A 60,563-nucleotide genomic window follows, 5' to 3' on the forward strand; every position below is an offset into this window, starting at 1 on the left:
AATTAGCGATGTTTGATTGACAAATTAAAAAAAAAAACTGAAAATCTAATAAAAAATAGTTGATGCGGTAAATATTTTTGTGCAAGGAGAAAATAGACGGACAATTTTGTGTAATCACCGTATTGTGTTACGCGGTAAATCGGTGTTCTCGGAGTGGAACATTTCACGTTGAACAATTTTTTTTACCGCGTAAAAGCTGGCTGTGAACATACAAATACATAATACTCAATTTCATTGATAGCAAATAAAAAATAGTAATAAATCAACACGGAATGAGCAGTCGACAGCGAACGTCTGCCATCGATTCCGTGACCACGGCCGACATATCCGACAACTTTACTCATGCGTGGCAACCTGAGGTGCATTAAGTTGCCAACCTGGCACAGTCACACAGCGCTACCGCCAATCACATCGATCAGGGTTAATCGATTACTAAGTTTTGTTCACATCTTAGCGAACGTCCTCGACGTGTGATTGACGCCACCGCTAGACGGCGATACACGTACCATCGGTATATGACTTGAAACCGGTCTTTTTCAGGACCAAGTGCCTCGACGATAAATATACAGCCACAATAAAACTAACGTGGGTGTATCGTCCGACCGAAAATCCCGTCACATACGACAGTCGGCGATGGTGCTAACAAAACCAATCATTGTCTGGACGAGATCCTGATTACGCCGAAGCCTGCGCCAGACGGCGACTTGTACCCGCAGCGGGATGCAACGTGCCACTCAGACCTCGTAGCCGCTGACGATGACGCCTGGGAACAAAAACCGTCGAACCAACAGCCAACTGAAAAGAAGTCCGATGAATATTTAATTTTTAAAATTGGACTACCAAAATTTGACTAAGGGTACATACGCACTAAGCGGTTGCCCGCAATGCGGCCAGCCGTCCGGTTGACCGCAGTTTACGGTTGGTTCAGTGGGTAGCCGTAATGCGTCCAGCCGTCCGGTTGATCGCAGTTTACGGTTGGTTCAGCGGGTAGCCGTATGCTAAAAACAACTTTAACAACTCCATTTCAACTATGGACGTTGAAGAAGTGATTGCTGTTTATTACATCTACGATCGCTACATAAAAAAGAAAAAGAAAAAAAAATACTGGATACATCCTTTCCTACAAACCAAAGATGAAACCAGGCATTTTGATATATTTTTTGAAAACCTCAAAAAATATGAAGACAAGTTTTTTGGTTACATGAGAATGAGTTTAAAATCATTTGAAGAATTATTGAGGATTTTAAGAACATCAATAACGAAGGAAGACACACGATTCCGAAAAAGTATTAAGCCTGAAGAAAAGTTAACCATTGTATTACGGTAAATAAAAAAACCAAATTATTTTTAAATTTTATGTTATAATTTTTCAAATTTCATGATTACAAAAAATTACTCATCATTATTATTATTTTAACATATTTTACTTTTATATTATCATTATAATTAACATAATATCATTGTCTTATGAAATTGAATTAAAAAGGTCAATATAAGAAGTTTCACTTTCATGAGATTCGTATGTGTTCGTTGAGTCTGCATTTGAGAGAGGTGATTGATTTATGGTAGTTTCGTGATGTGGGGTGGTTGCAGGTATAGATATTTGAATAGGCGTATGGTTGTAAGGATGGTATCTCATTTGTGCCAGATAAGGTCCACGATGTGGATCATTTTGAATATTCCAGTCCCATGTATTTTGCCTCTGAGCGTCTTGAATGACCTTTAAAACGTCCAATTTCGTTTGCATGCGCAAGTGTTCTGGTATTTTTTTAAAGTCTTTTACCAAAGACATAAAAAAAAGACGATCTTCGTCGTCTCCAACATTTTTAGTTTCTAAATTTTTGTTTAAAATTCCTATTAACTCTCTACCAATGTCATCATTTTTATTTTTTTTATTACGTTTTGGTACCCACGAGGAATCTGAAGGATGAGCAGTTGTATGTTGACCTTCTACAATTTCATCTTCATTATTTATTTCCGTATTGGAAGTAATATTTGAACTCGTTAAATTCACCGACACCGTATCTTTTAAAAATAAAAGGTTGTCGTAGAAAACGTAGGGGCATTTTTTTTTTGCTTCAGAACCACTCATTCTCCTTTGCTTTGTGGGCCTTTACAAAAGAATCACGTATATTTCGCCATTTTTTCTGAAGATTCACGCCTGAAAAAAATAATTGTTTCAGATATTTGGCAACAGGTTGCTCATTTGCAGAACTACATTATGTGTTTCGGATTGGAATTAGTACTGTCGCAGAAATTGTCCGAGAAGTATGTGCTGCAATATGGTATTGTTTAAAAGAAATATGTCTACCTGAACCAACAAAAGAAATGTGGTATCAAATTGCAAATGGTTTTTTTAAGAGAGCAAATTTTCCTCACTGCATAGGTGAGTATTACAGTGCCAATTGCTATTGTATTTTTTTAACAATAATTCAAAAATATAAAAAAAAAAAATAATCATATAAATAAATAATTAATAATCATAAAAAAAATACTCATATTAATATTCAGTCAAAATTGCATGTATCTACTGTCATTTATTTTAGAGTTTACACAAAAAACCAAAATCGATTTTGAGTTAAATCAGTTTTGCGTAAAAATTCCCGTTTTTTCCTTAATTTTTCATTTGTTTTTCACGGTGCTTTTGAAAACTATTGGGAATTTTACATGATTTTACAGTGATAGTATTTATTATTTTAGGTGCATGTGACGGCAAACATATTAGAATTATAGCACCTGCCAATAGTGGATCAATGTGCTATAATTACAAAGGATTTTTCTCTCTAGTTTTAATGGCAATTTGTGACAGTAACTATAAATTTGTACTAATAGACGTTGGAGCGTATGGGAGATTTGGAGACTCGGCAATTTTTCAAAATTCTAATTTTTATAAAAAAATTCAGGATAAACGTCTGAACATTCCCGATCCATCACCGATTTCGCCAGATAGTACCACTTGTTTGCCGTTCGTTTTTGTTGGCGATGAAGCGTTCGCTTTAAGTACAACTATGATGCGTCCATATGCAAGAAACAATTTAAATGTTACAAAAAAAACCTATAATTATAGGCATTGCAGAGCTAGGTGTTATATAGAATGCACATTTGGCATACTTGCAAATAAATGGCGAATATTTCATAGACCTATCAATGTAAATATTGATTTAGTTAATGATATAATCAAATCTGCTTGTCTTTTGCATAATTTTATGAGATATAGAGATGGTTTTTCTTTTGAAGACACTTTAAATAACCCATTAGTCGAAACCATTGCATCAGATAGTGTTCGAAGAAATGACAGAACTGCATTGAGATACCGTGAATTATTCGCAGAATACTTTATGACCGAGGGAAGATTGGACTGGCAAGACAATTACATTTAAATTTGTATCAAAATAACTAAATAAATAAATAACTTAATAACTAAATAACTAAATAACTTTATAATATAAATAAACTAATACAACACAATTATCTAATGTACTATATTCTACAATAAATTAATTAAATACTAACCGAGTTTTTTCTTTTCGTCCGCTGATAATTCACCGCCGTAAATATTCACCACCTCTTCCCAATCTCTTTGTTTTTTATTTCTGTCAGAATAATCTGAGCACTTCGTGTTCCAAAGAGATTGCCGGTTCTGGATTTCTATGATAAACTTTTCAGTATCAAAATCCATAATTAAAAATTAAAAATCGAGGTACCTACGCCGATGACGGTTTACCGCAGACTAACCGCACAGTGCGTACGCAGAACGTGCGGTCAGCCGTCGAGGCCGCAACGATTCAAGCGACCGGAACGGTTTGCGGGTAACCGCAACGTAGTGCGAATACAATTTTTCGGATGTACAGTATTTGCTTATAGTTTATCACTTGCGGTCAACCGGACGGCTGGCCGCATTGCGGGCAACCGCATAGTGCGTATGTACCCTAAGCTTGTACCGACGACGACCGGCCCCCTACCCCGTTATTTGTACAAACTGTAGACCAACTATAATATAACATTGTACATAGAATTCGGTATTCCCCGACTAATCAAAATAATCTACGACCTACACAAGTATACACAATAAGTAGGTTTGACAATTGACATATAATTTAAGTTAGCAGTGGTTCTTGAGATTAGGGAGGATATCTACTCATTGGAAAAAAAAAAAAAACAAGCAAATAAAAACTTATGATACCAAAGAAATTGGAGTTTACTCATTTCATCGCCCATACTCGTATATTTAAGTGTTCAATTTACATTTTTTAATTAACTTCTAGATTCTTTGAACATTTATAATAACTTTTCCATCAGAAAAGTTTAATACATTCAGATAGTGATATCTAATTTAAGTATATTGACTAGATAAATATTTATTATAAAAGATATCACAGATATATTATATTTATTAGTCAGTTTCAAATACATACTATTTAATTCAGATTGATTGTAATCACTAGCATCATCTGAAATTTTATTATTTTAGTATCATACTATTATATAATACATATTAAACACTAATATAATATCTGCTATATTTATAGCATTATTTTTTCAATAAACTACTAACTAGTAAAAGATACGTACAATGAAATATATTGCTTTTTTTTATAAGTTGTTGCAGTGACGCGGTAGGAATTTCGTTTGGATAGGGATAGTATTATTTGGTTAAGCGGATTCATAACATAAGATTAGGTTTTATTAGTATACATATTCAATATTTCGTAGATACATAACAAGATAACTATTATAACATAGACATGTTTTGGTCACGAAAGATTTCGCATCAAAAGAAATACTAAATGAGGTTAGTAAAATGTATATATATTTGAATAATAAATATATTTCCAGATCTTTAGTAAAATTGAATGACCAAAATAATTTATCTTTAAAATCAATTAAACAATAAGCAATGATTAATATCTTACATATTTTGTTTAAAGTAATGTAATAATCACTTGTTAGTCTGTTAATTAAATACATAATCTTACTCTTAAATCCACAATAAAGTTTTAGAAAATCTATAAAATTTTAAAATTTTCCAAATAAAAATATGCTTGAGTAACATAAACCGTCAGTTTATTTAATGAGTCATCTTTATAATGAATCAATTGCATGGGGCAACTAAATCTTGTTTGAAGAACAAAAGACTTGTTAAATATTAAAAGATTTTTGAGAATTGTTTTTATTAAAAAATATAAAATATGTTTATATTATGTTTACAATCCGATATTAAACTATAGTTTAAGAATACAAATAACACATAATATATCAACCTTTTGATTGTTTTAATCATGTAGAATATCATAAAAATTAATTAAAAATTACAAAACTTACCAGCACAAATCTCTGAAAATAAAATAATATATTTGTATTAGCCAATATTATATTATTTATTTTATACAAATTACTATATATAATTATTATATACTAAAAAACTATTAATTTCAACCATCATATCAGTTAGATTACTTTGTATACGTTATTTTACTTTTTAACAATATAATACAATAATTCATCTGCATAATGAACCGGAATTAGTTTATATGAATGTAATGTACAGAACATTTATATGTTTCCCCTAACTATAATATAGTTATGTATGATTTCAGTATATAAATTATTTGTAGAAAATTTGCAATTCAATACGGATAAACATAAAAACAATAAAAAATTATCAAAATAAAATCATTATATTGTATCAAAAAATAATCCATACTTCGTCCGCTCTCCACATCACCTGAAGTAGGTGGTACAGTAACTGAAATTGCAATAACTATAATTGTGATCGTTATTAAACTGTGCATTTTGATTTAATATAAGAAAATAATGTGAACGTTTAACAATGATTAAAATAAAATAATGTTTCTCGATGTCTTTTATAAGCGACTTTCACCTAGTCCATACTCCCCCGCCCACAAGCATAAACGAAATAATGTTCACAATAAATAATTCATTTTTTGTTTGTCATAAAAAGTAATGATATTTTTCTTTATTCGTTAGTTAATACTATATTTATTTTTTAACACCTGTGTAAATAAGGTGTATTTTTCCTAGAATACAATACATACTAATACTAGTAATAAAATAAAATAGTATTGAAAATACTTTTAAAATACTATTATAAAACTGTATTTTACGAATACTCACTACAAATACAAGTATTTTTTTTTAAATTATATACTATATAACATGCATCTTTTATGTATAGGTATTTATATTATGTTACTACTTACCATAGATTTTAAAAATTTGAAAAAAAAACTATTTAGATGCAAAAACATGTTATTCTTATTGATACAATAAAATTACAAAAAAAAAAAAGTGGTATCAACCACTAATATGAATTATTTTTAAAAAATCCAATACAGAAACCATATAAAATTGAGTGTTGCATTTTTAAAATTTTAAATCTTAAAATTACCTACTTTTTCTTTACGAAAATAATGTTTTCTGTTTTTAATCTCATTAATATATCGTTTTTTTTTGTATATATATTATATAAACTCAATTTTATATGGTTTCTGTATTGGATTTTTTTTTAATAATTCATATTAGTGGTTAATAGTATATATATATATATATAATTGCATAGCCTTGTGAATAAGATAAAAATTATCTTTGATACTCCATGCTCATGATATTATTAAATGTGAAATTACATTTTTGTTAAGACTTACAGATTAAGCCGATTTAATATTATTTTTATTGTCGTCAAATTATTGTCAAAAATAATTCTTAAAACGAACCATGTGGTATTTAAATACAAGTATTTATATTATGTTAAAATACTTTTAAAATGTATTCAGAATAGGTACTTAAAAAATATTGTATTTAGAATACCAAAAAATTCTTCAAAAAGTATTTTAATACTTGTATTCGAATACTTAACAAGACTGGTAATGTATATCTTGTACTTAAAATTACATAAATTTGGACGAAAATTATTCTCTGTATTAAATGGGTAGGACATTCCGATATCGCAATCGCTCTTTTAGTGCTATGTGGCATCGTCTCTCCTGGTCAAATAATCATTTGTGTGGGTAAAAACTATCTAACTATTGTTGGTTATCATATTTAGTATCTCGAATATATTTTTCGTATTTATTCAAACGTGTTTCATAACAAGTTGAAAATTCACATAGCTATTGTTATATTTACACTAGGTAGGTACCTACATCAATTATACAAACCCTAAACAACGTCTTCATTGAGCACTCTTCGTGCAACACAACCCACAGGCACGTTAATGGCAGACCAAAAGAATTTCATAAAATTAAATGTGCATTTGAACCATCTATAATATTGAAAGTGCGGGGAATTGGGTGCAGCAAAAATAAATATCCTGCAGGATAATTAATATTATTGCAAAAGATAGTTAGTTCTTACGCAATTACAAGAAACGTATAATAAAACTTTTAAATTTTAACAATATTATTAATAGTCAATTGTCTATTGATGATAGTGAAATTATTCTCATACAAGTTACGGACATAACTATAATGGTTTAGTTATGGGTAAAAGATTTCTTGCTACTAAATATTGTTTGTGGCAGATTGCATATAACACTTGTTATAAATTGAACATGGTTTAAACCACTCTCTCTAATTTTTCGATATATACAAGAAAAATTAATAATTCTCAAAAACTGGTGAAGTAGTAACTTTTGGCTGAAGCTAATAAAAACTAATCTAATACGGTTTACTTCAAAAAAAAAAAAATAATTAAAACTATTTCATTGCTAATAAAAGTTTTCGATGACAAATAATCAAATAAACAACAGCAATTTCCCTATGATTACTACTTGAAATTATAATAACAAAATTTTCGATAAATAATTTTTTGCTTGGTCAAAAAACTGGAAAACACAACAACAATTACTGCAATTATTATAATAACAATCAAAAAACTAATGAAACATATCGGTATTATATGATAATATATTAATTTAGGATTTATACTATTTTTATTTTTTGTTTTTTATGTAATAAAATATTCAACGTTTCAAAAATGTTACGTTTTGATAAAAATCAATTTTTTTCTATACCGTATATTTTCCTAGGCCACGTCTACAATGTCGATTGTACATCTGTTTAAAGTAACAACGGACACAGAGCGGCATATTTAATTTGCAATACCTTTTATTTAAACAGTTTATATTGTAAGACCCGTATTACTACCTATACCTAGTGTTTGTTCATCGTTGATTTTCTTCTTTATAACATTTATTAATATTCTAACCTATAACAATTTTATACTAAGAGACCTACTTGAAATTATAATAACATATTTATGCAATCAATCCAAATAATGTTTCGCTTGATCATAAACCTTGAAAAACTTAATACAAGGTCTTGCAGTTCTTATGATAGAAAATCAAAATATTAAGATAAATTTATAATTCTCACAAATTTGGCGAAGTAGGTAATGATGTTTAGTAGGTATACAAACTACAAAACTTAATGTAAAACAAAAATGTTCTTCTACTTATCATACCTAAAATCTAATTTTTTACCTGTGTTTAAACTTTTTCGTTGAGAATTAAATTTATGTTTGGTAGGTAACAAATCGTTACCAACCACAATAGGTATGCCAAACAACGTAGCATCGGTTTTCCATTTAAATATATGTATATCCACCCAATCCCATAAAAATGTTTAAACAGTTTATATTGTATTACTATATTGTTTTTTCGTCGTTGATTTTCTTCTTTATAACATTTAAAAAGATTCTATCCAATATCAATTTTAGATTTTGATCGAAGTGAAGAATGTATTGAATTTACAATTATGTGGTTTTTTTTTTTTTGTGTGTGTCTGTGTACAGCAGAACTAGCAGGGGTGCCATTTGGGGGGGGGGGAGCAGGGTATACTTTGGCTCCCCTATTTTTTTCTGTGTCTAATTGGCCTGGATTAAAATTTACAATGCGCCGACGGCATCCTTGGTGCATTATAAAGGTCAAAAGTAAACATTTTCCAACAGTTTTCAAAGAAATTGAGAAAAACCAACAAAAAAATGACAAAACCAGTTTTCGACCGAATCGATTTTTTTTATATGGTTGAAATTCAAAAACTAATCACTATAAATACTTGAAATTTTCACCAAATGTTTATGTTAGTGATATATTAATGTTTATTGCATTTAAATTGGGAATCAGCCGTCACAACATGGCAAAATTAAAAAATTCAAGAATATGATATAATTCAGCCCCTTGTCTTTCGAAATTGTTATTTTCATTATTATGATATAATTTTGGTTAGGAGATAGGACTTTGTTTCATATTATTATAAATAATAATTATTATTATTCTAAGGTATTCAATAGTTTCTATTTTTTCATATATAATCTTTATCACAAAAAAATGTCTATCGGAAATTCAAATTACATTTTTATTAGCATTTGAATTTCAAATATTGACAACAATTTGTCAAAACTATGAATATTTGCAAATTATTTTGTAGTTAGTTAAAAATTCTCTATATTGATTGTATTTTTATCTAAGTTCATAAAATTCAACACTAAGTTTTTCATAAGTTTTGCTTCAAATAGCTATATAGAAAATTTGAAGCGTCATTATAGGAAAAATGTTTTGAGCGTTTGAGTTTAAATTTTTTTGAAATCGCGTAATGATAACGATTTATCCTCAAACCAGGTATATATATATGAATGATAATATAAGGTATTATGAATTATGATAACTACGTGCAATGTTTTTGGAAAAATTGATTAACCATGCCTTATGCAAATGCGTCATAACACTTTGAGTGCCATGTGTATGAGTTTCAATTCACAACTAATATGTTCATTTGTGTCATGTGTATTGACAATGATACACACATTTTGTCATGGAAAATCACTTATTATAGGAAAGCAAACCTAGATAGCGGCACAGAACAAAAAAACATCTGACTCTAGACTATAGGCAACGTGCAACCGATGAAAAACAGTGCGGTCTGGTGGACAACTCCACAAGTTCTGTTATTATAAAATCTTAATTTATAGGTACGTGTTTACGCGTTATTTATGACTTATGTTTGATTCAAAAGATTAAAAATACATTTAATAGTTATTTTAATTACTGTCTACTTCCTATATATTACACAAAATGAATCAACCGGATATTGTATTAAAATGTGGATTTAGTGTTATTAACTTTGAAAATGTATTCACAAATAATAAAGGTGAAAAACTGGTTAATAGTGGACATGTGCATACTATCCAAGAAATACAGCAGCCTAATGGATATTCTTTTATATCTGCTTATGTTATAAGGCAAACTTCTGTTAGTTTACCACCTTATAAAGTGACCTTGGAGGTAAACAATATTTAAATATTTTCTATTTTATCATTTACTTAAATTTTATAAAAATATCCGCATAGCTAAATCCAACTAGAAATGTCATCAACAACTCCTGTCAGTGTGCTGCTGGTGCTGGAGGTAATTGTAAGCATATTGCAGCTGTCATTTATTATATAAATAATGAAGAGACACTGTCAAAAACTAATTCTGAACAGGAATGGGGAAAGCCTTCCAAGTCAGGAGAGGCAAAATATAAAAAAGGAAAAACTATCGATAATCTATTTCCTAGGAAACGTAAAAAGAATAACGGACCTGAAATCAACTCAATTAACCACGATTCTCTTGTAAAAAAGTATGATATTTTATCAATACCATGTATTTTGACTAATATGATAGAAAAAAAACAACAATGTGAAGCATTTATAGAAAGTAAAAAATGTTTAGATTTTATTATAAATGAAATAGAAAAGAATATGGACAAAAGCTTTATATGTGATGTGTTACACTTGCAAAACAGTAATTCTTTGATTTTTAACTCGGGCTATTGCTTTCCTTTAAACTACAATGAAAATGAATACTTTTTTACAAACATTATGGTTAATACTAAAAGAATAACACAAATATTTAATGAGACAAAAATACAATCTGAAAGTAATTTATGGGTCGAAATTAGAAATAATAGAATATCAGCTAGTCTTAAGGCTCATAAGATTAAATCGTGTAAAAATTTATCCATTCAAAGTCAAGATAAATTAGCCATATCTCTTTTAACTAATAAAGATTTAGGTTATCTAGGTAAAATTAACGTTGCTTATGGTAAAAAATTTGAAAACATAGCTTTAGATTTTTATTCTAAAAGTTTAAATGTTTCAGTAATTAAATGTGGAGTTATTATTCATTCTAAAAATACATGGCTTTGTGCTAGCCCTGATGGCATAGTTGTTGAACAAGGAAAATTAACCAAAGTTGTTGAAATAAAATGTCCCATTTCTTGTAAAGATAAACCATTTTTTGATTCTGTTAATAATATATTGAATGTGCCTTATTTAAAATATGAAAATAACAAAATTTGTCTTAAAGAAAATCACCAGTACTACACACAATGTCAAATTTTAATGTATTGTAGTGGTTTAGATAAATGTGACTTTTTGGTATACAATAAAATAGATCCAGTTATTTTTACTATTGACAAGAATGATATCTTCTTAAAAAGCATATTACTAAGATTAGAATATTTTTACTTCAATTTTTATTTACCAAAACTTATTAAGTCATAAATGTATTAAAAACATATTATGTATTGCATATTATATTGTTTTTTTGTGATTGTTATATCAGCACTCATACATTCATATACTGCAGGTTACAGTGGCGTATATAAGGGGGGGGCCTAGTGGGCTGCAGCCCCTCCCGAAATTACAGTCTTAACTGTTAACTATATTGTAGTCTCTAGGTGCTAGATAATTATTGTTAGTCGCTATATATATTATAGCCCACCCCAAAAATTATTTCTATATACGCTACTGGCAGGTTAAATAATATGTAACTAACTATAAAAGAAGGAATGCAATTTAGTAATATAGGTAATATCTTATATATTTCAATTTCAAAACACAAATACAAGTTTATTGAATATAATACAAATGTTCATTTTAAAGTAAAAAATTATTATCATTAAACAGTAATATGGGCCTAACACAAGCATAAACTTAATTTTAAAATGTCTTTAATTTTTTATAATTTTACCAGCTAATGTAGGTATAATATGGATTTTTCATTGATTTGTGTATAAGCATATTTTGTTTTGTTTATTGTTATAAAAAGTCTATAAAAACATAGTTAGCTAATACTAAGTATGAAAAGTACATACATTTATTACAAAAAATATTATTTTAATTTAAGAAGTTATTAAAAGTTACTTACCTATATGTAAATTTAAAAAAAATTTTATGATATACTAATATAGTAATATCATATATGTATTTTGTTACTCATTGTTAATTTAATTTATACTAAAATATTGTTATTAAAGAATATTAAAATTATGAATATAAATTATTTTTTTTGTTTTAAGTACTAAATGAATGCAAAGATAAATTATACAATATTATTATTATTCATTTATTATAGGACCTTTTAGATTAGTCAGTACACAACATATGTGTATTATGTCATCAATAGAAGAAATTAAATCTGAGGTGATTTTATTCAATATACCATAAGTTTTTAATCTAGCAAATACCCTTTCAATATGTATACGTACACTAGCTACATTATAAGTTTCAATCACCTCTTCTTCTGTGAACCGTCCATTATGAAGAAAAGGCGGCATTACTAAAATACTTTGTTTTTCATCACAAGGGACCTTGATACCCGGGAACCCTTTATCTGCTAACACTTCATCACCAGCTTAGATCATATACAATGGATGGAGCTATGGGTGTATTTCTCGTATACCGAGCTGTGTCCAATATAACCCCCCCACTCATTTAATTTCAGGGAATAACAAGTTTATGCGCCTGCGTCGTACCGGATCACAATCATATCAATGTCCATTGATAAGAAATAAAGATGAGTCGCAAATTTAAAATTTTACTTTTTATTTGTTAAAAACTTGAAGTTCGAGTACTTCGTTAGTTCGGTATTTGAGTAGTTACGCACTTTAAGTATTCACAAATTCAAATATCAATACTTAATCATGCATCGGCGATGTTGTTTTTTTTGTCAGTCCTCAGCATTTAAAGTACCAGGCTTAATATTACACAAGTAAGTTATTGAAATGTAAATAATTAAACATAATAAAACATTAGATAAAATAGATTGTATAAATAATACACAATATAATATGGTTTTTGCATTGGGCTTCGCAATAGCTAATTAGCTATTACTATTACTATTACTATTACTTATTTACTTCATTTTAATTTTTAGTTTTCCAACGGACATAGAACTTCGGAAAATTTGGCTTACACGTTGTGGATATACCGAAAAAGAGTTTTTACCATATAATAAGTTATGTTCACTACATTTTGATGAAAATTCATACAAAAACACTAGATCAAAAAAGTTACTAAAAAAAAATGCACTTCCGACAAAATTTAAAAAAATTTCTAAATTCAATTTTAGTAAGATGAGTTATGAATGATTCAAATTTCTATTATAATAGATTAACATAAAATTGTTTTATTTTAACAGTTGAATGTGAGCAGTTTAGTTCAGATGTGGCTATGAACGTGTCTCATCAGAGTAAGAATAATTCAAATGTACCTATTTAAAAATAGATTAAAATAAAATTGTTTTATTTTAGCAGTTGAATGTGAGCAGTTTAGTTCAGATGTGGCTATGAACGTGTCTCATCAGAGTAAGAATAATTCAAATGTACCTATTTAAAAATAGATTAAAATAAAATTGTTTTATTTTAGCAGTTGAATGTGAGCAGTTTAGTTCAGATGTGGCTATGAACGTGTCTCATCAGAGTAAGTATGATTCAAATGTACCTATTTAATAATAGATTAAAATAAAATTGTTTTATTTTAGCAGTTGAATGTGAGCAGTTTAGTTCAGATGTGGCTATGAACGTGTCTCATCAGAGTAAGTATGATTCAAATTTATTTAATAATAGATTAAATAAAATTGTTTTATTTTAGCAGTTGAATGTGAACAGTCTACTTCAGAGATGGCTATGAACGTGTCTGTTGAGAACATTCTAGGTACCAATTATTTTTTTGAATTACTGTTAATCATATGGAATATGTTTTGTTTTATATATTATATTTATTTAAATTATTTATTTAAGAAACTCCAAAACGTTCCAAGAGGCTTTGTTATATTGGTGACATAGCAACTCCTGATTTGAGTACACCTAAACGGGCAAAACAACATTTCAATTTGGCAAAACTTAAAATATTGAAACAAAGAAGAAAAATAAAAACTCTACAACAGAGAGTGAAACGGCTTCAAAAAAAATTATCAACTTTATCTTCTTTGTTTCAACATTTGAAAAAACAAAATTTAATCAGTGAAGCAGCCCATGACACAATTTTGGTAACAAATATTAATAATACGTTCATTTTAAAATGTTTTTTGATATAGTTTTATATACTTATTAAAATAAGTGTTGAGATTTTTAAATGTAATTGTACATCTCATAAAATTGGTAAATTATGTGTTAATAGTAGTAATTAGTTAATTAATATTAATAATATGTTCATTTTAAAATGTGTTTTGATATAATTTTATATACTTAATAAAATAAATGTTGAGATTTTTAAATGTAATTGTACATCTCATAAAGTCGGTAAATTATGTGTTAATAGTAGTAATTAGTTAATTAATATTAATAATATGTTCATTTTAAAATGTGTTTTGATATAGTTTTATATACTTAATAAAATAAATGTTGAGATTTTTAAATGTAATTGTACATCTCATAAAGTCGGTAAATTATGTTTTAATAGTAGTAATTAGTAAATTAATATTAATACGTTCGTTTTAAAATGTGTTTTGATATAGTTATATATAATAAAATAAATTTTGAGATTTTTAAATGAAATTGTTTGTGAATTCCTTTTTTGTTGTTTGTTTTCATGTTTACATCAAGATTATATAATATAACCTGCATTTTTTTTTCATAGAATAATACTTCTGAGGCAATTAAAGATATATTAAATAGAGAATTAAAATCCCGAAATGCCAAATATTCACCAGCTATGCGAAGCTTTGCTCTTACTTTGCAATTTTATTCTGCTAAAGCATACATGTTTGTAAGGAAAACATTCAAAAATTTACTGCCTCATCCAACAACACTAAAATCGTGGTATTCAGTTGTCAATGGAGAACCTGGGTTTACCAAAGAAGCTTTTGAAGCAATACAGTCACGTGTAAGCCAATCATCTCAACCAGTGGTATGCAATATTTGTATAGACGAAATGGCTATAAAAAAACAAATTTCATATTTAAATGGTAAATTCTATGGAAAAGTGGACTTAGGTACTATGCTACCCACAGAAGATGATCAAGATAATGCCCAAGAGGCAACAAATGCTCTAGTTTTCTTGGCTGTTTGTATGAATGGCCATTGGAAAGTTCCACTTGGATATTTTCTTATCCATAGTTTTTGTGGAAGTGAAAGAGCTAATCTTTTAACTAAGTGTTTTGAATTGATGAAAGAAACAGGAGCAGTATGTCATTCAATTACATTTGATGGAGCCCCGAGCAATTTATCAATGTGTACTTCATTGGGCGCAAACTTCGATTACTTCTCTTCATCATTTAAGCCATGGTTTAACAATCCAACAACACCAGAACAAACAAATCCAATTTATCTCTTTTGGGACGCAGCCCATATGCTAAAACTAGTTCGCAACACTTTAGGTGAGAAACAAGTATTTTTAAATGGTAAAGGGGAAATAATTAGATGGAACCATATTGTTAAATTGCAAGAGCTACAAGATTGTAAAGGTTTGCATGCAGCCAATAAATTTAAAAAAAGTCATATACAATATCATGAAAATAAGATGAATGTGCGTTTGGCGGCACAAACTTTAAGTAAGAGTGTATCCTGTAGCTTATTATTCTGCGAAGAGTTAAAACTATTATCAGGAACAAAAGCAACTGCAGAATTTTGTGAAGTGTTAAACAATGTATTTGATTTAACTAATTGCCGAAACAAACTGGGAAAAGGAGATTATTATTGCCCAATTAATGACGAAAAGATTAAGTATATTGAAGATTTTTTGGATCATTTTGAAGAATATATTAAAGGCCTTAAATATTATGATATCAATAGTCAACAGCAAGGTATTCAAATATTAAAAAGCACACGCAAGACTGGATTTTTAGGCCTTATTATATGTCTTACTAATCTTTTAAAATTATTTTATGTAGTAAAACCCTATGGAATGTCATACCTGCTATCTTATAAAATTAGTCAGGACCATATAGAGGTATTTTTCAGTGCAATGCGAAGTCGTGGGGGGTCGTGCTGGTGCTGGAGGTAATTGTAAGCATATTGCAGCTGTCATTTATTATATAAATAATGAAGAGACACTGTCAAAAACTAATTCTGAACAGGAATGGGGAAAGCCTTCCAAGTCAGGAGAGGCAAAATATAAAAAAGGAAAAACTATCGATAATCTATTTCCTAGGAAACGTAAAAAGAATAACGGACCTGAAATCAACTCAATTAACCACGATTCTCTTGTAAAAAAGTATGATATTTTATCAATACCATGTATTTTGACTAATATGATAGAAAAAAAACAACAATGTGAAGCATTTATAGAAAGTAAAAAATGTTTAGATTTTATTATAAATGAAATAGAAAAGAATATGGACAAAAGCTTTATATGTGATGTGTTACACTTGCAAAACAGTAATTCTTTGATTTTTAACTCGGGCTATTGCTTTCCTTTAAACTACAATGAAAATGAATACTTTTTTACAAACATTATGGTTAATACTAAAAGAATAACACAAATATTTAATGAGACAAAAATACAATCTGAAAGTAATTTATGGGTCGAAATTAGAAATAATAGAATATCAGCTAGTCTTAAGGCTCATAAGATTAAATCGTGTAAAAATTTATCCATTCAAAGTCAAGATAAATTAGCCATATCTCTTTTAACTAATAAAGATTTAGGTTATCTAGGTAAAATTAACGTTGCTTATGGTAAAAAATTTGAAAACATAGCTTTAGATTTTTATTCTAAAAGTTTAAATGTTTCAGTAATTAAATGTGGAGTTATTATTCATTCTAAAAATACATGGCTTTGTGCTAGCCCTGATGGCATAGTTGTTGAACAAGGAAAATTAACCAAAGTTGTTGAAATAAAATGTCCCATTTCTTGTAAAGATAAACCATTTTTTGATTCTGTTAATAATATATTGAATGTGCCTTATTTAAAATATGAAAATAACAAAATTTGTCTTAAAGAAAATCACCAGTACTACACACAATGTCAAATTTTAATGTATTGTAGTGGTTTAGATAAATGTGACTTTTTGGTATACAATAAAATAGATCCAGTTATTTTTACTATTGACAAGAATGATATCTTCTTAAAAAGCATATTACTAAGATTAGAATATTTTTACTTCAATTTTTATTTACCAAAACTTATTAAGTCATAAATGTATTAAAAACATATTATGTATTGCATATTATATTGTTTTTTTGTGATTGTTATATCAGCACTCATACATTCATATACTGCAGGTTACAGTGGCGTATATAAGGGGGGGGCCTAGTGGGCTGCAGCCCCTCCCGAAATTACAGTCTTAACTGTTAACTATATTGTAGTCTCTAGGTGCTAGATAATTATTGTTAGTCGCTATATATATTATAGCCCACCCCAAAAATTATTTCTATATACGCTACTGGCAGGTTAAATAATATGTAACTAACTATAAAAGAAGGAATGCAATTTAGTAATATAGGTAATATCTTATATATTTCAATTTCAAAACACAAATACAAGTTTATTGAATATAATACAAATGTTCATTTTAAAGTAAAAAATTATTATCATTAAACAGTAATATGGGCCTAACACAAGCATAAACTTAATTTTAAAATGTCTTTAATTTTTTATAATTTTACCAGCTAATGTAGGTATAATATGGATTTTTCATTGATTTGTGTATAAGCATATTTTGTTTTGTTTATTGTTATAAAAAGTCTATAAAAACATAGTTAGCTAATACTAAGTATGAAAAGTACATACATTTATTACAAAAAATATTATTTTAATTTAAGAAGTTATTAAAAGTTACTTACCTATATGTAAATTTAAAAAAAATTTTATGATATACTAATATAGTAATATCATATATGTATTTTGTTACTCATTGTTAATTTAATTTATACTAAAATATTGTTATTAAAGAATATTAAAATTATGAATATAAATTATTTTTTTTGTTTTAAGTACTAAATGAATGCAAAGATAAATTATACAATATTATTATTATTCATTTATTATAGGACCTTTTAGATTAGTCAGTACACAACATATGTGTATTATGTCATCAATAGAAGAAATTAAATCTGAGGTGATTTTATTCAATATACCATAAGTTTTTAATCTAGCAAATACCCTTTCAATATGTATACGTACACTAGCTACATTATAAGTTTCAATCACCTCTTCTTCTGTGAACCGTCCATTATGAAGAAAAGGCGGCATTACTAAAATACTTTGTTTTTCATCACAAGGGACCTTGATACCCGGGAACCCTTTATCTGCTAACACTTCATCACCAGCTTAGATCATATACAATGGATGGAGCTATGGGTGTATTTCTCGTATACCGAGCTGTGTCCAATATAACCCCCCCACTCATTTAATTTCAGGGAATAACAAGTTTATGCGCCTGCGTCGTACCGGATCACAATCATATCAATGTCCATTGATAAGAAATAAAGATGAGTCGCAAATTTAAAATTTTACTTTTTATTTGTTAAAAACTTGAAGTTCGAGTACTTCGTTAGTTCGGTATTTGAGTAGTTACGCACTTTAAGTATTCACAAATTCAAATATCAATACTTAATCATGCATCGGCGATGTTGTTTTTTTTGTCAGTCCTCAGCATTTAAAGTACCAGGCTTAATATTACACAAGTAAGTTATTGAAATGTAAATAATTAAACATAATAAAACATTAGATAAAATAGATTGTATAAATAATACACAATATAATATGGTTTTTGCATTGGGCTTCGCAATAGCTAATTAGCTATTACTATTACTATTACTATTACTTATTTACTTCATTTTAATTTTTAGTTTTCCAACGGACATAGAACTTCGGAAAATTTGGCTTACACGTTGTGGATATACCGAAAAAGAGTTTTTACCATATAATAAGTTATGTTCACTACATTTTGATGAAAATTCATACAAAAACACTAGATCAAAAAAGTTACTAAAAAAAAATGCACTTCCGACAAAATTTAAAAAAATTTCTAAATTCAATTTTAGTAAGATGAGTTATGAATGATTCAAATTTCTATTATAATAGATTAACATAAAATTGTTTTATTTTAACAGTTGAATGTGAGCAGTTTAGTTCAGATGTGGCTATGAACGTGTCTCATCAGAGTAAGAATAATTCAAATGTACCTATTTAAAAATAGATTAAAATAAAATTGTTTTATTTTAGCAGTTGAATGTGAGCAGTTTAGTTCAGATGTGGCTATGAACGTGTCTCATCAGAGTAAGAATAATTCAAATGTACCTATTTAAAAATAGATTAAAATAAAATTGTTTTATTTTAGCAGTTGAATGTGAGCAGTTTAGTTCAGATGTGGCTATGAACGTGTCTCATCAGAGTAAGTATGATTCAAATGTACCTATTTAATAATAGATTAAAATAAAATTGTTTTATTTTAGCAGTTGAATGTGAGCAGTTTAGTTCAGATGTGGCTATGAACGTGTCTCATCAGAGTAAGTATGATTCAAATTTATTTAATAATAGATTAAATAAAATTGTTTTATTTTAGCAGTTGAATGTGAACAGTCTACTTCAGAGATGGCTATGAACGTGTCTGTTGAGAACATTCTAGGTACCAATTATTTTTTTGAATTACTGTTAATCATATGGAATATGTTTTGTTTTATATATTATATTTATTTAAATTATTTATTTAAGAAACTCCAAAACGTTCCAAGAGGCTTTGTTATATTGGTGACATAGCAACTCCTGATTTGAGTACACCTAAACGGGCAAAACAACATTTCAATTTGGCAAAACTTAAAATATTGAAACAAAGAAGAAAAATAAAAACTCTACAACAGAGAGTGAAACGGCTTCAAAAAAAATTATCAACTTTATCTTCTTTGTTTCAACATTTGAAAAAACAAAATTTAATCAGTGAAGCAGCCCATGACACAATTTTGGTAACAAATATTAATAATACGTTCATTTTAAAATGTTTTTTGATATAGTTTTATATACTTATTAAAATAAGTGTTGAGATTTTTAAATGTAATTGTACATCTCATAAAATTGGTAAATTATGTGTTAATAGTAGTAATTAGTTAATTAATATTAATAATATGTTCATTTTAAAATGTGTTTTGATATAATTTTATATACTTAATAAAATAAATGTTGAGATTTTTAAATGTAATTGTACATCTCATAAAGTCGGTAAATTATGTGTTAATAGTAGTAATTAGTTAATTAATATTAATAATATGTTCATTTTAAAATGTGTTTTGATATAGTTTTATATACTTAATAAAATAAATGTTGAGATTTTTAAATGTAATTGTACATCTCATAAAGTCGGTAAATTATGTTTTAATAGTAGTAATTAGTAAATTAATATTAATACGTTCGTTTTAAAATGTGTTTTGATATAGTTATATATAATAAAATAAATTTTGAGATTTTTAAATGAAATTGTTTGTGAATTCCTTTTTTGTTGTTTGTTTTCATGTTTACATCAAGATTATATAATATAACCTGCATTTTTTTTTCATAGAATAATACTTCTGAGGCAATTAAAGATATATTAAATAGAGAATTAAAATCCCGAAATGCCAAATATTCACCAGCTATGCGAAGCTTTGCTCTTACTTTGCAATTTTATTCTGCTAAAGCATACATGTTTGTAAGGAAAACATTCAAAAATTTACTGCCTCATCCAACAACACTAAAATCGTGGTATTCAGTTGTCAATGGAGAACCTGGGTTTACCAAAGAAGCTTTTGAAGCAATACAGTCACGTGTAAGCCAATCATCTCAACCAGTGGTATGCAATATTTGTATAGACGAAATGGCTATAAAAAAACAAATTTCATATTTAAATGGTAAATTCTATGGAAAAGTGGACTTAGGTACTATGCTACCCACAGAAGATGATCAAGATAATGCCCAAGAGGCAACAAATGCTCTAGTTTTCTTGGCTGTTTGTATGAATGGCCATTGGAAAGTTCCACTTGGATATTTTCTTATCCATAGTTTTTGTGGAAGTGAAAGAGCTAATCTTTTAACTAAGTGTTTTGAATTGATGAAAGAAACAGGAGCAGTATGTCATTCAATTACATTTGATGGAGCCCCGAGCAATTTATCAATGTGTACTTCATTGGGCGCAAACTTCGATTACTTCTCTTCATCATTTAAGCCATGGTTTAACAATCCAACAACACCAGAACAAACAAATCCAATTTATCTCTTTTGGGACGCAGCCCATATGCTAAAACTAGTTCGCAACACTTTAGGTGAGAAACAAGTATTTTTAAATGGTAAAGGGGAAATAATTAGATGGAACCATATTGTTAAATTGCAAGAGCTACAAGATTGTAAAGGTTTGCATGCAGCCAATAAATTTAAAAAAAGTCATATACAATATCATGAAAATAAGATGAATGTGCGTTTGGCGGCACAAACTTTAAGTAAGAGTGTATCCTGTAGCTTATTATTCTGCGAAGAGTTAAAACTATTATCAGGAACAAAAGCAACTGCAGAATTTTGTGAAGTGTTAAACAATGTATTTGATTTAACTAATTGCCGAAACAAACTGGGAAAAGGAGATTATTATTGCCCAATTAATGACGAAAAGATTAAGTATATTGAAGATTTTTTGGATCATTTTGAAGAATATATTAAAGGCCTTAAATATTATGATATCAATAGTCAACAGCAAGGTATTCAAATATTAAAAAGCACACGCAAGACTGGATTTTTAGGCCTTATTATATGTCTTACTAATCTTTTAAAATTATTTTATGTAGTAAAACCCTATGGAATGTCATACCTGCTATCTTATAAAATTAGTCAGGACCATATAGAGGTATTTTTCAGTGCAATGCGAAGTCGTGGGGGGTCGTGCTGGTGCTGGAGGTAATTGTAAGCATATTGCAGCTGTCATTTATTATATAAATAATGAAGAGACACTGTCAAAAACTAATTCTGAACAGGAATGGGGAAAGCCTTCCAAGTCAGGAGAGGCAAAATATAAAAAAGGAAAAACTATCGATAATCTATTTCCTAGGAAACGTAAAAAGAATAACGGACCTGAAATCAACTCAATTAACCACGATTCTCTTGTAAAAAAGTATGATATTTTATCAATACCATGTATTTTGACTAATATGATAGAAAAAAAACAACAATGTGAAGCATTTATAGAAAGTAAAAAATGTTTAGATTTTATTATAAATGAAATAGAAAAGAATATGGACAAAAGCTTTATATGTGATGTGTTACACTTGCAAAACAGTAATTCTTTGATTTTTAACTCGGGCTATTGCTTTCCTTTAAACTACAATGAAAATGAATACTTTTTTACAAACATTATGGTTAATACTAAAAGAATAACACAAATATTTAATGAGACAAAAATACAATCTGAAAGTAATTTATGGGTCGAAATTAGAAATAATAGAATATCAGCTAGTCTTAAGGCTCATAAGATTAAATCGTGTAAAAATTTATCCATTCAAAGTCAAGATAAATTAGCCATATCTCTTTTAACTAATAAAGATTTAGGTTATCTAGGTAAAATTAACGTTGCTTATGGTAAAAAATTTGAAAACATAGCTTTAGATTTTTATTCTAAAAGTTTAAATGTTTCAGTAATTAAATGTGGAGTTATTATTCATTCTAAAAATACATGGCTTTGTGCTAGCCCTGATGGCATAGTTGTTGAACAAGGAAAATTAACCAAAGTTGTTGAAATAAAATGTCCCATTTCTTGTAAAGATAAACCATTTTTTGATTCTGTTAATAATATATTGAATGTGCCTTATTTAAAATATGAAAATAACAAAATTTGTCTTAAAGAAAATCACCAGTACTACACACAATGTCAAATTTTAATGTATTGTAGTGGTTTAGATAAATGTGACTTTTTGGTATACAATAAAATAGATCCAGTTATTTTTACTATTGACAAGAATGATATCTTCTTAAAAAGCATATTACTAAGATTAGAATATTTTTACTTCAATTTTTATTTACCAAAACTTATTAAGTCATAAATGTATTAAAAACATATTATGTATTGCATATTATATTGTTTTTTTGTGATTGTTATATCAGCACTCATACATTCATATACTGCAGGTTACAGTGGCGTATATAAGGGGGGGGCCTAGTGGGCTGCAGCCCCTCCCGAAATTACAGTCTTAACTGTTAACTATATTGTAGTCTCTAGGTGCTAGATAATTATTGTTAGTCGCTATATATATTATAGCCCACCCCAAAAATTATTTCTATATACGCTACTGGCAGGTTAAATAATATGTAACTAACTATAAAAGAAGGAATGCAATTTAGTAATATAGGTAATATCTTATATATTTCAATTTCAAAACACAAATACAAGTTTATTGAATATAATACAAATGTTCATTTTAAAGTAAAAAATTATTATCATTAAACAGTAATATGGGCCTAACACAAGCATAAACTTAATTTTAAAATGTCTTTAATTTTTTATAATTTTACCAGCTAATGTAGGTATAATATGGATTTTTCATTGATTTGTGTATAAGCATATTTTGTTTTGTTTATTGTTATAAAAAGTCTATAAAAACATAGTTAGCTAATACTAAGTATGAAAAGTACATACATTTATTACAAAAAATATTATTTTAATTTAAGAAGTTATTAAAAGTTACTTACCTATATGTAAATTTAAAAAAAATTTTATGATATACTAATATAGTAATATCATATATGTATTTTGTTACTCATTGTTAATTTAATTTATACTAAAATATTGTTATTAAAGAATATTAAAATTATGAATATAAATTATTTTTTTTGTTTTAAGTACTAAATGAATGCAAAGATAAATTATACAATATTATTATTATTCATTTATTATAGGACCTTTTAGATTAGTCAGTACACAACATATGTGTATTATGTCATCAATAGAAGAAATTAAATCTGAGGTGATTTTATTCAATATACCATAAGTTTTTAATCTAGCAAATACCCTTTCAATATGTATACGTACACTAGCTACATTATAAGTTTCAATCACCTCTTCTTCTGTGAACCGTCCATTATGAAGAAAAGGCGGCATTACTAAAATACTTTGTTTTTCATCACAAGGGACCTTGATACCCGGGAACCCTTTATCTGCTAACACTTCATCACCAGCTTAGATCATATACAATGGATGGAGCTATGGGTGTATTTCTCGTATACCGAGCTGTGTCCAATATAACCCCCCCACTCATTTAATTTCAGGGAATAACAAGTTTATGCGCCTGCGTCGTACCGGATCACAATCATATCAATGTCCATTGATAAGAAATAAAGATGAGTCGCAAATTTAAAATTTTACTTTTTATTTGTTAAAAACTTGAAGTTCGAGTACTTCGTTAGTTCGGTATTTGAGTAGTTACGCACTTTAAGTATTCACAAATTCAAATATCAATACTTAATCATGCATCGGCGATGTTGTTTTTTTTGTCAGTCCTCAGCATTTAAAGTACCAGGCTTAATATTACACAAGTAAGTTATTGAAATGTAAATAATTAAACATAATAAAACATTAGATAAAATAGATTGTATAAATAATACACAATATAATATGGTTTTTGCATTGGGCTTCGCAATAGCTAATTAGCTATTACTATTACTATTACTATTACTTATTTACTTCATTTTAATTTTTAGTTTTCCAACGGACATAGAACTTCGGAAAATTTGGCTTACACGTTGTGGATATACCGAAAAAGAGTTTTTACCATATAATAAGTTATGTTCACTACATTTTGATGAAAATTCATACAAAAACACTAGATCAAAAAAGTTACTAAAAAAAAATGCACTTCCGACAAAATTTAAAAAAATTTCTAAATTCAATTTTAGTAAGATGAGTTATGAATGATTCAAATTTCTATTATAATAGATTAACATAAAATTGTTTTATTTTAACAGTTGAATGTGAGCAGTTTAGTTCAGATGTGGCTATGAACGTGTCTCATCAGAGTAAGAATAATTCAAATGTACCTATTTAAAAATAGATTAAAATAAAATTGTTTTATTTTAGCAGTTGAATGTGAGCAGTTTAGTTCAGATGTGGCTATGAACGTGTCTCATCAGAGTAAGAATAATTCAAATGTACCTATTTAAAAATAGATTAAAATAAAATTGTTTTATTTTAGCAGTTGAATGTGAGCAGTTTAGTTCAGATGTGGCTATGAACGTGTCTCATCAGAGTAAGTATGATTCAAATGTACCTATTTAATAATAGATTAAAATAAAATTGTTTTATTTTAGCAGTTGAATGTGAGCAGTTTAGTTCAGATGTGGCTATGAACGTGTCTCATCAGAGTAAGTATGATTCAAATTTATTTAATAATAGATTAAATAAAATTGTTTTATTTTAGCAGTTGAATGTGAACAGTCTACTTCAGAGATGGCTATGAACGTGTCTGTTGAGAACATTCTAGGTACCAATTATTTTTTTGAATTACTGTTAATCATATGGAATATGTTTTGTTTTATATATTATATTTATTTAAATTATTTATTTAAGAAACTCCAAAACGTTCCAAGAGGCTTTGTTATATTGGTGACATAGCAACTCCTGATTTGAGTACACCTAAACGGGCAAAACAACATTTCAATTTGGCAAAACTTAAAATATTGAAACAAAGAAGAAAAATAAAAACTCTACAACAGAGAGTGAAACGGCTTCAAAAAAAATTATCAACTTTATCTTCTTTGTTTCAACATTTGAAAAAACAAAATTTAATCAGTGAAGCAGCCCATGACACAATTTTGGTAACAAATATTAATAATACGTTCATTTTAAAATGTTTTTTGATATAGTTTTATATACTTATTAAAATAAGTGTTGAGATTTTTAAATGTAATTGTACATCTCATAAAATTGGTAAATTATGTGTTAATAGTAGTAATTAGTTAATTAATATTAATAATATGTTCATTTTAAAATGTGTTTTGATATAATTTTATATACTTAATAAAATAAATGTTGAGATTTTTAAATGTAATTGTACATCTCATAAAGTCGGTAAATTATGTGTTAATAGTAGTAATTAGTTAATTAATATTAATAATATGTTCATTTTAAAATGTGTTTTGATATAGTTTTATATACTTAATAAAATAAATGTTGAGATTTTTAAATGTAATTGTACATCTCATAAAGTCGGTAAATTATGTTTTAATAGTAGTAATTAGTAAATTAATATTAATACGTTCGTTTTAAAATGTGTTTTGATATAGTTATATATAATAAAATAAATTTTGAGATTTTTAAATGAAATTGTTTGTGAATTCCTTTTTTGTTGTTTGTTTTCATGTTTACATCAAGATTATATAATATAACCTGCATTTTTTTTTCATAGAATAATACTTCTGAGGCAATTAAAGATATATTAAATAGAGAATTAAAATCCCGAAATGCCAAATATTCACCAGCTATGCGAAGCTTTGCTCTTACTTTGCAATTTTATTCTGCTAAAGCATACATGTTTGTAAGGAAAACATTCAAAAATTTACTGCCTCATCCAACAACACTAAAATCGTGGTATTCAGTTGTCAATGGAGAACCTGGGTTTACCAAAGAAGCTTTTGAAGCAATACAGTCACGTGTAAGCCAATCATCTCAACCAGTGGTATGCAATATTTGTATAGACGAAATGGCTATAAAAAAACAAATTTCATATTTAAATGGTAAATTCTATGGAAAAGTGGACTTAGGTACTATGCTACCCACAGAAGATGATCAAGATAATGCCCAAGAGGCAACAAATGCTCTAGTTTTCTTGGCTGTTTGTATGAATGGCCATTGGAAAGTTCCACTTGGATATTTTCTTATCCATAGTTTTTGTGGAAGTGAAAGAGCTAATCTTTTAACTAAGTGTTTTGAATTGATGAAAGAAACAGGAGCAGTATGTCATTCAATTACATTTGATGGAGCCCCGAGCAATTTATCAATGTGTACTTCATTGGGCGCAAACTTCGATTACTTCTCTTCATCATTTAAGCCATGGTTTAACAATCCAACAACACCAGAACAAACAAATCCAATTTATCTCTTTTGGGACGCAGCCCATATGCTAAAACTAGTTCGCAACACTTTAGGTGAGAAACAAGTATTTTTAAATGGTAAAGGGGAAATAATTAGATGGAACCATATTGTTAAATTGCAAGAGCTACAAGATTGTAAAGGTTTGCATGCAGCCAATAAATTTAAAAAAAGTCATATACAATATCATGAAAATAAGATGAATGTGCGTTTGGCGGCACAAACTTTAAGTAAGAGTGTATCCTGTAGCTTATTATTCTGCGAAGAGTTAAAACTATTATCAGGAACAAAAGCAACTGCAGAATTTTGTGAAGTGTTAAACAATGTATTTGATTTAACTAATTGCCGAAACAAACTGGGAAAAGGAGATTATTATTGCCCAATTAATGACGAAAAGATTAAGTATATTGAAGATTTTTTGGATCATTTTGAAGAATATATTAAAGGCCTTAAATATTATGATATCAATAGTCAACAGCAAGGTATTCAAATATTAAAAAGCACACGCAAGACTGGATTTTTAGGCCTTATTATATGTCTTACTAATCTTTTAAAATTATTTTATGTAGTAAAACCCTATGGAATGTCATACCTGCTATCTTATAAAATTAGTCAGGACCATATAGAGGTATTTTTCAGTGCAATGCGAAGTCGTGGGGGGTCGTGCTGGTGCTGGAGGTAATTGTAAGCATATTGCAGCTGTCATTTATTATATAAATAATGAAGAGACACTGTCAAAAACTAATTCTGAACAGGAATGGGGAAAGCCTTCCAAGTCAGGAGAGGCAAAATATAAAAAAGGAAAAACTATCGATAATCTATTTCCTAGGAAACGTAAAAAGAATAACGGACCTGAAATCAACTCAATTAACCACGATTCTCTTGTAAAAAAGTATGATATTTTATCAATACCATGTATTTTGACTAATATGATAGAAAAAAAACAACAATGTGAAGCATTTATAGAAAGTAAAAAATGTTTAGATTTTATTATAAATGAAATAGAAAAGAATATGGACAAAAGCTTTATATGTGATGTGTTACACTTGCAAAACAGTAATTCTTTGATTTTTAACTCGGGCTATTGCTTTCCTTTAAACTACAATGAAAATGAATACTTTTTTACAAACATTATGGTTAATACTAAAAGAATAACACAAATATTTAATGAGACAAAAATACAATCTGAAAGTAATTTATGGGTCGAAATTAGAAATAATAGAATATCAGCTAGTCTTAAGGCTCATAAGATTAAATCGTGTAAAAATTTATCCATTCAAAGTCAAGATAAATTAGCCATATCTCTTTTAACTAATAAAGATTTAGGTTATCTAGGTAAAATTAACGTTGCTTATGGTAAAAAATTTGAAAACATAGCTTTAGATTTTTATTCTAAAAGTTTAAATGTTTCAGTAATTAAATGTGGAGTTATTATTCATTCTAAAAATACATGGCTTTGTGCTAGCCCTGATGGCATAGTTGTTGAACAAGGAAAATTAACCAAAGTTGTTGAAATAAAATGTCCCATTTCTTGTAAAGATAAACCATTTTTTGATTCTGTTAATAATATATTGAATGTGCCTTATTTAAAATATGAAAATAACAAAATTTGTCTTAAAGAAAATCACCAGTACTACACACAATGTCAAATTTTAATGTATTGTAGTGGTTTAGATAAATGTGACTTTTTGGTATACAATAAAATAGATCCAGTTATTTTTACTATTGACAAGAATGATATCTTCTTAAAAAGCATATTACTAAGATTAGAATATTTTTACTTCAATTTTTATTTACCAAAACTTATTAAGTCATAAATGTATTAAAAACATATTATGTATTGCATATTATATTGTTTTTTTGTGATTGTTATATCAGCACTCATACATTCATATACTGCAGGTTACAGTGGCGTATATAAGGGGGGGGCCTAGTGGGCTGCAGCCCCTCCCGAAATTACAGTCTTAACTGTTAACTATATTGTAGTCTCTAGGTGCTAGATAATTATTGTTAGTCGCTATATATATTATAGCCCACCCCAAAAATTATTTCTATATACGCTACTGGCAGGTTAAATAATATGTAACTAACTATAAAAGAAGGAATGCAATTTAGTAATATAGGTAATATCTTATATATTTCAATTTCAAAACACAAATACAAGTTTATTGAATATAATACAAATGTTCATTTTAAAGTAAAAAATTATTATCATTAAACAGTAATATGGGCCTAACACAAGCATAAACTTAATTTTAAAATGTCTTTAATTTTTTATAATTTTACCAGCTAATGTAGGTATAATATGGATTTTTCATTGATTTGTGTATAAGCATATTTTGTTTTGTTTATTGTTATAAAAAGTCTATAAAAACATAGTTAGCTAATACTAAGTATGAAAAGTACATACATTTATTACAAAAAATATTATTTTAATTTAAGAAGTTATTAAAAGTTACTTACCTATATGTAAATTTAAAAAAAATTTTATGATATACTAATATAGTAATATCATATATGTATTTTGTTACTCATTGTTAATTTAATTTATACTAAAATATTGTTATTAAAGAATATTAAAATTATGAATATAAATTATTTTTTTTGTTTTAAGTACTAAATGAATGCAAAGATAAATTATACAATATTATTATTATTCATTTATTATAGGACCTTTTAGATTAGTCAGTACACAACATATGTGTATTATGTCATCAATAGAAGAAATTAAATCTGAGGTGATTTTATTCAATATACCATAAGTTTTTAATCTAGCAAATACCCTTTCAATATGTATACGTACACTAGCTACATTATAAGTTTCAATCACCTCTTCTTCTGTGAACCGTCCATTATGAAGAAAAGGCGGCATTACTAAAATACTTTGTTTTTCATCACAAGGGACCTTGATACCCGGGAACCCTTTATCTGCTAACACTTCATCACCAGCTTAGATCATATACAATGGATGGAGCTATGGGTGTATTTCTCGTATACCGAGCTGTGTCCAATATAACCCCCCCACTCATTTAATTTCAGGGAATAACAAGTTTATGCGCCTGCGTCGTACCGGATCACAATCATATCAATGTCCATTGATAAGAAATAAAGATGAGTCGCAAATTTAAAATTTTACTTTTTATTTGTTAAAAACTTGAAGTTCGAGTACTTCGTTAGTTCGGTATTTGAGTAGTTACGCACTTTAAGTATTCACAAATTCAAATATCAATACTTAATCATGCATCGGCGATGTTGTTTTTTTTGTCAGTCCTCAGCATTTAAAGTACCAGGCTTAATATTACACAAGTAAGTTATTGAAATGTAAATAATTAAACATAATAAAACATTAGATAAAATAGATTGTATAAATAATACACAATATAATATGGTTTTTGCATTGGGCTTCGCAATAGCTAATTAGCTATTACTATTACTATTACTATTACTTATTTACTTCATTTTAATTTTTAGTTTTCCAACGGACATAGAACTTCGGAAAATTTGGCTTACACGTTGTGGATATACCGAAAAAGAGTTTTTACCATATAATAAGTTATGTTCACTACATTTTGATGAAAATTCATACAAAAACACTAGATCAAAAAAGTTACTAAAAAAAAATGCACTTCCGACAAAATTTAAAAAAATTTCTAAATTCAATTTTAGTAAGATGAGTTATGAATGATTCAAATTTCTATTATAATAGATTAACATAAAATTGTTTTATTTTAACAGTTGAATGTGAGCAGTTTAGTTCAGATGTGGCTATGAACGTGTCTCATCAGAGTAAGAATAATTCAAATGTACCTATTTAAAAATAGATTAAAATAAAATTGTTTTATTTTAGCAGTTGAATGTGAGCAGTTTAGTTCAGATGTGGCTATGAACGTGTCTCATCAGAGTAAGAATAATTCAAATGTACCTATTTAAAAATAGATTAAAATAAAATTGTTTTATTTTAGCAGTTGAATGTGAGCAGTTTAGTTCAGATGTGGCTATGAACGTGTCTCATCAGAGTAAGTATGATTCAAATGTACCTATTTAATAATAGATTAAAATAAAATTGTTTTATTTTAGCAGTTGAATGTGAGCAGTTTAGTTCAGATGTGGCTATGAACGTGTCTCATCAGAGTAAGTATGATTCAAATTTATTTAATAATAGATTAAATAAAATTGTTTTATTTTAGCAGTTGAATGTGAACAGTCTACTTCAGAGATGGCTATGAACGTGTCTGTTGAGAACATTCTAGGTACCAATTATTTTTTTGAATTACTGTTAATCATATGGAATATGTTTTGTTTTATATATTATATTTATTTAAATTATTTATTTAAGAAACTCCAAAACGTTCCAAGAGGCTTTGTTATATTGGTGACATAGCAACTCCTGATTTGAGTACACCTAAACGGGCAAAACAACATTTCAATTTGGCAAAACTTAAAATATTGAAACAAAGAAGAAAAATAAAAACTCTACAACAGAGAGTGAAACGGCTTCAAAAAAAATTATCAACTTTATCTTCTTTGTTTCAACATTTGAAAAAACAAAATTTAATCAGTGAAGCAGCCCATGACACAATTTTGGTAACAAATATTAATAATACGTTCATTTTAAAATGTTTTTTGATATAGTTTTATATACTTATTAAAATAAGTGTTGAGATTTTTAAATGTAATTGTACATCTCATAAAATTGGTAAATTATGTGTTAATAGTAGTAATTAGTTAATTAATATTAATAATATGTTCATTTTAAAATGTGTTTTGATATAATTTTATATACTTAATAAAATAAATGTTGAGATTTTTAAATGTAATTGTACATCTCATAAAGTCGGTAAATTATGTGTTAATAGTAGTAATTAGTTAATTAATATTAATAATATGTTCATTTTAAAATGTGTTTTGATATAGTTTTATATACTTAATAAAATAAATGTTGAGATTTTTAAATGTAATTGTACATCTCATAAAGTCGGTAAATTATGTTTTAATAGTAGTAATTAGTAAATTAATATTAATACGTTCGTTTTAAAATGTGTTTTGATATAGTTATATATAATAAAATAAATTTTGAGATTTTTAAATGAAATTGTTTGTGAATTCCTTTTTTGTTGTTTGTTTTCATGTTTACATCAAGATTATATAATATAACCTGCATTTTTTTTTCATAGAATAATACTTCTGAGGCAATTAAAGATATATTAAATAGAGAATTAAAATCCCGAAATGCCAAATATTCACCAGCTATGCGAAGCTTTGCTCTTACTTTGCAATTTTATTCTGCTAAAGCATACATGTTTGTAAGGAAAACATTCAAAAATTTACTGCCTCATCCAACAACACTAAAATCGTGGTATTCAGTTGTCAATGGAGAACCTGGGTTTACCAAAGAAGCTTTTGAAGCAATACAGTCACGTGTAAGCCAATCATCTCAACCAGTGGTATGCAATATTTGTATAGACGAAATGGCTATAAAAAAACAAATTTCATATTTAAATGGTAAATTCTATGGAAAAGTGGACTTAGGTACTATGCTACCCACAGAAGATGATCAAGATAATGCCCAAGAGGCAACAAATGCTCTAGTTTTCTTGGCTGTTTGTATGAATGGCCATTGGAAAGTTCCACTTGGATATTTTCTTATCCATAGTTTTTGTGGAAGTGAAAGAGCTAATCTTTTAACTAAGTGTTTTGAATTGATGAAAGAAACAGGAGCAGTATGTCATTCAATTACATTTGATGGAGCCCCGAGCAATTTATCAATGTGTACTTCATTGGGCGCAAACTTCGATTACTTCTCTTCATCATTTAAGCCATGGTTTAACAATCCAACAACACCAGAACAAACAAATCCAATTTATCTCTTTTGGGACGCAGCCCATATGCTAAAACTAGTTCGCAACACTTTAGGTGAGAAACAAGTATTTTTAAATGGTAAAGGGGAAATAATTAGATGGAACCATATTGTTAAATTGCAAGAGCTACAAGATTGTAAAGGTTTGCATGCAGCCAATAAATTTAAAAAAAGTCATATACAATATCATGAAAATAAGATGAATGTGCGTTTGGCGGCACAAACTTTAAGTAAGAGTGTATCCTGTAGCTTATTATTCTGCGAAGAGTTAAAACTATTATCAGGAACAAAAGCAACTGCAGAATTTTGTGAAGTGTTAAACAATGTATTTGATTTAACTAATTGCCGAAACAAACTGGGAAAAGGAGATTATTATTGCCCAATTAATGACGAAAAGATTAAGTATATTGAAGATTTTTTGGATCATTTTGAAGAATATATTAAAGGCCTTAAATATTATGATATCAATAGTCAACAGCAAGGTATTCAAATATTAAAAAGCACACGCAAGACTGGATTTTTAGGCCTTATTATATGTCTTACTAATCTTTTAAAATTATTTTATGTAGTAAAACCCTATGGAATGTCATACCTGCTATCTTATAAAATTAGTCAGGACCATATAGAGGTATTTTTCAGTGCAATGCGAAGTCGTGGGGGGTCGTGCTGGTGCTGGAGGTAATTGTAAGCATATTGCAGCTGTCATTTATTATATAAATAATGAAGAGACACTGTCAAAAACTAATTCTGAACAGGAATGGGGAAAGCCTTCCAAGTCAGGAGAGGCAAAATATAAAAAAGGAAAAACTATCGATAATCTATTTCCTAGGAAACGTAAAAAGAATAACGGACCTGAAATCAACTCAATTAACCACGATTCTCTTGTAAAAAAGTATGATATTTTATCAATACCATGTATTTTGACTAATATGATAGAAAAAAAACAACAATGTGAAGCATTTATAGAAAGTAAAAAATGTTTAGATTTTATTATAAATGAAATAGAAAAGAATATGGACAAAAGCTTTATATGTGATGTGTTACACTTGCAAAACAGTAATTCTTTGATTTTTAACTCGGGCTATTGCTTTCCTTTAAACTACAATGAAAATGAATACTTTTTTACAAACATTATGGTTAATACTAAAAGAATAACACAAATATTTAATGAGACAAAAATACAATCTGAAAGTAATTTATGGGTCGAAATTAGAAATAATAGAATATCAGCTAGTCTTAAGGCTCATAAGATTAAATCGTGTAAAAATTTATCCATTCAAAGTCAAGATAAATTAGCCATATCTCTTTTAACTAATAAAGATTTAGGTTATCTAGGTAAAATTAACGTTGCTTATGGTAAAAAATTTGAAAACATAGCTTTAGATTTTTATTCTAAAAGTTTAAATGTTTCAGTAATTAAATGTGGAGTTATTATTCATTCTAAAAATACATGGCTTTGTGCTAGCCCTGATGGCATAGTTGTTGAACAAGGAAAATTAACCAAAGTTGTTGAAATAAAATGTCCCATTTCTTGTAAAGATAAACCATTTTTTGATTCTGTTAATAATATATTGAATGTGCCTTATTTAAAATATGAAAATAACAAAATTTGTCTTAAAGAAAATCACCAGTACTACACACAATGTCAAATTTTAATGTATTGTAGTGGTTTAGATAAATGTGACTTTTTGGTATACAATAAAATAGATCCAGTTATTTTTACTATTGACAAGAATGATATCTTCTTAAAAAGCATATTACTAAGATTAGAATATTTTTACTTCAATTTTTATTTACCAAAACTTATTAAGTCATAAATGTATTAAAAACATATTATGTATTGCATATTATATTGTTTTTTTGTGATTGTTATATCAGCACTCATACATTCATATACTGCAGGTTACAGTGGCGTATATAAGGGGGGGGCCTAGTGGGCTGCAGCCCCTCCCGAAATTACAGTCTTAACTGTTAACTATATTGTAGTCTCTAGGTGCTAGATAATTATTGTTAGTCGCTATATATATTATAGCCCACCCCAAAAATTATTTCTATATACGCTACTGGCAGGTTAAATAATATGTAACTAACTATAAAAGAAGGAATGCAATTTAGTAATATAGGTAATATCTTATATATTTCAATTTCAAAACACAAATACAAGTTTATTGAATATAATACAAATGTTCATTTTAAAGTAAAAAATTATTATCATTAAACAGTAATATGGGCCTAACACAAGCATAAACTTAATTTTAAAATGTCTTTAATTTTTTATAATTTTACCAGCTAATGTAGGTATAATATGGATTTTTCATTGATTTGTGTATAAGCATATTTTGTTTTGTTTATTGTTATAAAAAGTCTATAAAAACATAGTTAGCTAATACTAAGTATGAAAAGTACATACATTTATTACAAAAAATATTATTTTAATTTAAGAAGTTATTAAAAGTTACTTACCTATATGTAAATTTAAAAAAAATTTTATGATATACTAATATAGTAATATCATATATGTATTTTGTTACTCATTGTTAATTTAATTTATACTAAAATATTGTTATTAAAGAATATTAAAATTATGAATATAAATTATTTTTTTTGTTTTAAGTACTAAATGAATGCAAAGATAAATTATACAATATTATTATTATTCATTTATTATAGGACCTTTTAGATTAGTCAGTACACAACATATGTGTATTATGTCATCAATAGAAGAAATTAAATCTGAGGTGATTTTATTCAATATACCATAAGTTTTTAATCTAGCAAATACCCTTTCAATATGTATACGTACACTAGCTACATTATAAGTTTCAATCACCTCTTCTTCTGTGAACCGTCCATTATGAAGAAAAGGCGGCATTACTAAAATACTTTGTTTTTCATCACAAGGGACCTTGATACCCGGGAACCCTTTATCTGCTAACACTTCATCACCAGCTTAGATCATATACAATGGATGGAGCTATGGGTGTATTTCTCGTATACCGAGCTGTGTCCAATATAACCCCCCCACTCATTTAATTTCAGGGAATAACAAGTTTATGCGCCTGCGTCGTACCGGATCACAATCATATCAATGTCCATTGATAAGAAATAAAGATGAGTCGCAAATTTAAAATTTTACTTTTTATTTGTTAAAAACTTGAAGTTCGAGTACTTCGTTACCTGTTTGGCCGTAGCACGGTTGTGGGGGCGCCGCTTGTTGCTCTCTTAAGCTGCGTACACACGTTCAGTCTTCAGTTCAAACTTAACTTAAAGTAAGTGTGTTCAGGTAAGTCGGAGCTCATGATTCACTACACACGATTCGTATCGTTGATCAGTTAGATGTGGCGACTTCATGATGTCCGACGATTTGTGTTTAATTTCGACTGCTATTGCGTGCTATACAAAGTTGAAGTATGAACCAAACAAGTCAAACAAGCGCTCAAAATGGGTAAAAAATTGGTTGCAAAAACGAAGCACTTACTCTCATGTAAATTTATTAAACGATTTACGCCTAGAACCAGATGACTGGCGAAACTATTTGCGTATGGACGAGGACACATACATCGAACTTTTAAATTTGGTAACACCACTTATAAAAAAACAGGATACTGTAATGAGAACGGCTATCACTCCACACGAGAGGCTGTCAACAACTTTGCGATTTTTGGCGACTGGAAGAAGTATGCAAGATTTAAAGTACTCTGTAGCTATATCTCCTCAATCACTTGGACAGATAATACCTGAAACCTGTACTGCTATTTGTAAAGTTCTATGGAAAGATTATTTAAAAGTAAATTAGTATTTTTATTTTCATATAATTATTTATATCATTGTCGATCTAGTTGTTGAATGTAATATTAATTTTTTTCGTTTTTAACGTTATGTAGTTTCCAAATTCAGAAGATGAATGGAAAGAAATTTCAAGAAAGTTCGAGACAAAATGGAATTTTCCTCACTGTTTGGGAGCAGTTGATGGTAAACATGTATCCATAGCTTGTCCTCCCAAAAGTGGTTCGTTTTATTACAACTATAAGGGATTCTTTAGTTTAGTTTTAATGGCGATTGTAAACGCCAACTACGAATTTATATTATGTGATTTCGGGACTAATGGCCGTTTCTCAGATGGAGGTGTTATTGAAAATACAAATTTTTATAATAAGCTTAAAAATAACACATTAAATATTCCATCTCCGTGTGAATTTCAAGGAAGTAAAAATAATTTACCTTATGTTTTTATTGGTGATGAGGCTTTTTCATTAAAGCCAAATTTTTTAAAACCGTACAATCAAAAGGAACTAAATTATGAACGTAAAGTATTCAACTACCGGCTATCGAGAGCTCGAAATGTAGTAGAAAATGCCTTTGGGATTTTATCTGCACGATTTCGCATTTTTCATACTCCTATTAACATGAAATTAGAAAATATTGAAAGAGCAGTGTTAGCTTGTTGCACACTTCATAATTTTTTACGAAGAAATTGTAAAGATTCGTTTATGTTGTCCAATGATAAATAATGACAATTCTGGAAATATAAATATAGATAAAGAGGGACTTATTTTAACGAATTTACAACGTGGACATAACCGTCATGCTGGAGAAGAATCCAAGGAAGTACGTGAAATATTTTTGAAGTATTTCAATGAAGAAGGGTGTCTTGCATGGCAACATAATCGCGTAACAGCAGGCAAGGATTAATAAATTAGGTACCTAACTACTAATCTCACTATTTAAAACAATGTTTTAGAAAAAACAACAATACCGAATAATTTAAAACTAAAAATTTACAATAACATATAAAAAAAATTCAACCTTTTAAAATTAAATTTTATTAAAAGCAACTTAACAGAGTAACTATTAGTTAAAAAGTTTAAATTTCAATAACGTTTGAAAAACAACTTATCTTAATTTACTTATTTAACGTATTTTGGTATAAAAACAACAAAACATTTACTTTTTATGATTAAAAAAAAATTAACTTCCATATTAAAATTAAAAAAACATTAACTATCATATTAAAATTGAAAAAAAAAACATTAACTTTCGTAAAAATTGATTTCAAAGTAAATAAAAACCGTTATGACTTCAGACTTGAAAAGTTTATACCTTTTAAAATACATAAAAACTGATAAGTGCAATACACTTCAATTTATTTAAAATACAAGAACTCGCCTACATCATTTCCTGGTGTTTCTTGTCCGTTTTTGTATGGTTGATTTTCATCAATTAGATTTGAAATTGAAAATAAGCGCGATTGTGCGGGCTGTAGATTTTGATAGACGTGCTCAACATTTTGTTCAGTACCTTGAAAAAACAATGGCGATGATGTACCTGGGATATTATGTATGGATTTGTCAGTAATTGAGTTGTTGACTGCTGAATTTGGAGAATTTTGATCTGGTATTTGCGGAATTTCAATACGTGCATATCTATTTAAAGTGCCCAACTGGGCTTCGAACAAGGCATCATAAATTATTTTTTCTGCATAAATCCTCATCATAGGGTCTAAAGTTCGTAATTTTCTTGCAATATTTTTACCAGTAACATCATGGGCATCTTCAGGATTTGAAAACTTAAGTTTCTCTCCAACTAAAGTTAACACTTCATCAGCCTTGTTATTCATCTCTTGTGAATGATTTTTTCTTTTACGATTGTTATTTTTGGTCAATGAGCTATTAGTTATAGGACATGGAGAAACAGGATTAGATATTTGTAAATTTGTTATTGTGTTAAAAAAAAATTTCTTATACTTTTGGCGAATTTTTGTTATTACCTACTTGTTTATTTATTTTAACACTTTTCAAAAAATATCAACATTATACTACATTCTCCATACAAAACACTTATTTTATTTTATTTTTATATCTTGTTTGCAAAAAATATTTACTTTGTTAAATGGTCACACCGAATATTATTTATCTACATTATTATTTTATGTACGTATTGTTACATTTATTATAAATTCAGGATTTCTATTATGATTTTAATTGTATTTAGTATTTATTTATAGTAGCTAGTTATAGTATATATATTTTTTGTTTATAATTAAGATTTAAATTATTCTAATTTAATTATTATTTGTATAATAATATTACATGCCTGTACGTATTATTATATTATAGTTATACTATACATTGTATTTGTTAATGATTAATAACAATACTCGTATCTTTTTTTTTAATTATCTATCAAAGAAGTTAAAACGTTAAAAACGTATTAATAAATGAAACATTTTTATTTTAAGCTTTCTTTTTTGTTTTTATTATTTATAAATTATAAAATATAATTTCAGTATGTTGAAGAAAAGGAAATTATCTTATTTGTTTTATACTTGTGTCGTATTTGTACTATTCCCCATTGATCTATTAAAATAATCATTAAATTCTAAAAATAAATATGTTGGTAATGATAACTAGAGTTCGTAATAGAATATTGTAAACAATTAGATTATACGTTTATATTTAATAATATTTTAAATAATCAAAATCCAAAATTGTTGATACTATAACTAAAAATAAATTCTTTCTATCTAGGTAATATTGTAATATTGTTTTAACTATATACAGTAGGGTCTCGATTATCCGAACACAGGCTAATCCGAAAGACGCGGTAATCCGAACGGGCTTGAGAATTATCTTATCGCCATACTACATAATATGTACATATTATGTATGTATTTATAAATAATATTTTCCGGTAATAAAGTTTTTCAATTATGTGGGACAAGGCTACCAATTCATAACGGGAACCAATGTACAAAAAAAAATCAATATTTTAAATGGTAAAGTTCATAATTAATATTAATATTTTTATGTATTCAATGTCTTTTGAAATAACGAGTTTTTACACGATTAATACAAATAAAAATAAAATTTCATTTTGTAAATAAAAATAAAATTGATGTTTTTTTTTTTAAGCCATAGGTAATCCGAACAAATCGCTAATCCGAACGACCCCTTTCCCCAATCTCGTTCGGATTATCGAGACCTTACTGTACTATACAAGTAATAAGTATATGAGTTCTTAATATATTTACCTGACTAAGAGTATCAATGAATTCTGGACAGTCACTACCGATGCTCGATCTTGGCATTTCGTGGTCCTTAAGAAACATCAATGAGTCAAAATACCATAAGTTGGGCTTGTAGATATCATCTGTACCAGCGCCCGATTTCATTGATGCGACTACTTTCTTATACTCCTTGCGGAAGCAACTGCGTAATGAATTAATTTTTTTTGCCACGTCTTGTCTGTTCGAGTTTGGGTTTATCTCTTTTAGTTTGACGAGTAATACATCATATGCATCGTTTTTTTTATTTTTGTCACTATATTCTGATGTCTTCACTTTCCATAAACATGGGTTTTCTCGGTATAGTTCAATAAATTCGCTCAGGATCTTTTGTGGCCAATTTCGAGAGTCCATACTATTATTATAATTTAAAATACTGAAGATAATCATTTACAATAGTTTTATAATTATTTATAATTATTATATCTGTACTTACTCTTCCGATATAATACCTTAATTATATTATTAATAATAGTTGATATACGATGAATAATATCTGAAAAGTTGAGTTTCATAAAATTTTCAATATATTATTAATTTATATATGCACGTGGTCGTTCGCGCCAATTCAAAAAATCAAGAACAACCAGTTCAGTTCATGCCGCGCCCAGGACTGAACGAGCCTTCAGTTTTTGCATACATACGTTAGGACTTGCCTGAACGGCCAGGCCTGTTCAGTCAAGTTTTACACAAAAACTGAACGTGTGTACGCAGCTTTAAATACCTCGGTGCGGTCCTCCCACCCCCGTGTGTAGGCGGCCCACAACACCGGATCCCGCTGCAGCTGCGCCGTTGACATCCGCCGTACCCGTGCCGCCGTGGTGGTGTTGGTCGCCTCCTCCATGCTGGCCGCCTTCAGTAGTTGCTGGCTACGTTCCAGCAACTCGGCCGCTTGTTGGATGGCGGTTGGCGGTGTGGTCGGCCGTTGTTGGTCCATGGTAGGGCTGTTGTTCCGACTAAAATTTGTTAGATTTAGTTATGGGTTTGTTGGTGGGTGGGGTGGTGTAGGGTGGGGTTATGCTGTGATCGTCGCCCGTTTGAGACAGGACACGTGGATTTTGCGTGCGGGTTGTTGGTCCGTGAGGAACACGCCTTTGCCCACGCGTCTGTGTAACTTCACTGGTCCCCACCATTTCGGTGCGAAGCCGGCGTGAAATTTTTTGTGCGCGCTCGACAGGTGGTGTGCTTTGTAGTACACCATGTCACCTGTTCGGTATTTTGTGTCCGTCTGGCCCCCTGTTACAGGTGGTACGTCCAGTACGGCACTTTCCCGTTTCGCGTTTCCCTATCTGTGTGCTCTATCTGGTTGTCCGCTGTCCGAGACAGTGCCCAGTCCCCGGGTCGCTTGCCCTCTCTGCCGAGGACAAGTACCGACGGTGGGTATCCTGTCTGGTCGTTGCGTCTATTCCTGATAGAGAACAGTATGGGGGCTAACTTGGTGTCCCAGGTGTTGTGGTTCCCGTCGACGAGTAGCGCGCGTAGACCTTTTTTTATTTCCTGGTTGCGGCGCTCGACTGGGTTGGCCCTCGGATGATATACCGGAGTTGTTCAGCCCTCGGCTCCCCATCGTTCGATTGCTTTGCACATGTCATTCGATACGAACTGCGGGCCGTTGTCGCTTAAACACACACGGGGGTATCCGAAACGTGAAAAGAATTCTCTTTCAAGCGTTTCGGTTATTGTCTTTGTAGTGGCTGTTCCGAGCGGGTATGCTTCGGTCCATCTACTAAACAAATCCGTGGCAACCAGTAAATATTGTTTTCCCCTACTCGTACGCGGGTAGGGGCCCATGAGATCTATGCTGATTACCTCCCAGGGGTGTCGCGGTGTTCTGGCGGAGATCGGGTCATCTGCGCGCGCGTTCAGTGGTTTTGTACACGCGCAAATGTGGCACGACTTGACATACAGTCGGACGTCGTTTTTTTGGCCGTTCCAAAAAAAACGCTGTCTTACCGCCCTGTATGTTTCTTTCCAACCTGGGTGGTTTGCGAGGACGTGGTTGTGGTATATCCAAATCACCTTCTGTGCTTTGTCGTTTGGTACGACTACGGGTGTGTGTTCGCCCAGCTTTTTCCGCAGAAGGCCGTCGGTAAAAATGTATTGGCTATTCTTTCTCGTGGCGTTTCTGGTGCTGTGCGCCGGCTCGTCCGGTGTCCCGTTATCCACTATGTCACGTGTTTTGGGGTCGTTGGCCTGCCAAGTTGCGAGCATAGTGTGTGTGATGGTGTGGTCGTTGTTTGGTTTGTCCGGGTCCGTAGTGGCGAACAGATTGTCGGCCGGTGCGCTAGTAGTGGTGTTGTCTGGTGGTGTGGGTGCCCCTACTAGTCGCTCCTCGAGGTGTTCCTCGTCTACCGGTGGCCCGGGTGCCGGGTTCCGTGATAGCATATCCGGCGCCTCGTTTTGCACGCCGGGTACATGCGTGGTGTGGTAGTCCAGGTTAGCCAGTTGTAGTGCCCACCTGGTTAACTTGGAGTTTGTGTTCTTTGCTCGGTGGAGCCACGTTAGTGCTGCGTTGTCCGTGTAAAGATCAAAACGGCGAGCTTCCAAATATGTTCTGAATTTGTCGATTGCCCAAATTATCGCGAGACGCTCGCGTTCAACCGCGGCGTACCGTTTCTGTGTGTCACTAAACTTCCTGCTTGCGTAGGCGATTATCCGTCTTTCGTCCGGTCTGTCACCCCGTTGGAAAAGGACGGCACCTGCTCCTATTTCGCTAGCATCCGTTTGTAGGCAGAACGGTTTTCCGTAATCCGGTGTCGACAGTTTTGGCGAGTCGTACAAGGCGCGTTTTATTGTATCGAATGCCGCCTGTTCGGTCTCGCTCCATGACCATTTGGTACCCTGTTTGAGCCGGTCTGTTAGTGGCGCTACGGTGTCCGCGTAGTTGTCGACAAATTGGCTGTACCAGTTGCAGACGCCCAGGAACTTCCGTAGGTCCCTAACTTTGGTTGGTGTTGGGAACCGCATGATGCCTTCTAGTTTCTCCGGTTGTTTGTCTATGCCGTCGGAGGTGACTAAGTGTCCGAGAAATGATATTTCGGTTGATCCGAAACTGCATTATTCGGTGTTGCATGTTAACCCGTGTCTCTGTAGACGTTCCAGAACTTTGTCCAAGTGGCACTGGTGTTCGTCCGTAGTGTTTGAAAACACCACTATATCATCAAGATATACGCGGACGAACTCATCCAGGTACCCTCTCAGTACTTCGTTCATTAAACGTACAAAGGTCATGGGGCTGTTCTTAAGGCCAAAGGGAAGGACTCGGAATTGATACAGACCCCGACGCGTCCGGAATGCCGTGTATTTTCGAGCGTTTTGGTTAAGTGGTACTTGCCAGTATCCCGACTTGAGGTCCAAAATGCTAAATATTTTTGCGCCTCGCATTTGACGTATCAACGTATTGAGGTCCGGCATTGGGTAAGCGTCGGACTCAGTGACGTCATTGAGTCGTCTGTAGTCGATGCACAGTCGGGGCGATCCGTCTTTCTTTTTTGCTAAGACGACGGGTGCGGCCCATGGTGATGTGCTTTGCTCCACAAGTCCCTGTTGTTCCATATCCTGTACCATGGTGTCGATTGTGGCCTGTTTTGCCTGCGGGTAGGGATATGGTTTGAGCGCTATCGGTGTTTGGTTCTTCAGGAGTATGTCGTGTTCGATTAATCTGGTGCGACCCACGTTGCCGCTGAAAACGTCCGGGTAGTTGCGAATTACTTCGGTTATTTTCGCGCGCGTGTGTATGTCACCATGTATTACCAAATTATCGATGTCTGGTGTAGGGTGGTGGTGGCTATTTATCGTGCTCGTTGTGTAGTCCCAGGTGACTTCGTTGTGTACGAGGAAGTCGTGTCCTAGGAGCATGTCGCAGTATAGGTTGTCCAGAATGGCTGCAGTGAAAGTGACCGTTAGGTCTCCGATCCTGGCTACGAATGTGGCGGTACCACTTGTCATTGTGGTGTGTCCGTCCGCCATTCGTACGTGTGTGGATTGTCCGTGGTGTGGTGTGCCAAATGTGTGTGCAATGTTCGGGCTTACATATGACTTTGGTGCTTGTGAATCGAGTAACGCTGTTACGAAGCCTGACCTAAATTCGAGCTCGACCGCGGGGGTCGGAATTTTGTCGGGGCATGTTCGTTTTTCGTTCCTCGTCGTTGGTTGTGTACTGTAGCGGGGCAACTGGTTCTGAACCGCGTTTCCGGTGCTCTGGTGAGCGGTTTGCACCGCCATTATCAGAGCGTCCGTTTCGGTTGCCTCTGTGCTACTTGTATGTTCCAACGGTGCACGCGTGAATTTCATAGTAGTGGTCTGTGTGTTTGTGTGTGGTGATGACGACCTACTACTTAATGAAATTTTGTGTGTGTGGGCGGGTGATATATCTGATGACGCCGAGCTTGTTGATGCGCGTTTGACAGTTATATCCCCGTCCGTAATGCCGAGTGTTGCTGGTGGTGGCGTTGTTGCGTGTGTGTGTGTGTGTGTGAGACGGCGGCGCGGACAAATGTCCGCCGACTCAGTTGCCGTTTCCCGACGCCGGTGTGTACCCGGGGCAGTCACTGTTCCAGTGAGGCCCTCCGCAGTATTTGCACGGGTTGGGCGGTTGTGGTTTTCCAGCTGTACCGTCCCGTGCTCGCTGTTGGTAGGTCGGCCGTGTTGCACGGGCTTGTCCGATCTTTTTATATTCCGGTTTCGGTTGCGGTCGAGATAGCGGTGGTGGTGGTGTCTGTTCCGGTGTGTAATCCAGGATGCCAGCGATCCGGCGAAGGTCGGCGAATGTCGCTGGTCTTTGCAGCCGTATGTGGGTGCGGTATTCGTCTCGCGTTAATCCGGTTATCGTACTGACTAGCTGTGGTTCAGGTAGCCTGGTGTTGATGCGGCGCGCGAGTTGATTTTTTTTAATCACGAATTCCGTCAGCGACTGCGTAGACGTTTGTCTAACCGATACTATCTCGGCCCGCAGTCGAGATTGTATGTCCGCGTTGTCGAACTTTTCTAAAAATTCGGCGCGGAACTCATCCCAGGTGAGGTCCAGTAACCTGATGGTGTCCCACCATGTACTGGCTGCGCCCTTTAACTGCGGTTCAATAATGTTTGTCCAGCCCGACCTATCTATACGTGACTGGTATAGTATCGATTCCGCCTTATGTGCCCGTGGAACTCTGGCAGTGAAAATCTCGCTGTACGTACGTCGTCGTACGGTATCAGTATAGACTGCTGCGGTTCATATGTGTGGGTTGGTGTTGGAGCATTGTGATGACACGACGTGTTTTCAAATCGTACTGACCGGTCGGGTGCGTGTTCGGGTCGTTGGTAATCCGTGGCACGTGATTCGCGTGTCGCGGTGTAACTTGATCCGTGGTCCGTGGTGGTCGACGTGTTTGTGTGTGTGTGTGTGCCCGCGCGAGTGTTATCGGTCGCCGATGTTTCCGGCCTTCTCCGGTGTTGTCCAGATAACATCGTGCTGTGGAGGCGGGACGGTGATGGTACCTCCGGTTGTCGTTCCGGTGTTTGTTGAGACATGCCCATCTCCAGACGTCGCATCGTCTCTGCTATGCGACGCTGGTCGTCACCAAAACGCATCATGCAGCTCTCGAGCATGGCCAGTCGCGACTCCAAACTGTCTGCACGCGTCGGTGTCGTTGTCGGTTGCTGCGCCTCCTGCAGTATGCCGCGGGCCCGCCTTATCAGGTCCGTGGCTTGTTGGTTGTTTTGTGTGGGCGGCGGGTTGGTGATGTTCTGCGGCTGGTGGTTGTCCGTGTGGTCGTCCGCTGTGTTCTCGGTTGGTCCGGCGTGGTGCGTGTGACTCGTGTCCGAGTCACTTGCGGCCGACCTCATGGTCTCCATCGGCTGAAACCGGATGGAGTTGGCCTGCAGATCCATGTCCGCGAAATGCTGGGTCAGCCGGATTTCGAGGGCGTCTTTCGCGCCCCCTTCCGGTAGCCCGCGCTGTTTACATTCGTAGCGGAGCTCCGCAACGGTCAATTCGTTTATGTATTTTCCCGACATCTCGTCCGGCTGTGTTTCCGGTGTTGTTGATGGGGAAAATAGTAAACACACTATACAGCGATTGTTGTTGTTGTTGTGCTGTTGACCGCTTATCGGTGCTATTTCCGTCCGAATGTAGGTCAGTGGGTCTGTTGTCGTTGTGCGCGCCGGGGTGATTACACTAACCGGTTTTCGCAGCGTATGTCGCGGTTGCGCGTGTGTGCGCTGTCCGGTCGACTATCGCGACTACGAATGCGGCGGCAGTTATTTGTATCTCCGTCCCGGGTGATCGCGGATGACGTTGCGGGTGGTGGTGCTTGGCGGTGGTTGTGTGACTTTGTCGTGCTCTAGCGTTCCTACCTATCCTACTCCGTGTGTTTGCGGTGTCGCGCGCGCTGAGATCGGTGCGTCCGTAAGTCGGGCGGCGTGGTCGGTCGGTCGTTACGTGCTTTGTGGTTATGTTACGTAACGCCGGGTTTTTCCGTTACCGCCTGCAAACCACGTCGTATGGGTTCGGGGATTTTTCCGTGAGTTGCACAACGGGAAATGTAATGATGGTGGTAGTATGGGGTAAGTTAAGATAAACAGTGTTTACTTACCGGTGATTCCTGTACGGGGAGCCAATTTTGTGGCGGTCCTGGACGGATCCCACAAAGGTGAGCGTGATGGTAGTTAAACAACAAAAAAAAATTAAGCACACGTTGTATTGGTCGCAGAGGTGCGATGCGTAGTTTTATTTTTTTACAAAAAAAAACTACTACGACAAACAAAAGGATGAATGCGCGATAACAAAAAAAAACACAATGTATGGTTTGGTGAGGTGTGTGCGACACGGCGAGGACGGCAGGTGCGTGGTGTGCGTGTCACTCTTAGCGCGGTCGTAGAACTGAACTTGCTACAAGCCGGTTCGCGGTACCGGCGGTCGACATCTCCAGGCGCGCTTATCGCGTGTCGGTGTCGACCGCCGTCGATTGGCGGTTGACAGAGAGAATAGACGGCGCGGATTTCTGCGCACAGGCCGTTTGAATTCAAACGGCTATTACGCGGGACCGCGTCAGGTTAAACGACAGTAGTTTTTCAGAAAATTATGATACAGATGACCCAGATTTTGATATTGGCAACACAACTCCAGAGTAAGTATTTTTATTATTATAATTATAACATAAAAATAAGATGAAGGAAATCGTATTATTTTATAGTCTCGTATATATTATATAAGCCTATTTTGTATTACAAAACTATCATGCATAATAAAGGTATTTATTATTTATAATAAATTATTTTATTATCTGTATTACAGTGATGATATGAATGATCATCCAGTCAATTCAGATGATACATTAGATCAAAATACAAATACCATTCTTGCAGACAATATTTTTGATGGGTAAATTGAATATTTTCATGTGTTTTATTTTACATAAAAAATGTAATGTTAATGTGTTACTGTTTTATAGATGTAATGATGACAATTTGACTACTCATATGCAACCTTGATGATTATCAACCAATCAATTTTTACAACCTATTTGTTGATGATGAAATCATTGATTTGTAATAACGCAAAAATAACAGAAAAGAAAAAGGGAAGAGGGGAGATATTAAAAATAATAATATTAATATTATGTTATATTATTTAATATAGTAATGTAATTATTTATTATTTATTTTTGGGAGATGAATTGGTCTGAATAAATTGTAAGGCAAACACAAGGGACACAAGCCTTGAATGAATGCCTTAAATATATTTATAAGTTATTAATTATTTTTAGTTATCTTAACTTATGTCTTGTTGTTTTAAATTTGCGTAATTACCTTCCCCCTGATCGTCGGAGGGCTCTCGAGGTCGTGATTCGAGAACGATCAAGTATACCGATGATAAAATTATTAATTATCAATTTATTAAATTATAATAATTTAATAAATAAAATGTAATATATAAAATTATATAAATATATGAATATTGATGCGCATTACCTTATTCGCAGCTGTCTCTGATATGCAGTTGATAAATAATAAAATAAAATAAAATAAATAAAGGTTTTCTATTAAACACTCAGATTAAAGAAAAACAACACTGTTAAATTTCGATTTTAAAAAAGAAACGGTCCAGCTGTCGCTCGCAATGTCTGGTGTCGAAGAGATTTTAGGTGCTCCTGCACTCTTGAAGTTGTTTTAGTGTTGGATGGTGCTCATGCACTGAAGAGTGGTGCTCATGCACTGATGAGAGGAGACGATTTTGGTCAAGCTCGCCAGAGCCACCGGCGGCCAGATCAAAGGTGTCGGTGTCTCCAAAGAGAATTGTCTTATTTCAGGGCGACAGAGACCCTGACCTGACCATCCCTTATCTCCGGCGGCACATGAAAGAAATTGCATGTGTTGCGCCGTACCGTTATAATCCCGTACAGTGACCTGTACGTGACTAGACAATGGGAATCGTTCCAATCATCAGTGACTTGATTTATTGGGGTTTTTTAGAGTATATTACATGCGTGCGACAACTTTGCCGTTATTTAATGTATTGCATGAAAATAACGAATTTACAATTATGATATGTGAAAACGAGCATATCATTACAGATTATTTAGTTAATGAAGCAAATTAGTATGCATTTCAGTGTACAATTTCTGGAATAGCCAATGAATCTATTTCAGATTACAGTAGATTTAATGATTGGACTGATGTGAATTCGTCTGAAATGATATTGGTTTTATTATATGGATGGGTCTTGACAAAAAACCATAATTGAATGATAATTGGTCAAAAAAGTTGTTATATAAAAATTGTGTTAGTAAATATATGTCCAAAAATAGATTTAGAGCTATTCTTTCTATGTTTTATTTCTCAGACAATGAAAATTCATCAAATGTTGATAGACTTTATAAAATAAATCCTTTTTTAGATTAATGAATAATAAATTCTATAAAATGTATGAACCAGATGAGTCAGTATGCATCGATGAAACAATGGTACCTTTTAGAGGCAGGTTAAATTTTCGCCAATACATACCTGGAAAAAGGCACAAGTATGGTATAAAACTTTTTAAACTGTGTATGAAAGGAGGTTATACCTGGCATATAAAAATATATGGTGGCAAATAAAAAGAACCTGGGAAACAAGTTACTACAAGTGTTGTACTTGAGTTAATGAAACCGATATTAGGGGCAGGCCGAACTCTATACTGATAACTACTATACAAGTGTTGATTTAGCACATAAATTGTTAGTTAAAAACACACATTTAGTTGGTACGTTACGCAGGAATCGGAAAAACAATCCTAAGCCTGTTTTGAATTCTATAGTAAAAAAAAATGAAATAAAAGCAATGGAAAGTAATACTGGTGTCATAGTAGCCAAGTGGAAAGATAAGAGAGATGTCTTGTTCCTTAGTATTAAGCATGAGCCTATGATGGTAGATGTTAAATATGGTCTTACAACTTCAAAACCAATTGCTATAGTTGATTACAATGAAGCTAAATCATATATAGATGTGAGTGACCAAAAGGCATCATATGCTAGCAATATAAGAAAGGGAATTAAATGGTACAGAAAAGTTGGTATAGAGTTGTTAACAAATAAAGGTGGTAAAATGTATAATAGAGCGTTTAATCATAAATGGTACGATTTACATATTTGGCTTTGTGGAAGCCAATATAAACAGGCGTTGTATTGTTGGCCATATTTACTTTTAAGTACGATTAAATCTGTTTGGACTACAACAGGTTATGGCGATTTAAAAAATTTATCCCGTAGTGTCAAACTTCATGAATCTGCCAAAGAACATATTCATTGTATGTTAGGATTAAAACATCTAGAAAATAATAGAGTAACTATAGCAGACGCTTTGACCGAACATGGTTATTTGTTAAAAAAAAATATAATGAAAATGTACGGCTTAACCGACTTTTTATGGAACATCTAATTGATATTGTGTTATTTTTGGGTAGACAGGAACTGGCTTTTCGAGGTCATAACGAAAGTTTAAGTTCCTTGAATAAAGGAAATTTTAAAGAACTTTTTGATATGCATATTATTAGGTGTTCATTGGAGATTCAAAACCATTATAAGGCAATAAAAAATATATTTTCAGGATTGTCAAATACAATACAAAATGACTTGATAACATGTGTTTCCGATCACATAAACAATATGGTAAAAACTGAAATCAAAAAGTGTATGTTTTATTCTGTCCAAGTTGATGATACGATGGATATTTCGCAAAGAACACAATGTTCAATTATACTAAGATATATAGACTGGAATTTCAGCTTTTTTTCATAATTCTACCTCGCGAACGAATGTTGTAGATGCTATTGTTGGTAAACGCATACCGCAGTTTGTTCAGACGAGATGGGCTTCTCGCTCAAAAATTTTGAACTTAGTTGTAGACAAGTGGGGCGAATTTAAAAAGGTTTTTGAACATATTATAAAAGATTCAAATGCATCATCTGAATCGATTTGTGGTTCAATTGGGCATTTAAACAATTTAAAAAAATTTGACTTCTCTTTTTTAGCTCTAACATTTAACAGTATATTTTTACTCACAGATAATTTGTTTAATACACTTCAAAATAAGTCATTTGATATGGAATATTGTATGCGACAAATAAATATAGTCTATGATCTCGTTAGTAATAAAAGAAATGAATCTGAGTTTTTAAAAGTATTTAACAATGCGATAGCGTTAACAAAACGCCCTAAGGCAACAAGAAATATGTCTAATCCTGAATTAAATTATAAAGTATTATACTATGAAATACTAGACAATATTTTACATCAGATAATCACGAGATTTCAAAATACTGATAAATTGATATTTTTACAACTGGCTGATGTTTCAAAGTTTAAATACTATTCTACAAATTTTCCTGTAAATGCATTTGAAAATCTGGGAGAATCTTATTCTGACATATTTGTTAATAATAATAAATTAAAAACAGAGTTAGAAGTATTATACAGCGATGAAAAATATCAAGATTTACATCATGTCTATGATTTAGTAAAAATATTTGAAAGCAGTGGATTAAAAGTAATTTTACCTGAAGTATATAAACTATTTTCTTTAATATTAACTATACCATCAACCAGCGTATCAGTGGAAAGGAGTTTCTCCTGTCTAAAACGTATAAAAACATATTTGCGTAACAGTATTTCCCAAAATCGATTAAGTTCTCTTGCTATAATTTCAATTGAAAAGGAGTTGGTTGACCAACTTAAACATACTGGAGCGTTTTATGATGAAGTTATAAATATTTATGCGAGTAAAAAGAATAGAAGTATTGATTTACGATATAAATCATAACATCATATTTGGTATAACTATAATATGTTAAATCATATATTTTGTAAATAATGTGTTATTCAAAAAAATTCTATTGTGTATGTTTTATTATAAAAGGTTTATGTTAGCTGTCATGTTATTATTTTTTTTTTTTGTTTTACGTTTCATATTACACTTATATATTTTGTTTATTAATTATTATTAGATATTTATGTTTTAAATCAAATTACAACTAAAATACTAGTCATGTAATATATTATATTGATATTTGTTAATGATATTTAATGTGTGTAAAATACTGTAAATACCTATATGTATATAGTTAGGGAGGGGTGTATGGAAAAACCTCTACGTGGTACACCCTAGGCAACAGTAGTAATTTAATTTTTATAACTGGCTAATATTTCCACCCCATTTTGATAACCTATACCATTTAAAGAATACATTAACATATTTTGTTCCTATGTAAGAGTAATAGTGTATTTACTATTGAATATTTTTCCGCCTCATGTAAAATTACATGTCAAAACCGCCACTGCTAGCTAGTAGCTATTATTATTATAATATATAGTAGCTGGTGCTATAAAAAAAAATGTAAATTGCAATGCTCCAAAATGTTTTAATTTGGTTTTATCAATAGTGGTTTATAATTCATAATTCATAAAAATTATCATAGTAGGTATTCATTAAAATTTGATGGGCATCTGATTAGGCAGGTATTAAAATTATTATTAGACAATATAATAATACAAAATTACCATTTTATTTATACATTTTTAGAAGTCTTTTTGGTAATGATAAGTAATAGACCTATAATTAAACATTAAACATGAATCGATGTCTTAAAAATGTGGGAAAAATCAAATAATATGTCGTTTGGCCATGCATTCTATATATAGGTAAACGCATCCGATCGAAGGTCTAACAACAGCAGCTGCTCTTAGGCCCGTTTCACATGGACGCGTATCATACGCGACGTATCGTACGCGCGCGTTTTTAGTTAACATTGACTAAATGCATACGCGCCACTCCGACGATGACGCGTTTCCCTTGCCAGTATGACGCGTATGAACTTAATCAATGTAAACTAAAACCGCGCGCGTACGATATGTCGCGTATGATACGCGTCCATGTGAAACGGGCCTTAGTCTTAACAAAACAATGGGACCCCGTTTATTCACTACCTCTACTTTTTTTGGTTTTTAGTAGCTGCATTGCTGTTCAGAATTGATCGGTAGCATAGAGTTACTCTATGGTCGGTAGGTATCCCACTGTTTTTTATTCCATGATTTAATTTACTCTAAGAACTTTCAAATTTTAACGGTTTACTGTAAAGTTATCGTTAAATAATAATCCTGTCGCTGGCCAACCCCAATAACTTATTAGGTATAACTACTTTAATTTTAATTCTTAAGAGTATTATGTAGTATAATTATTAATTATAGTCGTATACTGTATAACTATAAACAGACCTGTAAAAAATACTTTTAAAAAGTATTTGAGTAAATACTCAAATACATTTTTTTTAAGTATTTAAAATACTACTCAAATACTTTTTTAAAGTATTTGGAATACTTTTCAAATACTTTTTGTTTTTAAATTAGATTTATAATTAACGTAATATAAACACAAAGTAAGTTAATAATCAATTTAATTTTATTAATCAATTAAATAAATAAATAAATTAAATAAATTATTAAATATCTATTTTTAGAAACCTTTGGGTTTCGAGTTTTTCGACAAACACAGAGACAGAATATTAAATAAAACTATTATTCAATTATTGTAGTTGGCAATAATATTTTTTCAGCCAAACATTTCGAATAAAAATAAATTGTTCGGAAAAAAACCAAAGTATTCAATACAAATATGTACTCAATACAAAAAAAAGTGTTTAAAATACCATTCAAAATACTTTATGCTGAATTTTTTTTTTTTTATTTAAATTTTTGATAGATACCGATTTTTATATTTTCGGTTTTGCTTGCAATTTATAATAGCGGTATCCGCCTTTTCCGGTTTTGATTACAATTTCTTATAACGTTATCTGTTTTTTCGGTTTTGATTATAAATTCTAAAAGCGTTATCCGTTTTTTTCGGTTTTGATTTCAATTTCTTATAGCAATATACATTTTTTTCAGTTTTGATTAGACTTTCTAATAACGTTTTCCGTTTTTATCGGTTTTGATTTTAATTTACAATAATGAATATATTTTTTTCTGCTTTGATTTCGTTTACTTATACCGTTATCTATTTTTTCTGGTATTGATTTTAATTTTAAAAACGGTTTTCAACTTTTATCCGTTTCTTTTATTATTTAGAATACCGTTTTCAACATTATACGGTTTTAATTTCGATTTCGATTTTGTAAGGGTTTTAACCGGTATATGAAACCGGTTTCAATACCGGTTTCAAGCCCTGATTTAAACGCGCCGTTTGCCCTTTTTTCGCGTCGTTTACTTCTTTTAAAAACCGTGGACGTGCGGTTTGTACGCTGGTTCGGTCCGTACGCTTAGAAATCGCGTTTACAACCGAGTCTACATACTGATACTTATGATGTACTGTTTTTTTTTTTTTTTTGTTACCTATTCAATAAATATTGCTTTTGACTGTTTGAAGTACGTGTTATTTTGTCCTTGGTACCCTAAACTCTGTTCAAAATACATATTTCAAGTTCATGTCGACGGTGGATCTTTCAAATATCCCTAGGGATATTTGACAATACTTTTATTTGTGGTATAATATATTATTGTCGTTAGTGTGTAGGTTAATTGGTGGTCCAGCTAATTAATGTCAAGTAACATGGGAACAAAACTGTTGTTTGTCGGCGTTATGAAAGTATATACTGGTGATACATACAATAGTTTTTAAATAACGTTTTGGTTTGTCGAAATTGAAGGATGCAGTTTTAAACATTACTGTTGATAGTTAAGGTAGATCTTATAGTAGTAGCCTATAAAGTGTACACATTTGTCGTACCTAATTAAAGCAGCATATTTTGGTAAGTATATTTTAACATTATTAGCTCTATTAATGCCAGTATGTATTGCTTTCATAAATATCAGTATGTACTGCTACGTATGCAGTAATTAATATTACTGTTGATACTTAAGATACTTAAGGTACATTCTATGAGCAATCAACAAATTGTACACATTAGTGGTAATTAAATAGCTACTGAGTTACACCAATAACAGCATATTTTGATAATTATATTAACGCTTTGGTTCATCGCCGGCTCTATTATTGTCAGTGTGTTATTAAATATTACTGTTTATAGGTAAGTTAGCTACTGTGAAAAGCCTATTGTTTTTAAATATTCAATAGATTTAAATAACACTTTAGTTCATTGACGGTGTTAGTTATGAAAGTCTATATGTACTGAAATGGATACAGTATTAAATTATGCTATTTATGGGCAAGGTAGATTCTATAAGTAGGTAATCTATATTGGTTAGGTTAATTATTTAACCAAGCCCACAAATGTACACCAATGTAATATAATAGTATAGTCACAAAACAGTTTGTTGACAAAATGAAATGTTATTTTTATTAAATAGTATACATGCATATTATGTTAAACTTCCTTATTTTGACAAATTGTGTAAAAATCATTAGAATTAGAATAAATTAATAAGCAAATTTAGTTAAACCGACTTCAATAGTTTGATTTTAATAAAATTATTCAAACATAGACTATCAAAATAAATAAAAAATAATATATTCATATTACACTACATTTAGAAGTAACGACTAATTGTAAATTATTTAACATTTACCTAGAACTTAATTATTTAGCTGTGTATATGTATTTTTAAAATATACACAATGATTTTGTATATATTACAATATGTTTTGATTTTATTTTATACCTAAAAAAAAAGAAATTGCTGTGTATTCACATGACTTCTTGATTAATTTTGTTGATTACAATATGCAATAAAATAATGGTTGGTTTACTAAATGTTATGACTAAGCAGTGAATAGAAACATAACTTAGTACAATATGAACAGAATCATAGATGGACAAATAGTATAAACACATCGATTAAAAATAAACATACCTACTATATTATAAGGTTAACTGACATATAATTCACACGTTTAAACGTTTTTAGTATTAATATTTTAATCGCCGCTACATAAAAACGGTTTAAATGCTGAAGTTTTTCCATAAGCCAGTACCTCGGTAGTATGTCCCAGTAGGTTAGGCGTTAGGCATTAGATGTTAGGGTATAGACTTCGAATCCATCGGCGTAGATTAATAGCTTTGTTAGATTTCTCTCCGTTTGCTATGTACGGAGTAGTGATGACCAATAATATTAATACAATTGATCTTTTTCTTTTTTTCGTATTTTATTTAATTTACCGATGTCCTAATGATTATGTTATTGCTGTATAAATGTACAATAAATACATAAATATACCGATTGTTATACACTGTCGTGTCCCTGGTTACCGTCCAGTTTTTTTCGTTTTTTTTTTTTTTTTACGTAATTTTTCAATGTTCTAATGATCATATTTTGTCACCCGAATTACTGTTGCATATTATACCTACAATAAATACTTAAATACTAGATAGTCCGTGTTTTTAGTCTGTTATATTTCATTATTACAAATAATAACTACGCGTGATCTATTTATTGATATCGATAAAAGTGTTTTTTTTTTAAATACTGTGGTCTCTGGATATCGCTTAGTAACGTTAATCACTCCGCATCTTATATCTACGTGTACATCATATTATTAATTAATTATTATTAATAATAAAATTGTTAGTTGTAGGACTAGCTAAGTTATTGCGGTGGCTCATTTAAATAACATAGCCACCTGAGATCTTTTGCATTTTTTTCGAATTTTATTTTATTATTTTTTGTTATATTATTACTTAGTTCTTTTTTTAGTGAAGGTTGCTCCACCATCACTGAACACCAATTAGAGCTATATGCCTAAATGTATTTAGATATTCCACAGCGACGATAAATGATAATTGATAGGTACCTAACCATTTACGATCTTTTACAGTCTTACATAATAAACCGTTTTCAAGAAAAAAAAAAACCATTTAATTAAGCTATGTGTGTGTATACTGTATAGTATACAAAATAGTATATAGTAGTATATAAAATAAGCCATTGGTTACACTAAATAAATTCCAATTCCTTAAAACATACAATATGTTGTCTTCAGTATTATTCAATAACCTATAGGCTACACAACTACCAGCAGTAATTTGTTCGAACTTATGATGACATATATAATTGTAAATTGTAATATAAGTTAGGTTCGATTATATAGGTATATAAAAAAAATTTACTATATAGGAACACCTTGAAGAAAAACACATATATAAAAGGAATATCTTTTATGTTACTCATTTCGTCAATGCAAATGTAACAGAAACACAATAAAAAAAATCATCATTGTATTAATACTTATTACTAATTTGTGACTAAACCATACTCTGTTAATCATAAGAATTTCTACACGGCATGCACACCATTTTATTTGTGATATTCATTAATTTCTTAATTCACTTAATACTTTATTATTATTCATCGTGAATTTCTAACTGATGTCACACACATGCATATATATATATAAATACAAATTGATTAAATAACTAATTTTTGTTATCTTAAAATATAGTATGTTTCATACACAAATATTATTATAATTTCAAAAGCACATACCTACTATGGTCAATGTTTGTAACTAATTTTCAATTTCATTGTATATGTCTAATATTATGATTGATTTCTATGTATTGCTGTCAATGCACAAATTGGTTAATTAATTAGAATCATTATTTATTTTTTTAAATATAACTAATGAGTATAAGAATTGCAACGTTAAGTACAGCGTTTAATTTATGTATTTTAATATTGTTCAAAATGTCTATCAAATCATCAATGATCATATTTATCATTATTATTATTATTCTATTAGGTAGTAGGTACTACTTATTAAAACTAAAATTGTAAAAGATTGTGATTGATAATATTTTAAAACCAAAAACTATTAGCATGTGTACAACACACATATAATACTATATTATATTATATATAATAGCAATAGGATACATTACATTTAATTGATGTTTTATAGGCTACACATATTATATGCATCTAACAACTATGTACTTAATTATCTATAAACAATAATAATGTTGTGATACACCAAACCAGGTGTCTATATAAATAATGTATAGCATTTATTATCAAGTTTATGGAACATTTTAATTTCACTTACTACGAACACGTCGTTCGCAACCAGACCTACCTGGTTGCCTTAACCTTTTTATTCACTTGAGATTCGGCTTTAACATTTTCTCCTACAATAATACAATATCAGACTATCGACGTTAGGAGGTATGCCCAGCACACGTATACATTTTTACCAGTTGATAACTATAAGCTAGACACACAATATTGTACTTTACGTTATGCGTGTATTCTTTTTGCACGCACAAAAGAACCGGGCATGCGACGTTACATGCATCCAATCCGCCATACGCGTATGTTCTATCCCGCACAGATTTGCATACAGTGATGATTGATAGCTAGACATTCGATTACAATTATTTGAATTATTCGTATTTCCTTACTGAATATACATTCAAAAAAGAACTGGGCATGCAGCAGGTCACGGTATTACACCAGATGCGGAAAGACCGCTAGACACTCAAAGTCACAGTTTTCGGTATGACTTAACTTTTTGAATTTCCGGTGAAACGATTTTCACTTGACCACCACGACTATATTCGTAACGTCGCTCTCTTTTCTCTCTCTTACCGCTATCACTTTTCGTGTTTTCGCGCGGATTTTATCATTATTATTAGGTATATAATATATATTGACCATAAACTTTATTTCCTTCCTTCACTTATACCTACGCACGTAACGGTGTCTGCAATCCATCGCAAGTGGATTGCCTACCGGATATTATAGGATTCGCACATCGTCTGCGATCCGACGCAATCGGATTGCCTACCTAAGTGATTTGATTACTGATATAGCTAGACAATCAAATACAGCTATCGACTCTACAATTTTTAACAACCAAAAGCAGCAGACAAACGTAACAAATTTTCAGTCGGTATAAATACAGTTTAGTTCCCACGCGATTTCCCCCCCCCCCCAAAATGTGTGTTTTAAAGCACTGAACACAAAAATCTTATTCCAAAATTCTCGATATACAACTAATCGCATTTCCTAATTGCTTATACAGTCAAAACAGCACAGGGCATGCGACAGGACACGGTATTAGTGTATTACACCAGAAGAGGAAAGACCGCTAGACACTCAAAGTCACAGATTTCGGTTTGGCTTAATTTCTTTTTTAATTTCCGGTCAAACGATTTCCGCTTGACCAACACGAAGGCGCCGGAGTTGGCTTCCACAATGCCCGGAATCGAGTTACACAGGCAGCTATTATACCATAAAACTTTACTATCTACACGACTATACACGTATAACATAATTTTTGAATGTCTATGAAATCCGTCTTGCACTGACAACCGAGTGGCCGTACACGATCCATATTACTGTTGATGTAATATGGCTATAACATTTATACTAAAATACCTATTCACTAAATATTAATTCCACTTATCGTCGTGTCTGCATACTTGAATTGATGTAGCACATTGTCCAACTTGAGTAGCTTACCTACTTGAAAATTAATCGATGTTCATCTGTGTTGACTGAATTGCTAGACACTTCAAAATGAATTTCAAAATATTACTTTTTTTTTTAACATACGAAAAAGCACCGGACATGTGACGTGAGGCCGTATTATTCAATTGCCGACTTCCGTGGGCAATGTGAGAAATCTAGACACTCAAACTCGAAATTCAAACTTCCCGCCTTCGGAACGTGATCACCAACACCGAGTCTTATCAAAACTCCTTATCACATAGACAATTTTTGTTTTTCAACCAACAATTCATTTTTTTTGTTAAAAAATAAACTACGACATTATCGTTTCCAGCCAACACCAACCACTCACAGTGAGTCTCACGGACCCCCGAGTTTCAGGACAGCGAGTTTCCGATGGCAGCTAGTACAATAATAATAAAAATGCAGCAATTTGTGCCTAGACAATATAATATTGGCCTTTACGCAAAATACGCGACGGCTTTCTCTCGTCAACGGGCGGAGGCATACAATTGTTTCACGGCGGCCTTGTTACTAATGCTATTCGCGCAGCCCGTGCGGCGGCGGCGGTAATTTTCTTATAATCTATTTATTATTATTATTAATTTGTGTGTTTAATTAAAATTTAGGTTAATGTGTGTTGCAGGTTGCCTATATTGAGTATTTAATACAAGTTTAGGAGGAGCCTGTACTACGAATTGCTTATACAGAGGAGCCTATGTTTTTACATGTACAATTAAGGGGGAGGAGATCCAGAACTCCCTAAAACATTCTACTTGAAAAACTTCTTAGATATTTTTGATGCATTATAACACATTAGTATAACTAACTATATAATATAATTTGTTATAGATGTATTTTTAATTTTTAAATTTTCTATTTATATACATATATATATATATAATATAATATATTTCCATTTAAGTATTTTATATTCGAGGTTGACATATTTTAATAAATATAAATAACTTACTAATTATATTTAGAATTTTTTTTTACGTCCAATTGTCCCCACGTCCATTTGTTCTAGATCGCTTAAATTGCATCTTAAAATGCAAGTAGGTATTTTCTGATGTATAGACAAATTATATAAACTATTACAAATAGTTATGTGAAAGAGCCATATTTTCCCCACAAAATAATAGAGCAGAAGATGTTAATCAAAATATATTACACTATTTTTTGAGGAAGAGGAAATATATAAATCGATTGAAACTGTATGTTATTCCGATGATGCAATACACTACCCCATAGAATTTTTAAATTAATTGATAGTATCAGTTTATCTTCACATAATAGAGCACCTATCATGATTTAAAGAAATACTATCCCACCAGCATTATGTAATGGTTAGGTTAGGTTAGGTTAGGTTATTATGTGTGAAATTTTTAAATGATGTCATAGAAGCTA

The 60,563-nt window shown here is 31.0% G+C and overlaps 11 protein-coding genes and 1 pseudogene across 12 annotated transcripts; 10 read left to right on the top strand and 2 right to left on the bottom strand.

Moving 5' to 3' along the window:
* Positions 1-1,341: 1,341 nt before the first annotated feature.
* On the bottom strand, positions 1,342-3,694 carry LOC149062864 (uncharacterized; annotated as a pseudogene). The gene is made up of 2 exons (XR_016189831.1): positions 3,514-3,694; positions 1,342-2,161 (listed from the first exon to the last, which is right to left on the bottom strand). The product of XR_016189831.1 is annotated as an uncharacterized LOC149062864 (transcript).
* LOC149062865 (uncharacterized) lies at positions 2,192-3,517 on the top strand. Its single transcript, XM_089217648.1, has 2 exons — positions 2,192-2,386; positions 2,701-3,517. The coding sequence occupies exons 1-2, from the start codon at positions 2,329-2,331 to the stop codon at positions 3,378-3,380; spliced, it is 738 nt and encodes a 245-aa protein (XP_089073774.1). The 5' UTR covers positions 2,192-2,328; the 3' UTR covers positions 3,381-3,517.
* A 6,858-nt stretch (positions 3,695-10,552) lies between the features above and the next one.
* LOC149062866 (uncharacterized) lies at positions 10,553-11,562 on the top strand. The gene has a single exon (XM_089217560.1). The coding sequence runs from the start codon at positions 10,675-10,677 to the stop codon at positions 11,560-11,562; it is 888 nt and encodes a 295-aa protein (XP_089073686.1). The 5' UTR covers positions 10,553-10,674.
* Positions 11,563-12,853: 1,291 nt separating this feature from the next.
* On the top strand, positions 12,854-14,377 carry LOC149062867 (uncharacterized). Its single transcript, XM_089215430.1, is given in 8 exon segments — positions 12,854-13,051; positions 13,217-13,410; positions 13,481-13,531; positions 13,593-13,646; positions 13,708-13,778; positions 13,780-13,876; positions 13,933-13,995; positions 14,082-14,377. Coding segments are annotated over 8 exon segments (894 nt in total). The 5' UTR covers positions 12,854-12,983.
* A 2,032-nt stretch (positions 14,378-16,409) lies between these two features.
* Positions 16,410-17,419, top strand: LOC149062868 (uncharacterized). The gene has a single exon (XM_089218448.1). It carries the CDS (start codon positions 16,532-16,534, stop codon positions 17,417-17,419), a length of 888 nt encoding a protein of 295 aa, XP_089074574.1. The 5' UTR covers positions 16,410-16,531.
* A 1,291-nt stretch (positions 17,420-18,710) lies between these two features.
* LOC149062869 (uncharacterized) lies at positions 18,711-20,234 on the top strand. The gene is given in 8 exon segments (XM_089215431.1): positions 18,711-18,908; positions 19,074-19,267; positions 19,338-19,388; positions 19,450-19,503; positions 19,565-19,635; positions 19,637-19,733; positions 19,790-19,852; positions 19,939-20,234. Coding segments are annotated over 8 exon segments (894 nt in total). The 5' UTR covers positions 18,711-18,840.
* Positions 20,235-22,266: 2,032 nt separating this feature from the next.
* On the top strand, positions 22,267-23,276 carry LOC149062870 (uncharacterized). The gene has a single exon (XM_089218456.1). It carries the CDS (start codon positions 22,389-22,391, stop codon positions 23,274-23,276), a length of 888 nt encoding a protein of 295 aa, XP_089074582.1. The 5' UTR covers positions 22,267-22,388.
* Positions 23,277-24,567: 1,291 nt separating this feature from the next.
* Positions 24,568-26,091, top strand: LOC149062871 (uncharacterized). The gene is made up of 4 exons (XM_089215432.1): positions 24,568-25,245; positions 25,307-25,360; positions 25,647-25,709; positions 25,796-26,091. The coding sequence occupies exons 1-4, from the start codon at positions 25,227-25,229 to the stop codon at positions 26,089-26,091; spliced, it is 432 nt and encodes a 143-aa protein (XP_089071558.1). The 5' UTR covers positions 24,568-25,226.
* A 2,032-nt stretch (positions 26,092-28,123) lies between these two features.
* LOC149062872 (uncharacterized) lies at positions 28,124-29,133 on the top strand. The gene has a single exon (XM_089218473.1). The coding sequence runs from the start codon at positions 28,246-28,248 to the stop codon at positions 29,131-29,133; it is 888 nt and encodes a 295-aa protein (XP_089074599.1). The 5' UTR covers positions 28,124-28,245.
* A 1,291-nt stretch (positions 29,134-30,424) lies between these two features.
* Positions 30,425-31,948, top strand: LOC149062873 (uncharacterized). Its single transcript, XM_089215433.1, is given in 8 exon segments — positions 30,425-30,622; positions 30,788-30,981; positions 31,052-31,102; positions 31,164-31,217; positions 31,279-31,349; positions 31,351-31,447; positions 31,504-31,566; positions 31,653-31,948. Coding segments are annotated over 8 exon segments (894 nt in total). The 5' UTR covers positions 30,425-30,554.
* Positions 31,949-33,980: 2,032 nt separating this feature from the next.
* Positions 33,981-34,990, top strand: LOC149062874 (uncharacterized). The gene has a single exon (XM_089218466.1). It carries the CDS (start codon positions 34,103-34,105, stop codon positions 34,988-34,990), a length of 888 nt encoding a protein of 295 aa, XP_089074592.1. The 5' UTR covers positions 33,981-34,102.
* Positions 34,991-38,151: 3,161 nt separating this feature from the next.
* On the bottom strand, positions 38,152-40,626 carry LOC149062875 (uncharacterized). Its single transcript, XM_089215924.1, has 2 exons — positions 40,204-40,626; positions 38,152-38,940 (listed from the first exon to the last, which is right to left on the bottom strand). The coding sequence occupies exons 1-2, from the start codon at positions 40,624-40,626 to the stop codon at positions 38,317-38,319; spliced, it is 1,047 nt and encodes a 348-aa protein (XP_089072050.1). The 3' UTR covers positions 38,152-38,316.
* Positions 40,627-60,563: the final 19,937 nt, after the last annotated feature.

This window comes from Diuraphis noxia, unplaced genomic scaffold (genome assembly GCF_037042655.1).
Source record: "Diuraphis noxia isolate RWA-SAM2 unplaced genomic scaffold, SU_Dnox_SAM2 contig0001, whole genome shotgun sequence".
In the NCBI taxonomy this organism is placed as follows: Eukaryota; Metazoa; Arthropoda; class Insecta; order Hemiptera; family Aphididae; genus Diuraphis; species Diuraphis noxia.

Bases quoted from the DNA above. Each gene is read 5' to 3' on its own strand.
- LOC149062865 (XM_089217648.1), top strand. From the start codon at position 2,329: ATGTGGTATCAAATTGCAAATGGTTTTTTTAAGAGAGCAAATTTTCCT. The intron at 2,387-2,700 runs GTGAGTATTACA...TTATTATTTTAG, and splicing joins AAATTTTCCTCACTGCATAG to GTGCATGTGACGGCAAACAT.
- LOC149062866 (XM_089217560.1), top strand. From the start codon at position 10,675: ATGATAGAAAAAAAACAACAATGTGAAGCATTTATAGAAAGTAAAAAA.
- LOC149062868 (XM_089218448.1), top strand. From the start codon at position 16,532: ATGATAGAAAAAAAACAACAATGTGAAGCATTTATAGAAAGTAAAAAA.
- LOC149062870 (XM_089218456.1), top strand. From the start codon at position 22,389: ATGATAGAAAAAAAACAACAATGTGAAGCATTTATAGAAAGTAAAAAA.
- LOC149062871 (XM_089215432.1), top strand. The intron at 25,361-25,646 runs GTAAGAATAATT...GTTTTATTTTAG, and splicing joins TATGAACGTGTCTCATCAGA to CAGTTGAATGTGAACAGTCT. The intron at 25,710-25,795 runs GTACCAATTATT...TATTTATTTAAG, and splicing joins GTCTGTTGAGAACATTCTAG to AAACTCCAAAACGTTCCAAG.
- LOC149062872 (XM_089218473.1), top strand. From the start codon at position 28,246: ATGATAGAAAAAAAACAACAATGTGAAGCATTTATAGAAAGTAAAAAA.
- LOC149062874 (XM_089218466.1), top strand. From the start codon at position 34,103: ATGATAGAAAAAAAACAACAATGTGAAGCATTTATAGAAAGTAAAAAA.
- LOC149062875 (XM_089215924.1), bottom strand. From the start codon at position 40,626: ATGATTATCTTCAGTATTTTAAATTATAATAATAGTATGGACTCTCGA. The intron at 38,941-40,203 runs GTAAATATATTA...ATAAACAAGTAG, and splicing joins TCATTGATACTCTTAGTCAG to GTAATAACAAAAATTCGCCA.